Source organism: Numida meleagris, chromosome 3, assembly GCF_002078875.1.
Source record: "Numida meleagris isolate 19003 breed g44 Domestic line chromosome 3, NumMel1.0, whole genome shotgun sequence".
Lineage (NCBI taxonomy): Eukaryota > Metazoa > Chordata > Aves > Galliformes > Numididae > Numida > Numida meleagris.
The window spans coordinates 44,001,542-44,073,630 of record NC_034411.1 but is presented as its reverse complement, the minus strand read 5'-3'; the positions used below and the strand labels follow the sequence as shown (position 1 = coordinate 44,073,630).

General features: G+C 39.3%; 1 long non-coding RNA gene across 1 annotated transcript; it reads left to right on the top strand.

The window, feature by feature from the left end:
* On the top strand, positions 35,232–44,356 carry LOC110396676. Its single transcript, XR_002437164.1, has 3 exons — positions 35,232–35,318; positions 36,744–36,866; positions 42,504–44,356. It is a non-coding gene; the product is annotated as an uncharacterized LOC110396676 (long non-coding RNA).

The window sequence follows — 72,089 nt, the reverse complement described above, 5'->3', positions numbered from 1 at the left end:
TAGATGGGTTTTTGAACTGGAGGATGATAGGAATAAGCTATGAAAACACCACAGACTGTCTTTTTGGCATTTTACTTTTTCCTCTGGTCTTTGTTATATCATCATAATCTAGATAAGAAGCAGCAGCACACAGTATGAGTAGCATTTTGATGTCATGCAGACTGCTGAAGAAGTGGAAGATACAGCCTAGTTCAAGTGTCAGACATGCAGCAGCAAGATTAATTTACAGCAAAGTCAGAAATTTGAGTAGGTTTGAATTACGCTCCTCCATAGTACAAAAAAAAAAAAAAAAGATTGCACTATGAAAATTGATATGACATAGTGCAGAGGTGAAAGAAGAAATTGGTTTCTTTTTACTTTAAGGATAGCATCAGAGTCTAATATTAAGCCAAGACAGTACGATACCTAACACTCACATTAGAAGAAAAAGATATTCGTCTTCCCCAACTCAGGCCAAATTCTCCTTTTCTTTAATTGCTCTGGGGAAATACAGATTTACACCTGAGCCGGTAAATGCAGGATGAACTCCTGTTCAGCATGCAAGAAGACAAGCGACACAGCCCACTCTGCAAAGCAGAAGAAAAAATTGCAAAGTAATTTTCACTAGCAAAACACATTTTCCCCTCCAGTATGAAGCAATGGGGGAGCAGCAATCAAAATTGATTGTTCCAGTTAGAAGTCTGCATCACTAAGTTACCAAAAAGTAGCGTGATGAGCTCAGCTTTTCTGACACCGCGTTGTGGTATATATAGACAGGAGCCTGTTAAGATTAAAGAGTTCTTTGGCACATCATACATTTTCTTGATTCACTGTGCATCATTAAGCTTTCTCTTTTTATGATGCTTTGTTTATTTCATGGACAAGTCATTAAATTCAAATTACATCTTGAAGGAAATTTACTTCTTTTGGGTCCTATAGTGGAAAGCTCTCATTATCGGTATTTGTATTTCTAATGCAGATGAATGGGTCAGATCTTAATAGCGGGTCAGACAGGTGAGATGTTTGTGGAAATATCAATAACAGTATGGTTTTTTTTTTTGCTCTAGCTGCTCAGCTTCTATCTTTTCTTCTCATAATCTCCAAATATTTATATGGATATGTAAATCAGGGTGATAAAAATGATAGAAAACCTTTTTTTTTTTTCCCTCCAGCTCCTGAGCTATAATTTTAATGTTTTATTGCTGATTATGGTGACATTAAATAGTCAGTAAAACAAGTATATCTGCATCTCACAGTGTGTAAACAGCATTTTGGATGGCTGTCTAAGATATTTAAAATTTTTCAGTTGTATGATATTTAAAATTGTATCCTTCCTTAGAAATCCCTTTCCTTCTTTGGCTGCTCAGTGGTCATGAATTTTATGAGTAAAAGGCTAGAGCTGTGTAATCAAATTCATTATACAGAAGTAGAAAGGTTTTATTTGCATTAATTTGGAAAGAAATTGTGTCACAAAGTCTCTCCTTTCATTGAAAGATAATAATTTTGTAATATTTAATAAAGTGCAAAGGTAAGTGCTCAGCTGAAGGTCTTGTGAAATTCTAAAAAGTCATCCAAATATTATCACAGTTTCTTCAATCAGTTTCTGACTTGTGCCCCATGGGAAACTTCCTTTTTCCCCTTTTGTTTTTAGATCAAGTTAAGATTTGCCTTGTGCAAATAGCACAGCAAATATGTTTCTAAAAAATGAAAGCAGGTCTTTGTAGCTTAATTATGACAATAGAATTTCTAGCTGGAGCTCATTCTAACTTCTACTGGGTTTTAAGAAACCTTTGACAAAAATGGCTTCTGATTTTCTGATTCTCGGATCAGAAATGGCTTCTGATTTTCCAAATTTCTGATTTCTGATTCTTCGTCTTTGTATATTAATTATGACAGTAGAATTTCTAGCTGGAGCTCATTCTAACTTTTACCAGGTTTTAAGAAACCTTTGACAAAAATGGCTTCTGATTTTCTGATTCTCGGGTAGTCTATGTTACTTTTCAAAATGTTTGTATTTGTCAGCTCTACTGTTGCAGGGTGCGTTACCATCTACTACTTACAGATGCCTTTATGCAAGGTGCTGAGTTTCTTGAATAAGGACAGAAAGAGTCAACCATTTTGGAAGACATGCATAGCACCTTGCAGGATCATGTTGAGGAAATGGTTTTATTTCTGCTCACGTACAAACCATTGATGTAGAGTGATCTTTGTGATAATGCTAGGATTTCTATTTAACTTGCCAATCATTTTTATTTATCATAATGTTCTGCTGTTTGCTGAAAGCCCAGTAAGATTCTACATTACAAAGATAAGTATTTCTTTACCATTATCTTGTACTATGATACATACCCAGGATGACAACTCATCTTTGGGTAGCCAGGCCCTCTGTAGGAGACCGAGAGTTGTATGTACTTCTCATGTAAAGATGTTCTGGAGATCACAGGAGTCATTTGGGAAGAAAATGCAAACAGCATTTGCTACCTCAACGGGTAGATTCCTGTTATCTATTATGGAAACAAATGAGAAACTCTCAGCTCAGAAATTTGATAAACACAGTTCTCAGCATGGTCACTGTTTTCTATTCTGGTAAAGAAAACTGTGCATATGTTCTCCTAACCATCTTAAAACCATCTTGAAACAATGCCCATGTTGTAGTTGCAAGTACCAATTTCCCCCTTGCCCACAGAATAGCGTCTCTCCTTGAAATCAGACTGGTGTGTTGCAAGTGGCATACTAGCAGCAGGAGCACAATTACTTCCCTTGGTTTAGTCACTGTTAAAAAGAGGTTTCTCCATGAAATTTCAATAATTCCCTTCACGTTACCTGTATGCAAGATGCATTTTAACCTGGGAGTTGATAGTAAGCTTGTCTTTCACAACACAGAAGATCAAGAGCACAAAGTCTGTGGAGCATGTCTCATCTCCACTGAATGTAGGCCACGATGACACTGTAGAAAGAGCATCTTAAACCTCTGCAGTTAGACAGTTTCTCATTTCATGATGTTCCTAGACCCCACACACATGTATTATGACATCTTTAGTCTATTAATTTAGAGCTTCAGCAATGACTTTCCTTGTAACATCCTCATCTGCTCCAGAGATAGAGTCTTCCACATCTACTTACAGAGTAGGATGCTCCTTTGATGCACGTTGAGATAACTGCACCTACTCTGATGTAGTTGAAAGGAGACTGATGGTGAAAGCTCCATCAGAATTTGATTTTTTAGAAACCATTCTTCTGACAGCTTTGTATGTCTGAAGTCTTGTCAGTGTGGCCAATAAAGAAGGAGTCTCATTTTGTTGGGTGTGTACTTGGTTGGCTGCTTCCTCCTATCTGCAGAAGAATGGACTTGAATGTGGCTTTAAGCCACAGTAAGTATGCTTTAGCTTGTAACAAATAAGCTATCTCATCAGAGTTTCTGCTTCCATTTATCTTCCCAAATCAGGGAGGCAAAGTAATAAACAGCCTTCAAATCTGTGTATGTTCTGTTTGACACTGAGAGTAAGAGCTCTGGACACTTCTCAGCAGTGTATAAGAATGACATTTCTCTTTTGGGGGAAGACAGCATATTATATATTATATAATATTATATATAATATGTTATATATGTTATATATTATATTTATATATAATATATTTATATATAATTTTAATATAATATAATTATATTATATTATATATTATAATTATATATTATATAATTATATATGTTATATATTATATTATATTATATATTATAATTATTATATTATATATTATAATTATATATAATTATATATATGTTATACATAATATAATATATATTATATTATATATATATAACATATATAAAATTATATATATAATATAATATATATTATATTATATATAATTATATATAAAATTATATTTATAATTATATATAAAATAATATATATATAATATATTAAAATATATAAAATAATATATATAATTATATATAAATAATATATATAATATATATAATATATTAATTTATAATAAATTATAATAATAATATAATACTATTATATAATATTATATATATAATATAATATAATGTAATGTAATATAATATAATGTAATGTAATATAATGTAATGTAATGTAATATAATATAATATATATAACATATATTATATATTATAAGTTAATATAATGGTTTTCCTTGGGACTCAGAAAGGTTTTTCACTGTTAATCACATGTAGTAGACTGGAAATCTTCATCTAAAAACTGGGAAGAAGTTTGCATTGCACCATTATTCTCCATTGAGTCTTCAATCTAAATGTCTGTCTGTATTTCTCAGCCATTTGGTACAGCATCCTATAGAGAATATGCATAGTACAATGCTTCCCTGAATGTTGCTAATCAAGCTATATTCAGTATCAACAATAATACAGGAATTTCTTCAGTTAAAAAAAAAAGACAAAACAGGCCACAAAGAGATGCATGTTATGGTAGCTGCATAAATGCTGCCAGGCCTCAGAATTGTCTCAATTTTAGTACCTATGGAGATTTTCCCTAAATAAAATCTGCATTTAAGGACACTTTGAAAACTTTGTGAAAATGATTGTTTGACATCTGATTGTCTTTAAAATTATAGTCCTTGACAGCTACTGCTCTGAAGATGAAAAATGTTCTCCAGGGAAGAAGTGTGGCCTCCATATTCTTCAGAGATATGACTGTAACTTTCAATGTTTGTCCAGTTCCTTGAGAGTCCTGGCAGCTCCTCAGAGAGAACTCTTTATCAAGGTAAGAATGTGCTCTGGTACTCTTGGGAAGAGGCCCTGGCCTTTACTGTCTGGATTGTTTTAAAATTATGGTGTTCCAGACGAGGAACAGTTGAAGTACAGGCTAAACAATAAACTTTAGTATAGTACATTTGGCTTTGCGGTAACAAGATCCAATCCTCTCTAGTCTGTTGGTATCTATACAGTGCAAATAACCTCCAAGTGTTTGGAAGCCTGCTTAGTAAATATGTTGCAGTCAAGACTGAAGATTAGTTTTTAAGCCATGAAGGTTTTTGTTGTTGTTGTTGTTGTATTTATTTTAATAATATTGCAGCTGTTTCCTTATTCCATACAGATTTTCATTTTATCATTGCCACCACAAAGCCCACACCACAGTGATGACTGGATGCTAGTTCAGTATTAATGTGTCACTACCAGGTGGACTGCTTTTCTGGTTGCATCTCATTCTCATCATGACTGGTCAAGGGCTGGTAGGAAGAGTGATTTCTTCTAATGCAGACAGACAGGGAATTGGTTTAATGTTGTCCTCTCCGATAATTTAGCCCATCTCTTCAACAATGACTGCATTTTATTTCTTTTCTTTCTCTGTTTCTTCTCCACCACTAGAAGATCTGATTCCCCTTTTAGTGTATCAGTCACGTTCCATTAGTTGCCACAAGCTGCCACTGTCACAGATCTGGGATATCACACCAGACAGCCAGCCATCCTGCTCCTCCAAGGTTCACTGGGCTTCTCCTTTGTTTCACAAATCCTAGTTTTTTTTTTCTTTCATAGGGCCAGCTTCTAAGTGTGTACATTTTAGTAAAGTCACGAGATCTCACAGGCTGAAAAAATCTCTGAAAAACCTTAATGGCTTGTTTTTGCTCTTTGATTTTCCAGGAGTGTTTAATTTCATTTTCCAGCACCCAGAATGCATATCTTATTTTACTACTAACTGTTAGTCAAAAATGAGCTTTGTTTAATTCATCGGGCTTTTTGCAAAATGCTATATTTATACTAGACTGTTTTATGATATTTATACTATGGCATAAATATTTTTGCAAGTATACTATAAAACAGATTGCATCTCCCCCTCACTGTGACTTCAGAGACTTTTTTTGTATTTTTTTTCTGAATGTAGTGGTGTCTTCCTATTGTTTTGAGGCCACTGGCTCCAGGCGTACAGTTATTCATAGTCATAGACTTGCAAATACAGTCATATATAAGCAATCATACAGACAGCTTTCAAAGAATGTAATCCGTATTTGGGAGCATGGATTAAAGGGCCTTGCATGGAGATTCAAAAACTAAACAAAGCATAAGAAATAGTTAATAAAAATGAACGTGGATAGAAATCCTTCAGGAACTAGTGAGATTTCTGAAAAATATTCCTTATCCAAGTCAGAATTAAAATGTTTACTATTTTGAATGCCTTTCCTTCAAAAAAATAATATTGACATAAATACCTTGAGTTTGAAACTGTAATTTTCGGTTTAGAGTTGCTGAAAACATTTTTCAAAGAAGATCAACTCTCCCAGAAGTAATTCTGAACTGAAGAACACAGTGCTTTCTTTAATAAAGTTGAGAGCTGGCACTGGGGACTTGGTGCTAGAAGCTAGTTTAGGTTTCTAGGTTAAGAGTTAGTATTTTCATCCCGTAACCCAGGCTGTAACAGATTTAAGAGAGAAACATCATTCCAGAGCAGACACCTCAGAGCGTGGAAAGGAAGTCAAAGAGCACCAGGAACTTTCAGGCTAAATGGTGTCTGATGGCCTCAAAGTGCTTACGGGCTAAAAAAGGCCCAGAATCCCATGAGATTATATGTTATATTATATACTATATAATGTTGTATTATATAAGATTATAAGCCGCAGAGACTTTAGGGACTGCTGTCCACAGTAGGTAGGAGTTAAGCAGACTGGAGCCTATCTCCTCTCAACATTCATTCGGCCATTTCATTCATAAATAACTGGCCTGTGCATGAAAAACTACTGAGGTGTCCAGATGAGAGTTTTATTCGGAAGGGTCAGTCTGAAGGGAGATGAATAAAGCGTAATAGCAGCAATGTTTTAGGGCCAATCTTACACCCCAGTCTTCTACAGAGTTAGCGTTTAATTTATTACCTTCCTTTATGCGATAGTACAGAGGGTAAATGAAATGCATTAACAAAATATGCAGATTGTAATGAATTGGGAAGCACCAGAGAGGAGAGAAAAATACTACAAAATGGCCTAGAGATTAGAAACATGACCAAGAGAAAAAATGAGATTCATTAAGGAAAATGTAAGGTTGTAGGTCTGCACAAAATTAACAAATGCACAGAAACCATAAAGCAGAGAGACAGCTGAAAGCTTTTCATTGGCCTTTATTATTTCTGATGTAGATTTTCAAGGATTCTTTTATTTTTTCCTGCAAGTTCTTATCAATCAAGGACAGCACCTCTGGACCCAGATGTCCTGGCTTAGTAATTAACAGACTTTACTGTTGCTAGAATAAGCACGTGTTCCAGGAAAAATTTCCCAGGCAAAATCTATTTAAAGGGATGTGCTACCTATACAAGATTGGCACATTTGATAGATATTGTTAGTATGTCATTCTGTACATTTTTTTCAGAAGTTTAAAGTGTATAAATGATTGTTAGGCATCAGAAAAGTATCCTCCATTAAGGCAACGAGATGTTAAAGTTTTTTTCAGTGTTATATCCAAAGACCATGAAAGTCAATAGGTATCTCTCTTAAGAGACATTTGGATCTGGCTTTTCAGGCTTATTTTTTTCCCTGCCTGCTTGGCTGGGAATTCAACAGAATTGTGTGTAATTTGCAGAGGGAAGGCTATCCTTGCAGCTAGAAATTTTTTCTGTTAAAAAGATGGAGCTGAGAAGAGGAGGAGGAGTTGATTTAGAGAAGAAAACAAACTCTGCTCTTTTTGTGGAGTTTTCAGCAGTGCAGTCTGTGTTTTCTCTGTGGTAGAGTGCCAAATGCACGGTCTGTTACACATAGCAGGACATGGCCCTCTGTTCTCCTTTCCCAGATTCAGTTACTTTTTTACTGTCTTGGAAGATGTTGTTGTAGATGAAAAGCAAACTCCAGATCATTCCTTTAGTATAAAAGGCAAGTGTGTGAGCAACCTGAGAGGGCTAAATTCAGAGATACTAGTGGAAGGTCTTGATTGCATGTGAAGAATGATCAACCTGAGGTGCTCCAGTGCTAATTGCTCTGATAGTGTGCAAGACTTAACTTGAAATTTCTCTGTAATGGTATTTTGTTCCATCAACTGAAATAAAGGTATCATGAACTCTCCTATCTGCCTGTGGTATATTTTGTGATGACTGTGCAGCACTGGTATGTATTCCCAGAATGTGAGAAGTGTAATAATTAATAGGCCTGATTCCACACTACTGAAGCTCCTAGGAGGCTTTCCATCAGTTTTAATGAGAGCTGAAATGTGCCTTAACTGAGCTATACCAGGAAGGAGAGGCTTTCTAAATTACATATTTCTTAAGCTCTGCAAAAGGTTCTTTGAGGGTCATTCTCTTTTCTGGGTGGAATGCACATTTCCAGCCACAAACAAAAGTACTGCTCATCCCACCTGACAAAGCACGTTGGCAAGATAAGGAGACAATAAAATAAATTCCAGCCTCTCCAGCTCTCAGGCTATTTGTTCTGCAAAAGCCAGAAAAAAAAAGGCCAAAGGCTTAATAACTTAAAACTTCTGCAGTCCCAAAGGCCTCAAAGGAGAATAAATGCCAAACTCAGGGATGCCTACTCCATCACTAGTTCCCTGCTTTTATAGCAAAAAGATCAGTTAATCATAACCAGCGGCATGTGATCCCTCAGGCTGTTGAAACCAGGGATAAAAGCAACAGCAGAGTCCACAGCAGGTTATCAGGCAGAATTATGGCAGCCATATCTCCAGGCAATTGAGGTGCAAATAGCAATGGGAAAGTCTAACAGAAAAGAGAAGAACTGTCTCTCCTCCTCATGCATGGGCTAAAATGGCTTCCTTGAACAATGTCCAGGAGGAGATGCCCAGACTCTCAACACACACATAACTTCTCCACCTGCCTCACCAACAGCAGTCATATTCCCTCTGTGAGTGGCAGAGAGAGAAGCTCTGGCAGGACACCTCCCTGCCTCTGCTAAGCACACCAAGGTTGTCTTAGTCTCTTCCAGGCTCATTTGCAAATTCCAGGCTCCCCTGCAAGCCTCAAGTGTGTCTAGACATTGGCTAATTCCTTCCCTTGTGCCAGCTAGTGACATCAGCATACTATCTCTGCAAATCTCTGCATGAGCCAGAACTCTCAGAACACATATTATATGCCTTTCCCATGCTACTTTGCTGGAAGCACTGCAGAAGAGAAGAACGCTGCCAACAGCTACTTGCTAGGGTCTCTCTAGAATATGAAAGTGACAGCTGCAGAGAGGGACTTTGGGCATTGTTGGTGGTTTCTCCAAATAAGTCATCAAACTTCATCATAATTACTGTCTGATGCTGATGGATATCAAGGTACCACTGTGGATTCTGTCTCTTTGTAACAATTAGGAGTTAATCCAGCTGTTGCACATGTATGTGCATCTCTGTATTAATTTAACATCAATGCCTAAAATCTATTTGACCATGTTCAAGTAAATGTGAGGATTCAAGAGACTGCTACTTGCCATAACAATAATTCCAACGATCTCCTGCCACCTGGCTGATTATTTACCAGAATACAAGACTGTCAGCACCAAAGCATCCGTCTGCTGACCACTGGCTTCCTAAATGCTGTTCTAAATTCAACAGCATTATGACATTTTCAGTCTCTATTATGTATAAGAGAAACAAGAGAGCTTGTCAGAATAAAGTCATTTATTGCATACTAAGAAATACTTCTAATTGTTGCATGGGACTTAAATACTTAGAATATCTTGAGATCAATAGATTGATCTTACTGAGTCATCTGTCTCCCACCTATTCAAATGCTCATGCTTAGCATTGCTATTATCTCAGCACCCTTCAATTGGCTGGTTTGAGTAACAGAACACCAAAATGATGGCTAAATAAGGCTGTGCTGGCCCTGTCTGCTGTGGGTAAGCCCAGGGAGAATACTGCACAGGGGGAGGAGTATTTTGGGATGATGCCACCAACTTTTATGAGAACAGAGCACATCTCTGCTCTGTCACTGAGCTGATAAAAATTAACTTATTTTCCAGCAGATAATGTTCAAGTGCTACTTGCAGTACTTGAATGTTACAGAAGAAAACAGAACTTGTCACTGTCTGCTCAGCTCATTGATCTGTCTAGTAGGCTGATACCCTGACTGCAGAAGTTGCCAATATTCAAATCTTCACAAGATGAAAGATCCCCATATTGCACCTCACCAGTTGTTCATCAGTGCATAAGAGGAGAAAATTACCTACAGTGATCAATTCATGCCTTGGGGTGTGAGATTTAATTGCCGTTAACACTTTCTTGAATTTGAAAAAGTAATGCTTGTAAAAATGATCTCTGTTGTACTCCATGCTGATGGGCAGTGGATGCTAGATACAGGAATAACCATTCAAGTACCAGTGTACCAGTCTCTGAGACAAGCGTAATTAGGTTATAAATATATAACATTTCAATCAAATAAATAATAGCTGACTTTTACATCCATATAATAATAAAACCAGATATTTTATCATCCTTGGCAGTGTTATACCAATAAAAAGCCACCTATACAGATGATTGAGCACTGCTGTTTAGAGTTTTAGCAATTTTTCCCCCTTCTTTCTTCCTTGCAAGTTCTCAACCCCGATTATATGAGGCATCCAAAGTAATATATTTCAACAAACAACATTAGGCAGATGTATCATCCACTGTGGGATTTGAACGCATCCTCACTGGAGAGAATGTTGCAATTTAATAGATGAAGATGTCAAACCACGTTATAGGAGCCTTTGTGACTGCATATTTATCACAGTGTCATAGGGGTCCCTGGCAAACGGAAAGATTTCACTGTTTATTCACAGTGAAGACACTTAATTAATGACTAGGCCTAATCAGGCTGTTTTATTATTTACAGGGATTCCAACATGGCTTAGCTCAACTGATATACAAACAAACCATCCTCAGCCTGCTCTAATTAATAATTCTGAACCAGACTCACAGAGTGGCACTGTCAAGTAGCTCTTTGGTGATTTACAACACCTCCTCCGCTACATTTACATTGCTTGCATGCAAATGAGCTGCCACCTCTGCAAATCCTTCATTTTAAAATACAATGTGCCATCTTGTTGACTACAGGAATGCCCTTATCTTTGCACATGACTTAATGGAGACAAATATCTGACTTGAGCAGGTTCATGGGAACTTTCATGGACACACACCTACAGAAGATGTCATTTCAGAAATGCTTAGGAAGTGGAAAATAAAAATCCTCTATTACCTCTGGCACGGTTGCTACAGATAAATTCTTTCACAAAGTTGTCAGGCTCAGTGTCTACAAAAAGGGATGGACTGCCCATTGTCTTGTACTTGCTAAATTCATTTCTGTTGCTGCTACAGAGGTGAAAGGCAATGGAAATGTGACAGAGTGGATGGAGGGTTGTTATGAAATCAGTTTACTCCAACTTCATACGTAGGCACAGAATGATCTCAGTGAATGATTTGAAGCCATTCTGGTCTGTGTATTAGAAGAAGCAGGCTTCCTTCTATGGGAGGGTAGGAAAAAAATCACCATAAAAATACAAATGAGAATTAATTTGTTTACAAGCAATTGAAGAATGTTTCATATTTTCAGGTTTCATGTTCATAATGGGGAAACGGGGGAAAAGAGAAGGTGAGTGACTCAGTTGGGAAGATGCTGCTAGCTGGGGATGGCACCAGTGGATTTACATCAGTAGATCTCATTCTCTCTGAAGAGACTTCTGAATACAGAAGGAAAACATTATTAGCAGAGCAAAATAAAACAGATTAAATTAGCTTGTGAGTGTAAGTCCAGCTTGTGACTGCTTCCAATTCCATTGTAAGCCATGCTTGAGAAAAACTGTAAAGCAGCTCATGAGCAAGATCTCTCTCAAACCAATTAGCCTTAGTGCCAAGCCAGTACTACTTCTATGTCTGTCTATAGGAGCACCAATCATGTTAGCTCACCCTAGGGAACATACATCTCTCTGGAGGTGGACCAAAAATATATAGGCATACAGACAAGGTTTGCTAAGTACTTTCAGGCAAATCTGGCTTTAGCATAAGCTCAGAGAGGTTAAAATACTGGCACAAAAAATACTGTCTATTACACAGCACACAGCTTTCTGGTCCTGGGGGGGCAGGAAGCTCTGCAGCTCACAAAGGGCGAGTGTTTCTCCAGGCTGGGTGTTGCACCAAGCACTCCATCCTTCACAAAGGTGGTACTGAAGGGAAGTAATTATTAAAGGCTTGCTGTCAAATTTAACTGAAGCACTCTATGCTGGTTCCACCAAGGTGTTTCCTATTCAGAAATCTCATTAATGAGATGGATAATGGAATGGATTGAATTTATTAAACATGGAGATGATACCAACCTGGGAGCGGCTGCAACACATTGGAGTACAGGATGAACACTTAAGATTATCATGACAAATTGGAAAAATGGTCTTGGGAAGGAAAAAAACCAATTAATTTAGTAAAAGTAAGTGTGGAGTGCTGCATTTACAGCTGTACAGAAATAAAGATCCACACAAACAGAAGATAGGAAATTAATTTCTCAGCAGTCATTCTGCAGAAAGAGATCTGGGCCTCATATAAGACTACCAACTGAATGTGAGACAACTGTGAAGAAAAAAAAAGCATTTTACGGGAAAGTATAAACACAAGTACAGCAAGTAAGATAGGTGATGTAGTTCTGTCGATTTAGTCTGTTCTGTTGAGCCTTTAGCTTAGGTAATTTTTTCCATGTTCAGCACCATACTTTAATGGGTGGAAGTCCAAATAGGCACTAAACAGATTAGTGATCTGGAAATGAAGGCTTTTGATGGAAGACTAGGAAAAAAAATAGGCTTACATTTCTGAAAAGGCTTGACGAGACAGATCGTGGTCATCTCCAGACTAAGTCTACTGAAAAGAAAAGAGGTGATTGTTTCTATGTTCACTGGCAGTAAAACGGGAAGCAATGAGTAAGTGAAGAACATTTTAGTCCAGATATCAAAAAAACCTTTTGACTTGGAAAGACAGTTCACCGTAGGAGACTAGGGAAAAAAAAAAGTAAGAATGCACAGGGACATAGTATCTGCTAGAAATGATTTAGGCCTACTTAACCCTGTAGTGGGTCTAGGAAATGAAATAGGAGACACCATAACAGCACTTGCTTTCTTGCATCTAGTACAGGTTATGATGGACAGTGGATTACACAAAAGTTATCAGAGAGCTGTTGCTGAACATCATGTGATTCCTTTGAGGTGAGGAGTCAGAAAGACTTTCCCTTCACAGGCAAAGCTGAGTGCAGCCAGCACATGTGATAGTCACCGTGGGCCCTCTAAACACTTCTCTTTCTTCAAGCACATTTTGAGATGAGAAAATGTCCCAAGATCACAAAATGCATTTGAGGTGTAAAAAACCTGTGCCTTAGATGACACATCTTTTCTAATTAAAAAAAAATAAAATCTCCAAAAAATCTTTTTCGATGTTTGATCAAATAGAGAATATGTGCATTGTTTTTTGCTTACAATCTCGACCACTTCTTTTTTGTGATAAGATATAAGCTACAGCATTAATGTAGATTGGTTTCCTAAAGCACTCTGACAACTGTGTCTTGTATAATCCGTCAATAATACTAGATGCAAGGAAAACAAGGGACTAGATTAGGTGGATACTCATCAACAGAACAACCAGATTTATAGCCATAGGTAGCAGCAGAGGTATCAAAGGGAGTGATAAACTGTTACAGGTCTGGGAACTAGGGACAAAAAATAAACCAAATGAACAGGAAGAGGGTTTTTGAGAGGTGTCTATGAAGAAATGATGGACTGGGTGGCCCAAGAAATACAGAGAAAGGAGTCAAGTATGTGAGCTGCCCTTGAGGCTAAGCAAGAAGTGATCCAGCAAGCTCAGCAAAAACAAGCAGTCAGATTTGGATGGAAATACTTGGTTAGGCTTTGTTTTGACATTCTAGCCCCAAATATTGAAGATTCCAGACCTTGTATCCAGAAGATAAAGCTTTGTTTCGGAAGGACTGTCATGTGTCACTAAAAACTTCTTTTGTTTGTTTTCTTACTGGCACAGTAAGTATGAGATTCCAGGACATCTGGTAGAAATATCCCACAAGAGCTGAGGAATGACTGAAAAATACTTGTAAGTTACAGATACTGAAGTCAATCTCTCTCTATATATGTAAATTAAAAGTCTTCAATGACATGAAAGAAAGGAGTAAAGAAAAAAAAAAAGGAGCAAACTATACATACAGCTACTTTTATTCAGTGGCCCACAAAAACATCTCTTAGAATATGCAATAAACCTTGGGGTACCTGGGATTTGAAATAGCTTTTTCCGTGACAGTCAACTTATGGACAGAGTTTCCTTACTTTTAAAAAGGAAACATGGCATAGCTGGATAAAGCAGACAGGCAAATGGACATTTTATCAAAATATTATGCACTCAAGCTAGATAAAAATTATTAATTTGTACCTGGGCTATTAAGAACTGTCAAGCCTCAAGTCAGGTTGGCAATTCTCAAGTTTGTGAATTCAATTTGTAGTCTGCAGCATTAAATTAAAAAGTCTCCTTTGTGTCAGTCTTCACTAATGTTTGTAGATGCAACAGGGATGTCTGACATCCATGAACCTGGTTCTTGGTTACTGCTCTGTTTGGTGTGCAATAAAGCTGAAAAAAAAGCAGAAGAAATACGAAGAAGCCTCTTCTGGTTGTCATTTTTGATATTTGGGGACCATGCAGAGGTCTGTCTAAGCCCTTGTGACTCTTAAAGTAGAGCAGGTTAAAGCCTGCATGGTCCTATGCACTGCTCTGTTCCCATCCACAGAAAAGATGCAAGAGACTGACATCAACATTTCTCTGCCATATCTCTTATGACCAGGATAGTGGAATAATAGAGCCAAAATTTTCCTAAAGGTAAATAGCCAAATCCAGTGATCAGAGACAGTTTCATATACATTAGATAAGAAGGAATAGAAAGAGGGAAAGAAGTAGCCTTTCTTCTGTGTGCTTTTTTCATAGATCCTCCTGCAAACTGGCAATTTGCCTTCAGTAAAGATTTAGGTAATCATTGGGTTCATTAATTCCTCTTGTTTGGCTGGCAACAATAGCTATACTGAGTAGGAGGAGGGATGCAGTATCATCAGCCTAACATTTGTAAGATGTAGAATTATGTTGTAAAATTTTTAGAGTCTTTGCTGGGCAAAGACTAACAAAATTTACATGTTTAATTATATATATTATACATACATAAAGCTTTGGTTTCTGTATACAGAAGGAGACAAGGAAGGTGATAACGAATACTTACCTACACTGTGCAATAAGTGGCATGGCAGTTCTATTTGGTGTTAGATTTTGTTGGGACTTTGGGAACATTCAATACTTCATGGAAAGGAAAAATTCTTTGTTATGTGTAAGAATTACTCCTATCTTGGGAATAAGGGGTCTAAACCCACTAGTACTTTATAATATTCTCCAAATTTTTTTTTTTTAACTTTTCTGTCCTAAAAGTGCCATGCAGTGGCAATATAACAAATTGTTAACTGTTACTTATTAATCATTGTAAGAAGTTTCCATAGAGATTTTTTTTAATAATGCTAAAACGCATTAGAGTTGTCTTGCTTTTATCCATGCTGTCGATGGAAAAAGTAGCAAGACTTTTCAATATAATGGTCAATATTTAAAAAAAAAATTGTGCAACAGTTAAAGATTTGTAACTCGTTAGTATTATCTAAATAATGAACACCCTGCATTGTTCTTATTTTATAATCTTCAGTTAAAATTTCATTGAGTTATGTGCGCAAGCATGCATGTACATTCATGGAAGCACATCTGCTTCAGAAATTTTCTGCTGAGATTTCCACCAGCTAAAAAGCATTTGATCTGCCACTGACTCATGTTAAAGAGTTACATACTCATAGATGCCAAGATGACTGCCTTGGAGACTACTCTATTATCTAAGGTACAGCAAAGGCAGTATAGAAAAATAGACCCACAGAGAGGCTACTGTGAAGGAGTGCTACTGCATCAGATAGGGCAGCTTGATTTTTATGACTTTTTTGATCCATAGTGTCTTAGCTGTTTTCACCCAGACAGTGACATCAGACACATGTTGCTATCCACTGCACCCTCAAATTTTCTCCATAAATATAGTACAAACATTGCCAGAAAACACAGAAGTGTTTTATGTGGAATTCAGCATTCAAAGGAGAATGCAAAGGACCTCAAGTTGCCACAACCATTATTTGGCAGTTCGGAGGGATGGGGAGAACAGAAGTCCTTGGGTGCAGAGCATGCTGGTGGTACCATGAGATCAGTTATGGTTGTGCCATTGCAGCTGGAAGCTGCAGACCCTCAGCTGCAGTACAGTCACCTACACCTTCTGGTAGTCCCAGGGCAATTAATCTGCTTGGGTTCTGGAGTGAAAAGCGTACTTCTCCAATTGATAACTTGCAGAGTGTTAGATGATAACACTACATCAGCAACACACTGATTTAGAACTTAATGTATAACTTTACCCTTGTGCATGGGAACTGTTGAGTCTCAGTCTGAACCACTGATTGAGCACCTGGAGGAAAGACCCAGTCAGCCCTGGGAGCACAGGTGAAGGCAATTCTCCTGTGTGACCAGAAGGGGTGGAGCCTGGGTGGAGCTTAGGCCGCATTTAAGGGCTGACTGGCACTGAAGAAGGATCCCTTTCTGGAAATCTTTTTTTCAGTTGAGTTTTTTTTTTTCTGTGAATCTAGAATCTTCTGATACAGGTGAGCAATCTTCTTTCCTTCCTTTGTAGTACCTTTCTATTGTGCTGCTCCTTCTGTCTCTTTTGTAACATCTTTTCCATGGTGTTGATCTTTCCAATTGCTGCACCTTGCAAATCCAGTACTTGACTCCTTATTACCTCTTCAGGGAAACCTTCCATTAATTTATTAGACTTCCATCTGAGGGATGGTGGTAAGACAGCTGATCTTTTCTGGCATAAGGTCATACTTGTGTTTCACCTGATAGCAAGAGCCCTCAGAAGGGGGAGGAAAAAAAAAAATACATTAAGAGGTAGGTTCCCTGCTTTGGCATAGGGAACTGGTGCAACTCCACTTCTTTCACTAAAGCTCTTCTGATTTGAACCAAATCTTACAAAATTTCCTATATGTATATCCAGTTTCTAGTCCTCACACAGTTCTATGCAACAATGTCCTCCTACAAAATTTTAATACATATGTACACCATCATGCTTTTCTACTGAACTATATATATGATATACAGGTGTATAAATGTATGTGTATAATAAATAAAGGACCATAGCCATTAAAATGTATTATCCAGTTATGGTTTAAGTTAACTTCAATTATTTCCAGACAGAAATCATATTTATTATCTGGCTAGTTAAAATATGTAATGTAGTTTCCCAAAGAAATGTGAGCGCAAATCTACAGGAAATTCTGAATTAAGGCTTTCTCTCAGCCTTTAAAAATCAGATCCTCTTTTATATAAAAAATTGAATATTAGTATGAAAGAAAAATTACATATTACACAACTGAGACTGTATCAATTCCAAATTCTAATTTTCTGTGCAATGCATGCTTATAGTTACATGATTATACTTCATCATTCCTTAAGGAATGCAGTCTTAACAACTGTATTTTTATAGTCTTCCAAATCTGTGTATGTGAAAATACTAAAAATAATTACCCAAAGAAATGACTGTATCCAAGTAATCCTACGATGGATAATAAAGTGCAAAGTGGCTGGTGAAATCACAGACTAATTTCAGAATTCCTTTCATAATGATTGAAAAACACAATGATATTTTACATCTGTTCTCTGAAATGTAACAAAAACTTTATTTTAGACAAGATGGATGACATCTTGAAAATCATTCTTCATTTATCCATGATGAACACTCTTCCCCTGAGATTTGGGAAGAATATGACTGTGAATTTAAAAGGGAACCAAACCATTGCAAAAATCTGCATCTTTGCAAAGCCCATCTCAGAATCATATTCTCTGCATTTCTTACTCTTGTAAACTAGGAAGCAATTAGAAGCCAGCATAGAGCAAAACAGAAAAATAAGAAACTACTTTCAAACTTTTGTTTTTCAACTCATATGAGCAAGTCTGTTTTGCTCATACTGAATTGGAATGTCACTAGCGACTGGTAGGAAATACAAAAAAAATTGTTTTAATTCAGTGTATGAAACTGATTTCAGTCACATGTTTTTCCCATGTAGGCTCAAATTATGACTGTTTCAGAAACTAAGCTTTAGAGAATGTTGAAACATTTGGATGTGTGTATTGTCTACTGACAAAGTAGAAAAGTAGCCCATTTTAATGATTTTTCCTAAAGACTGGAAATTGAAAGTAATATTTTAAAGAAAGGGTTCATTTAGATTAGATTAAAAAGAACATGGAGTGGAGTTAACGCATAGTTGTACAAAAACCCAGGCTTAACCAGGCTCCTTACGGCTCATTTCCTCAATAGCAAGGATAAGTGTATTATCCCACAGTAACTCATTATGTTTTCTACCTCCCTCTGTTTTTCTGCATCATAAGAGTCATTACTTACATTCTGCGATGCTGTTAGAAATGAAATACATTGGAGGGATGGGGGGAGGAGACTGCTAATTGCCCAGCTGATATTCTAGCTATCCTGTGAGGACAGTAACTGGCTAGAAAGGAGCCAGTCACAGAAAAATAGAAACTGTGGTGTTTTGTAGGTCTCATCTGTGAGGAGAACCCATCAGAAGATAGGGAGAGAAAGCCTCCTCCCTTGGACAAGTGCCTTTTAGAAGTTGTCCAAGGCTGTGAGAGACCCTTGGTCTTCCCTCCTAAACATTCCGCTAATGTGTATTGACTGTGCTTGCAGCACTCTGAAGCTGTTGCTTCAGACTTAAACTATGAGCCCCAGGGCAAAGCAAAATGTTTCACTGATTGGCCTTGTTTATTGTGGAGCCTTTTTCTTTACTTTGGTTGTCAGAAAGGCAACATATCACATGATCTTGAGTCCTGAAGCTGGAAAAGCCATTTTTGAGTTGACAAAACACCTAAATAGGAAGCTGTATGTGCACAGTACAGTTTATGATTTTAAAAGAGTTTTCTCTGAATAGCCAAGAGAGAGATGTGATTTTGCTCCTCCTTTAATAAAGACAAGAGAATAGGGTGCAAGGTCACTTTTTCTTTAGCAAGGGGAAAAAAAACATAGAAAATGTGTGAATATGTGAAAAATCACACAGCAGATCATGACCTTGCAATTGTGCAGGCTCCCAGACCAAGTAAGGTTCAATATAGGCTTTAACAAGATGAGTTCCCTGGAGAATGAAACAGAAATAATAGGCCAGGCCATCTATATATCTAGTTTTGGACATAACAAGAACATCAGCAAATTCTTCTCCCATGGATCTCATGGGAGTGCTTTGAGTTTAATGTTATACCTCTTGGGACGTATCTTTAGAAAATGACAGTTATGTCTCTTTGTCCAATGGATAAAATAGGTAGACGCTATAGGGAGTATTTGGCTGTCCATATTTTTGATGTTGGCATTTTGGACACTTCCTGCAGCATGCAGAGTGCACTGAAGTGCACAGTCCTCTGAAGCATCATTCCATTGGAAAAAAAAACAAAAAACAAAAAAAACTGGATCAACAGCAAGCCTTACAGCATAAGGAAGAAGTGTATCAGGGACAAGACCTTGGGATCAGCTTGATAGAGACTCTAGCTGAAAAAGAACTGTCTTTGCTACCAGAACCCATGGTTGGTCATTCCTAAATCTGTCAGGCTATTATATAAAGTGTACTCCTTTGTTCTCAGCATAAGTTCTTTTATCAAAACATCAACATTTCAAATAGGCAAAGTAAAATGGATGCCTTGAGTTGCTTTTGTTAATGACAAAAATCCATTCCAATGGATACTGCGTGTATGGGATTTCACTGACCAGTATCCAGCCTTCAAAGTGGCTGCCACAGCTGTTTTGCCTCAGGAATATGGATGGGAAAAGCACTCCTCCCCAAAGAACATCCAGAAAGTAGTCATGTTCATGAGGAAGCCATATGTTTGCATTAATAAGAAAGCTCAGAAGAGTGACTGAGGCTCTTCAGTACTACTTGTGGGAGATAACATTTCAGAATAATTACAGTCAAAATCACAAGGATCACTCACATGAAGACACAGCCTTAAGAATAGTGTGAAAGTATTTTAGCTTCTGATTTTTTTTCCCCCACTTTCTGTACTGCATGGAGCTAGGTAAATGTGTATGAATGTAAACGTATTAAAGAAAATGCAAGTTCTACTAGAGACATGGAAATGAGCGAAGTATGTAAGGGAGCCTGTGTGCAGATTAATCATATAGGGCAGCCAAGAACTGAGTAGCAAAAGACTTAGGTTTGGAAGGAGAGAGGAGAAGACCGGTTACTGCACTTTCACAGAGAAAGAGGTAGGGGAAACCAAACTTGTGTCCAAGACTGAAGACTGACAGATCCTGGGGGCTTGTGGGAAGAAGAGAATCAGGAAATGTATAGCCTAGAGAGGACTAAAGACTGCATGTGACAATGACATCTGTGGAAGATAGCTGTGATACCTAAAAGAAGCCTTGAAAAGATAAGAACTAAGCTGAGGTGCTGTAGTGATTTTTGGGTGAGATTCAACATCTACACTAGCATCAAAACAACACAATTAAATCTGAGGGTGATGGAGTTAATAAGCTGATAAAAGTGGAGGAAGAAAATACCATGAAAAGAAATATCTGCTCATAGTGAGCACACTACCTTCATTAAGACTATGAAGGTCAGCCATTATTTATTTAAGCATATACTTTGCTAAAGGATAAATCCAAACAAGACAAGGACTTTGTGTTATCAGTTCTGATACGTTAACTGAAATACTTTGTTTTGCTTCTTGTTGCAGTCTGAATGATATGACAGAGAGCTGTATGCTTGTGCCAGGGTGTTTGATGGGCTACTGAAATAGCTCAGCATTATAAGACAGCAGCATCCCAGCCTTCTTAAATCTTTTCCCCTCTTTCGGAACTTTCTTTTACATCTGTCTGAATCTGTTCTTGCTCAAGGTATTCACACAGAAAAGCAAGTTTTGCCAAGGTTATTTCTTTACATCTAATAAATTCTACGGCCTCTAAGTGTCCTGGTACTTAGGTGAGTTTTCTTCTTCTTTAAAAGGGAAGAAGCATTCCAAGAGCAAAATATTTCCTCTTTGTTTTTTTAGAGTATTAACTTTCTTTTCCAGTGTAAGTCTTAAAGCTAGCAGCTCCCTCCCACATAATGCTCAGCACTCTCAGAACTGTTGAAGCCAGTGAATCTTAGAGAAGTCAGACACACGGGTGCCAAACACAGCAGCAGGTGTGGGAATTTCTCACTGAAATGAATTTTATTTGGAAAGCACTCATTCACAGGGAATATGTACATAAGTACTGGAAAGCCAGCTTTGTCTGTCTCAGAGTCATTATTGTATTGCCATAGTTTACGTCTTTGGGAAAGACTTTGTTCTCATGTGTTATCTTGCCCAGTGCAGCTGCAGCCCAGCTGATTGTATGATTAACTAAATCAAAGTATGGTAGCTCTCCAGTTTTGATATTTGTGGTTGGCAAAAAAAAGTCTTCATCCAGATCACAGTCCTAATTAATGGACATTGAAACTTAATACTACTTTGGATTCTCAGCAAAGGTTGTTACAATTTTCTTAAATCTTCATGTATAGTCAACATCATATACACTGGAATCCACAGTCCCTGTAATACTGAAATTTTCTATGCTTTCTTAAGGGAGTTCTGGAAAACACTCCCTCTTTTTCCCCACATCCACATTTGCAGTCTTGCAAGGTGAGACTCTACCAGTCACATCAGCTGCTGTTGTAAGTGTAGTGGTATTCACTTCTAATGAAGCTACCTGGACTTCTGCAAAATGTTTGACGCAGTCCCAAATGACATCCTGGCTGCCAAATTGGAGAAAAATGGATTTGATGGATGGACCACTGGCTGGATGGTCACATTCAGAGTTGCAGTCAACAACTCCATGCCCAAATGGAAGCTGGTGATGAGTGGCATTCCTCACGGATTGGTGCTGGGACTGGTTTTATGTAACATCTTTGTAGGCGACATGAACAGTGGGATGGAGTGCACTCTCAGCAAGCTTGCAGATGACACCAAGCTGAGTAGTGGTCTTGGCATGCTAGAGGGAAGGGATGCTATCCAGAGTGACCTGGACAGGCTTGAGAAGTGGGCCCCTGCCAATTTCATGAAGTTCAACGAGGCCAAGTGCAAGGTCCTGCACCTGGATTGGGGCAATCCCAAGCACAGATACAGGTTGGACAGAGAATGACTTGAGAGGATTTGGGAGTGTCAGTTGATGAAAGATTCAACATGAGCTGATAATGTGTGCTTGCAGCCCAGAAGGCCAACTGTATCCTGGGTTGCATCAAGAGAAGCGTGACCAGCAGGGTGAGGGAGGTGATTCTGCCCCTCTACTCGGCTCTCATGAGACCTCACCTGGAGTACTATGTCCAGTTCTGGGGCCCCCAACACAAGAAAGACATGGAGCTGTTGGAGCAGGTCCAGAGGAGGGCCACAAAAATTATCAGAGGGCTGGAGCTCCTCCCATATGAGGATAGGTTGAGAGAGCTGAGGCTCTTCAGCCTGGGGAAGAGAAGGCTCTGGGGAGACCTCATAGTGGCCTTCCAGTACCTGAAGGGGGCCTACAGGAAGGCTGAGGAGGGACTTTTTATAAGGGCAGGTAGTGACAGGATGAGGGGAGTGACTTTAAACTGGAAGAGGGTAGATTTATACGAGATATTAGGAAGAAATTCTTCACTGTGAGGATGGTGAGATACTGGAACAGGTTGCCCAGAGAGGCTGTGGATGCCCCCTCCCTGAAGGCGTTCAAGGCCAGGCTGCATGGGGCTGTGAGCAACCTGGTCTACAGGGAGGTGTCCCTGCCTATAGTGGGGGGTTGGAACTAGATCATCTTAAAGGGCCCTTCCAACCCAACCCATTCTGTGATTCTATTCTGATTGTACTGGGGAGCTGATTTCCAAGTACCTTTAGGTGCTTGTGTTTGTCTACTGAAAAGTATGACTTGTGACAAAGAATAAAGTAATAGTTCAAAGCTATCAGCTAGTAGACTGTCCTTAACTTGGAGCTTGCTGTTTGGAACTGATGGACCCTCAAATCACTCATCAGTACCCAAAATACTGTACTTTGCTGATGGAAATCCAAGATAGGAAAAGGAAGGAGAGGAGAGAAGGCATAGACATAAAGGTGTGTTGTTGTGAGGAAGACCTAAGGCATGTAAGCATCTGGAGTGATGTCCTGCTTCAAATTAAATCTAAAAGCTAACTTTTGTTTTCAGCGTGAAATGGCTTCCATCCCTGCCTATATATAGTCCATCTCAATTGTCACATGTTTTCAACCTAGTCCTACAGATTGTAGTCAAATCATTGGTAAAAATAGGAAGGAATATGAGGAATAAATATATGACAGAAAACAATAATAAAATTGCAGATTTAATATTACAATTTAGTTAGACAATCAGATTAATATTTCTACCATGTTCTTTCTATAAAAACAAACACACATCTCTGGTTAATACTGATCAAAAGAACATATTCTGCAACAAATACCAGTGTGTGGACTGAAATCAACGGATAAGATTATGAGAGGATTGTGATTCTGAAAATCCTGTGCATAACAGGGAGATTGTTCCCTCAGCACTGAACATTGCCAGCTGGAGTATGAGAAGATTTAGAGAAAAATTTAGAACTTGCATAATACATACAAAAGCAAAGTTTTCCAGAAAGCAGTGATAATTTCTGGTGATCAGAACTAGTTTTGGGTCTTAACCCCATACAGTTCAGTACATTTTTGAAAGAGATTGTTGACCATGAACCCTAAGACATTTCCTGTTACATTTTCATTGAAACCTACCCAAAGCTACAGAATGTGAGCAGCCACCCAGATCTAATGCAGTGGATTGGAGAACAGGGCTGAAGAAACTTGGGAAGCAAAGAAGGACCCTACTTTTAAGGAAGCTCCTTTGTTTTAAGTATAGTATTAGGGCCCTCTGTTTTCTGTTCCTGCTAATAAGTTAAAATAACAGCAGAGGAGGATGTGGACAGATGAGTTGGTCCCTTCACAGACAACTGTGATTTTTCCCAAAAGATCTTATCCAGCAGCTAAATTCAGATAGTTTAGTATCCACAGAGGTCAACAAATTATGGGTCTGGCTGGGGAAGGCAATAAGCATCCATATGCTAAGAGAAGAACAGTCTCAATGATTATTTGTCTGCACTTGTTAAGAAGGAGCGGGGAGGACCCTAACTGGAGACTGCTTCTCTGTTTTGTCTTGTTCCTCTCCTTCTCTTTGTTCTTTCCCAAATAATATGCTATTTCTATAAGCCTGTTTGATTCACTGCTTGTGAATATGGGATACATTGTTCATTAATTCTTCTGTTCAGCCTCATTTGGTTTCTCCCTGTTTTTGGAAGGTGTCTCAAGTTGATGTTAAAAAAACATCTAGATGCAGAACCTGGTCTTATCAGTCAGGGTTTGGCAGAAGGGTTACTCAGAGAAGTGATATATATTAAATAAAGTTGTCTTGAATGTTCCAGTCAGCTCTACTAAAATTTCTATTAGAAATCCATTGAATAACTCTAATTCTAAAGAATCTGTTACAAATACTATCCTAATATACAGAAAGCATTTACCTACTGTAATGCAGTCACTTCTGGGGTGCAGTGGGAGAGCTGTAATCATTTAAAACTACAGGAGGTGGTAATATATCAGCAGTACACAGCTGATTCCTCTCATTTTCTACACAATACCATGCCAAAATTTCTGCTGCTAAGCAAATAATATCAGACAACATTGTATGGCATCTCCTTCACGTGGGTGGCAACAAGTAGCATAGCATAAAGGTTATGATAAATATTATGAATCTATTTGAAAAAGAATTCTCTTGCATTTGTGTTCTGAAGCATATCAAATGAATGTGACTATTAATATTTTTTTCAGATACCTTTCCAGCATCTCACAAAAGAACCAAGAAATTAATTTTTCTCATTTTGTAGCATTTGTCATACTTTGAATTTTGCAGGCATTTTAGTAGAAATATCCCTAATAAATAGTAAATAGTGACAAGTCAGACTGAAGACTTTGTGGAAGCAGAGGTTCCATTTACAGGCCTATGAAATCCAGTGTTGGTTTCACATAGGTTTTCTGGAGTGTTACTACTGGGCTTAGTTCGCAGGGGGTTGCATCTTCATCCATTGGCTTGCGTAAAAATCCATTAAAATATAAATCTAAATCCATAAAAATACATTTTAGTAACCTGCTGTCATTAATACATACCACTCAAATGCCCTGTTCTACATTTTACTTACAAGGACCTCTTTGGTTTTATTCTAGAGGCCTTTTAATGCCCTAACCTCAGCTTGTCCCAGTTAAGATTTTCCCACGAATGACTGTTGACCCTGCCCTCACATCGCACCGGGAAGTGGGAAGTGCTGCTCAGCCTTACCCCCAGAGCTGCACTATTTATTTCCCCCTTCTCTGTAGGAAAAGAAGAAATAGATCCTGCTGCAGGACTACCCAAGTTATCACTCCTTAAAAACTCCTGAAGTGGAGATATTATTTTGTTGTTTCTCTGGTTCTCCATTATCATAGAGCCAGGCAAAAGGAACAGTGAATCCCCACTTTTCTGCTGAAAATCGAAAACTGGAAGAGCCCTAAACACTAGCATTTAATTTTATGTTAAAGCAAATGGGCAGTTAGTACCGAGATCATGACACTATCTTCTATATACTTGGTAAATGAATGCCAGGCTGGGAAAGAAAAATGGTATTGTCATGGAATTGGTTTGGAACATCTTTCTTGATTAAGCTATTCCACATTTAGGTAAAGTAGCCACTTGCCCTCTAAAAGCAATGTGCTCTCATTTAATACGTTTATCTGCAATATAGAAGTTCAGTGTGTTTGCGAAAGAACCAAGAAAAGAAGCCATGAAAGCAGCATCAGCTCTGATCTGAATGGCTGCTTTAGTCTCCCTTAGAAGCAAGGATGTTCCTTATCCAGGAGAAGAAAGAAATCTTTTCAGAGAACAAGACTTTGTGCCAAGTTCTCCACCAGGCATCACAGGCTGTTATGAACCATCTGGAGAGGACAGGTAGCATCAATAACTTGGCAGGCAGTGGGGGCTGATGAGGCAGAGCACCTCTCCACAGCTCTGGGCGCTGACAGCCATGGTGTGATGCCAGACAAGCATAACATGTGCAAGAGGTTGTCACCTCAGAGGATGCAGCATCCTCTTCTCCCTCACTCCTCTGTTCCCTTTTACCAGCTGCTTCTAACCGCTCTGACAGTCCCTGCTTAACACCCTATCCTAGTAAAGTCCCATTCTGCAGGCAAGAGAGGAAAGCCTGAACTTCCAGGTAAACCACAGACAGTCGTTCCTACCTCTCCGTTACCACTCTGATGTAGATGTCAGTAGACAGACTCAGTGCCACCCAGTTCAGATTTCAGCATGATCATCAGTGGAGTTGAAATATGCTTTGTCATTTGTTATTTGATCGTTTACTTCTGTATGGAAATAGTTTATATAGTACATGAACCAGGTAACAATTACATAAACTCTGTTATTTTACCAGATTGATATTCAGAGCAAACTGTGTGACAAATGTTGTCTTTCTGCACTTAGGAGAGTCACAAAGCACTACGTAACCAAGAAGTTACTCACAATGGTACTTTGGGCTGGTAGGCTGGAGAAGCTGGAACAACACAAAAACTCACTAATTTATAACTCTTGTAAGATGTGTATTTCTAAAGGACTTCTTACTCCATATTTAAGGGACCAGAAAATGTCACCCAAGGCAATGTCATGCTACCATGGTCAGTATGTTTCTGAGTTTGTTACATCACAGAGTGAAAGATCTTAACTTATGTTAATTTGGAAGAAGAAAAAAGGAAACTGTCATACTTCGCCTTTCTCAGCTTGTCTGTTCAAGGAGTCAAAAGCATCCAGCACACAATCAATTCTTAGTGAATACTGAAAGAATGGCTCCAGAACTGTGCTCATTTGTGTTGCCACATCTGAATCTCCACTCATTTACCAAGTGCGAAATATTTTTAACATGTAAAGGAGCAAATAAGACATTCTTCCAAATACATGTCCAGAAAAGGGGGAAAAAAAGCAAAACAACCAAACAAAAACACAACATATGGAAATATTAGTAATACTGTTTAATGCACTTCCGTGAGGAGTTTAGATATGATAGCACTCAATATGCCACAACTACTTGAATAAATTGTACCTTGAGGATTAAATCTGAGACAATGCGAAGGAATTTTTTGGAAACAGTCTGAACACGTGTTGGTTTTTCTTTGGTTAGCACACATTGAATTAAAACTTGCGGAAACCAGCTGGTAAGTACTCTCTTTCTGTTATAGATGAAGCCTCCAGTCCTGTTTCTTTCCAGCCCATAAAAACAATCTGAAAGGTTTTCTTTCCTGTCTTCATTTTATCCAAGATCTATGAAGGGTATTGAGTTCTATCACTGTTTTTACTGAAGGACTGGTGCAATGTAAAAACCACTTCAATTGCAGGCATTGGCATATCTTGTCTTTATTCAACCCTTAGTAACACAGTGTGACCTCTGCTGCAAGTCTCCCAAAGACAAGGGTGTATTACCAAGGATGTTCTAAATCATGCTCTGAAACTGATGGTAAAAAAAAAAAAAAGACTAGATCCATATTTCTTCACTGTTTTATGTTAACCACCTTGTTGCATATGACAGTAGGTTGACAGAAGTAAACTCCCAGTTGCACATACAGCTTCCTATGAGCAGAGAAACATGGAGTTTTGGCAAAAACTCAGCCTGGCGTCTCAGAGTAAGAATGGTGCAAGGCTCCTGGTGACCTCCATAGGAGTGACTCATCCTGGCTGTTTCTTTCCCTGAAGTAGCTGGGATCCAAGAACCAGGATTGTTCACACAACCCTCCAAGCTTTCGGTGCCTGTGACCATTTAGCTCATACTGAAGATACACTAGGCATGCATGTTGACTCTTGTTCTAAAACAAGGATTAACAGGAGCACAAGATAAACAGATACCATCCATCCACCTAGGGCACATTGTTCCCCCATCTCTGAAAAAATTTATATGATACCTGACTGGCAAGCAAAACAGCACCTATCTTTGAGAAGATTATCAAGAAACAACAAAAGGAGTTTAAATTTCCAAACTTTGCATAATAAAATTTTTATAGGCTTTTGGGGGAAAGGGTGACATTGCAGTTCCAGAAACATGGGGAGTGGCATATTGCCTGAAATAACTGTAAGAGGCAGCAGAACAAGAGTGAACTTTCAGCACCCAAGATTTATGTGTCAAAAATGCCTCAGCCGTTGTACATGTTTTATGAGAGTTAAAATAGAAAGTACAGTCCCTACGTCTCAGGTGGTGAATGAGCTATTCTTCTATAAGATTTAGCTCTTTGCAGGCTTTCCTGAAATTCCTTAAATCCCTGAAATTATGAGTGATTGTTCCTGAAGGATGTGAAGTCTATACCTGGACTTCAGACTGAGTTCATGTCATTGGCTATAATTGCAGTGGAATTTTTAGTGGCAGAGAGATCATAGGAAGCCATGGTGAAAAAGAAAAGAAAGAGGCAGTTGCATTTTGAAGCATAGTTGTTTAATAAACATCCTTAGCAATAAATAACCCTGGGAACCTCTTCAGCTATACTGTGCCAGTGTGGGTAAACCTGCATTTGCACATGGAGGATTGCCAGCATGGATGTTTGACTCACCAAATATTCATTATAAACTCTGTGATCTGCTGACAGTGCCAAGCCGAGAGGCAGAATTCAGGTTTTCTCCTGCTGAGAACGACTGTGCTCTGCAGGCAGTACCTGACTATTTGGGAAGGAAACTATGCAGCCGAGGAAGGTTGTCAGTGTTGACCAAAATAGGAATTCTTTACTTTTTTGAACTGCTAGTGTGCTTCCTTAGAAGGAGGTTTTTCAGTGGTTCTTGAAGATTTTTGAATTTTCATGTTTACAGTGGCTATCTCATTCTGTGATTCTATGATCTGCTTGCTGCTCATCTTTTGCAGCCAAATTCTTAAACACCCCTTATGCAATGCCTGTCACGAGCATGGTGCTCTGGCTACAAGCAGACAGCTTGACCATGCAGAGATTCATTTTTAGAGCAGGACTCCAGAAGCTGTTCTTTCAGGTGCGTGTGTGGTGTCAACCAGACAATATGCAGGCAAAAAACGAGAGAGCTCAATTAACTGTCTCCAGAGAGCCTAATGGACTCCACTGCACCTATCTGTGGCATGCTTCCCTACAGTTAAAGAAGAAATCTTTTCCACAGTTTTTTTTAAGTTTTCTGTAGAATTTTAGATCTGCAGATCATTATTTCCGATTGGATTTTAAGTTCTAAACAATGTTTGTTTTAGCTCTATTAAGATCTTTAGGACTTTTCCTTGGGACTTATTCCTGGAAAATGTGGAGGTCTGTTAACTAAAGGCATGGAGAATCATAGTTAAAAAATTATTGTGTTGCTGTTTCACCTGAGGGGCAGAGGTGGAGGGGGCAGAGGTTCACATAGCCTGTGACTTTCACAATTGTGGGTGACCCTTGCTCTAATTCATCCTAACCCTTGATGTTAGGATGAAATGTGGAGTATATTTCAAGAAGGATGGAAAGGCAGTTAATAAACAGCTTTTCTTTGTCCTTAATGTGGTACATAAAAAGAAAACAAGTTCAGACATCATCTTCTGGGTTCCCAGATGGAAGAGAAAAAACATTGCTACTTGATCTCCCTGATTCCCTGGGAACCCAAAGTCTTGTTTGGGTCAGTTCTGCAGCAAATGATGCTGCCCAGTAAGTGAATGCTCTTTTATTTCCTGATCTGCACATCAGGTTTCTTCATCGATGCTGTTTCAGACAGTAACAATTTTTAAACTGGCTTTAAAATGTGCTGTCATGCCTTCTTGTTTCTAGGAGCTGATCAGCAAAGGAAATACCTCAATTTGTCATCCATTCACTTCTGTATGCAGAGACAAACACGTGTGTGGTTTGAGGCCTTACCTGACTGCAACTCTAGGTGTGGAAAAAATGGAAGCTTTTCTTATATATAGAAGTATATGTTATCATTAGATTTAAGGGCCTATTAGCTTCCCTTAATATGCAAAGAGCAAACACCACCACTATCATTATGAATCACTATTCCTGATGAGTCTAATACTTTTTAGTGCCATTACAGCAGATGCTCACATATCTATCCTCTGTGGCCAAATCAATCTTCCCAGACACCTCATAAATATTCCAGTAAGAATACTGGATATTATAACAGCATCCCCTGGCCTTGACAGGAGAAGATAGAGCTGTTCCTTTGGGTCAGCTTTCCGGAATGCTTACCAGCAAAGCCTATGGGGACACCAGGTATAGATCCCTTGCTGAACTCTACTGTTACATGGGCAAATGTTCAGTGGCAGCCTATTTCCCTGTTGATAGCCTTCAGTTTAGTATTCTTCTCTTTGTAGCTATGTTACTTCTTTCAGCTTCATCCATCTTCAATAGTGTGAGCTCTGCTGTGGTCAATTATGAGCTTGTGGGGCTTGCATGGCCATTCCTATTTTCCAGTCTCTTCTATGGTCTTGTTCTATGCATACCACATCATGGAAAACTAGAAAAAAATTATTTCCAATAAACTTATGGGTTCCTGGCTTTAGTTCCTACCCTCCCTGTAATTATGCTGAATGCCTATTTGATCTCTTTTTTTTTTCTTTCTGGACTTGTATTTCCTTTTGTTTTACAGAGCTACAAGAGACAAGAAGACTTACAGGAGCTAAGAATTGAGACTTTTCTAGAAATTGGCCTAGGAAAGGTAGATGAAAGGAGGGCAGCCCCAGAACATTGTCAGGCTTTGTTGGTGAGGTTGGCAAAGGGTGGAGTAGGAAAAACCATAAAGTCATTTGCCTGGGGCTGGGCAGCAGCCCTGTTTGTGAGTCAAGCACTGCTCTTAAATCACAGTCTGCTCCTTCCTGTGAGTAGACAGAACTCTCTCTCAAATGCTTAAGGATAAAATAGATGGATGAAATGTTGCCTTTCAGATCAACTTTTGCTTTGTGTCTTCCATGTTCTTGTGTTTTTAAGTGTTTTTTCTTTTTCTTTTTTTCCAAAGGTGCTTGAAGCTTTATTTTGGGTGGTTTTTTTTGGCAGTTTGAATACAACTGAAATCTAGATAAATAAATATAATGAGATTCTGAAGCAGTTGAGTTATTCTTAGGATTTGCTCACGTTTACCTATAATTCAGTTTATAGAACATGTGTAAGGATTAACGCATATAAGGATTAACAGCCCAGAAGAAGTGTATATGTTGTGAGAGCACAGTATGCTTTAGGTCCCACAGCTGCTGCTAGGAGATTTCATCCCTTGATATCTCTTTCTCTGTGTTTTCCTTCAGTAGAAAGAGGGTCTTTGCTGGTGCTAGTACTTTCAGAAAGTAATCTTATCCAGTGTTCTCTTACAGCACGATAATACTGCACACATACAAGGTCATGACACTATATGCAGCAAAAAGCATTTGCTTCTTCTCTTTATCTAACTTTAATAATAAGAAACATAATTGGAAAAGCAGAGCATGAATCCAGAGCAGATCAGTTACTGCCCCATTTCACTCAGCATGTACCAGAACCTATACAATTGAAAAGTCCATCCAGTTTAAGATGCGGTGCAGCTGAATGAATGCACCACACACCCCACTCAGTGGATCTAACAAGGGCCACTGTTCCCAGTAACCTCAGTGAAATCCCCCTCTGTCACAGCCTTTGAATTTCTACTGCCCAATGACATTGCATTTAAGCAGAGAGTTTATTCACTGGAGTTCAAGTAATGATGAACCAACATTGAGTGCTATCAGGACAATGGTAATATTTTCATTTTGTTAAGCCAGGGTACACATCATTCACTGTACAGCTTTCTTGATTGTGTCACACCATAGTGACATGGTAGCCTGGCTGCAGAGAGGAGAAAATCCAATATGTTTCCATTTGCATGTGTCATACTGCAGTATACATTTCACTTCATCCCTGTCTTACTGCTAAGTAAAAAGCCTGACAAATTTTCCAGGGCCGGATGTCTTCTTTGGAACACAAATCCCTTCTTGTTCCTGTGTTTTCAAGTGTTTCTCTAGGATTGGATGGGCAATGTTGTAAGGAATGGTGGGACACTAAAACTCTAGTCAGGCAGGTTGCACTGCAAACAAGAGAGAGAATAAGACTCACCTTCAGGTGAAACTACGTCTGAATATCACACTTTCCATTCTTACACCAGACTTTTGAAATAGCATAATTATAACACTGTCATAATACCTTTTGTAAACATACCTAGTTAAAACCAGCCTTCATTAGAATTTCTTTCTGCCAATTACAAATGTTGTGGTTTGAAGGTAAGGAGTTTCCAATGGTTTTCTATCTGTTACTGCTTTAGACATCTGAAATAATTTTTTTATCCTGACAGTATGTAATCTTTATTGTTGCAATGCAATGCAATTTAGGAATACCTTTATTTTCCCAGTGACCTGAGAAAAAATTCACAGCTTCCAATTTGAATGTGTAGACTTTTTATGAGTTATGAAGAGACTATAATCCAAAAACTAGATCAAGAAAAGGCAGCATACCTAGTGGGGGGAAGAACTTCTAACAGGTGGCAGGAAAAAGAGCAGTGAGGAAGAGCAAGTAATAGTTTTGCCTTTCTCTTTGTGAGAAAGCTGTAGCCACCATCATATCCTTTCATTTTTTCTTGTTTTAGCTGTCCTGTTTCACTAGAAATAACAACGTTCTCTGAGCCAGGGAACAACTGTTTGCCATACCTTTTCTGCAGGTATGGCCTAACTTCAAAATTTTGCACTTGTGAATGCTGTGTAACCTCAGTGAGCGTTTATTAGAGCATAGAGCATAGGTATGCACCCAAACCACTATGTTACGTGGGCCTGAAGAATTTTACTCAGGAAGGAATAAGAGTCTACCACTCAGCAAGTTCCTGCAAGGTGTCACCTGTTAGCTGAGGCACAGATGGAAGCCTGTATCTTTTCAGAGGAGGGAATGAAGCCAGTATCTCTTATAAACTGGAGGAATACATTAACCACAGGGCATACATACCCAGCCTATATTTTCACTATCTCTCTGACAGAATGGCATGATTTATTGGTTTCTGAAAGAGAGGGTTTAGTCCAGTGTTCCTGGAGAAGGCTCACAGCAGTAGTCTTATAGCCCCTCTGCCAGGAGCTCTGCAAGGCTTTTTCCTGACTTGGGCTGTGCACACAAGAGTAATGGAGGCAGATTCTTGCCTGCCTGTAAGTATGTATGTGCAACTTCACGAAGTGTCAAAATTAAGGCTAACAAGCTCATAACTGCATATCTAGGGCTAGAGCAACTTTGTTGTAAAGATGGGAGAAACCTCCCATGGCGCCTCTAGTCAGCTTAGCAGACGTTTTAAGGATTTCACATTCAGACTGAACCATGCACAGTTATGTTAGCATGTTAGGCTTCTAAGTCTTACCCAAGTATCTTTATGAATGTAGAACAGGTGCTTTCTGTGATCCGCAACACAGAGCTAACTCCTCTCCAGAGGACCAATCTATGGTAGTGGTGAGGGTCAATAAACATGACTGAAATGTTTCAGGTGGCGTTACCAAGCAAAGGATAAAGCCACTTGAACTAAAGCCATTTGTCAGGACATCTGTTTCAAGAAAGCCAGCTGCCAATCATAAATAAGATGGAATTACAAATCAATGTATTTCTATTAATTTCTCAAGCAGGAGAGCTGAATTAAGACTTCTGGAAAGTAGTCTGTGGAAACTTTCCAGTTGCCATCAGTGTTATAAAATGGTGTACTCCAAGTTACAAAGCATAATTCAAACAAGTAAATACGGTCTCGTTTTACCTTATCTTTCTGAAGAAGCCCAAACCAAGCAAATGTATTTCACTAGACATGTAGCTAATTTCCTTGTATGTATGCAAGTAGCACCCCTCTCTCATTACCGAGGAAACCTTCTGACATCCTAAATCTTAGAGGCTAATTACTGCTGTCTACAAAAGCAGCTGACCATCTCTTCTTCAGTGAGTTTATGATGTATTTTCTTAGCAAGACATTAATATCATACTCAATTAAACAGTTTAAAATTTGCCAACAGTTTCCATAGGAAATCTACAGCAATGCTGTTAATAGATGTTTGTATTCACAGACAAACAGAAGAGATGGCATACACTATTCAGTATTTCTCATTAAAAGTCATCCTTATTTCTTTCTCCTTTTCCTAGCCTTCATTAAAATCTGCAATTCATAAAAAGGTGCAAAAAGTCTGAAAATAGCGTAAACCAACAACATGCTACTCACAAATTTCAAAACACTCTTGCCACTCAAAACCTCTTTAAATGGGGGCTATTCTAAGTCTTTAGTTTCTCAGTCTGTTGCTGATCTTAGTCCTACGTCTCTGTAATTATTTTTTTCTGAGCAGTGCTCCCACCCTGCAAATTAGAGTGTCTAGACCCTAGACAGGTGTAACACCAAATCTTGCAGGGCAAGATTCCTATTTCTGTGCAAAAGCACAGCTGTGTGTACTCCTCAGCAAATTACTGAGGTCAGTGGAATAAACTTCAGGTCCCCAGGGGCTTCCTGGGATCAGAGTAAGGCCCATGGCCTGCAAAGGAACTTTTCCATTCCAGCATACTGATGAGAAAAATAAGTTATATATTTATCAAATGTCCTCTCTAAATAGAGAATTTAATAAAAAACCAACAGTAACCATGTACTTATATTTTTAAATGGAGAGCCTGTGTGTAGTTTCATTTTTTTTTCATACAGTTACTCATAGCAAAATAACTTCTCCTAATAATGCTTACAACAGAACAGAGAAAGGCAAGCAGGAGGCTGTAAGTAATGGATGTCTAGGAAAGCTGTCTTAAAAACAAGTACACCTGTGAGGAACAATTGGCAGACTGTTGGGACTTTTATGGATAATTACATTGCACAGGCTTTCATAATGTCAGATGTAATATAATAAATAGGCTGCTCACTTTGGTGTTCCCTATAGTCAGCTAGAGCTATCTGGAAGACAACTCCTCATTTTTCTGGTTTGTGTGAAAATTATGTCTTTTTTTTTCAGAAGCTCTTTACTTAGCAGAACACCACACAGCCCAGCAGTTGCTCGTCACAGCTGTAATTAGATTATATCAAACCAGGAGTGTTGAATCACTTGTGCCTGCATTGCCTCATTCAGCTGTAACTCCTGAGCTCCTCCAAAGCCCTGAGCGTTCCACAGTGATGCCTACAGAGGAACGTGGTGGCAGTGGGAGGCAAGTGAGGATGAGTCATACCCTGGGAGGTGTTAAAACACACTGGTCAGCTCCTCTGTTTTCCAGGCTGCCCTCTCTAGTTGGAGGGGCTCTGCAGGTCGCAGGGAGCAATCAGCATCTGGTAAGACTGCACAGCTTATCTGTTATATGGAACCAGTTCAGTTCTGTTGGGATGTTGTTTTTTTGTTTGTTTAAGCAGTGCAAGGTATACCAATAACGAAGGTCCACGAGGAAATGCATGTGGAACTTTTTTGGCTTTGATCCTGCTCTGAGTACAGATATCTCATGAGCTCTTTCTGGAGATCATCAAGGGAAAAGAAGCCACAGTTTTTGAGCTTCCCTGAGCTAGGAAGTTTGTTGAAGAGGCAGATTGCAGGTCTGTGCTTCTTATTTTATGTTCTCCTGCATGCTCTAGGGATGGATATCAACAGTATAAGGGTGTTGCTTGTCAGTCTTGCACCCCACAGGGCTCTCCTCATCTGGAGGCTAAAGCGAAGCTCCTGGAGGGCTGCCTCTCCTTGCGCAGAATAAGGCATCCAGCTTCAGCTGGTGGTCTCTGGGGCACACAGTGTGTACCAATTCTGGAATTACTGGCCAGATGTGCACAAAAAATGAGAATTTTGGAGCAGAGGCTGGGGCAGATTTCCTCTATGTCTCCCTGCTTGCACAAGACAGCACTGGCAAAGTGACAAACTGCAGCTGTACCATCTTTTTCTCCCAGCTTCTCCACCACAGTCAAAATGATCACACCATGAGATGTAGGATCAGCTCTTTCCTGTCAAGCATCCATATCTTTTTAAAACGATTGTGCTATATTTGACGTATTAGAAATAACCTGGAAACTTGGAGTTTCTGTGTACTCCAAGTATGGAGTACTTACTGCTTTTACGGCTGTAGCTTGTAGCAAGTGTATTTTCTGGGCAGTGTGATGGAGAGAGTTCTGGGGAGGTTTTATTGGTTGTTTTTTCCCCTCGTAACTAAGCCTACAAGCCAAACCCCAGTGAATGGGGTAGATCTGCAAAAGGATAAAGCTCCCAGATTGCCAAGTATTTACTAGGATCTGAATCTTGCTGTAGGCATTTCTGTAGTCATCTTAGGAAGCAAGCAAAATAAATGCAGCCACCTTTCAGAGTCTGCTTTAGCAGCCAGTCTTTTTATGTTGTAATGACATGTGCATTTAATAAAGATATAGAGTGTTCTGAGGAAAGTAAATCTACACCCTTATCTTGGAGACATTCAGAATGAAGATTTCATTTAATTGTGGCTTACTGCTGAGCACAATTTACCAAAATGGCAGTAAACTGCTATTGAACTGTAACATCTAAAGATGTCTAAGTGCTTGGATAATTTGTGTTTTTTTTTTTTTCTTTTGGAAGATAGTAATAAACAGCTAAAAATAGGTAGGAAAGGTAACAGTGAGGCCTTGAAAGCAAAACAAGAAGCAGGCATGTATTCAGGGGCTCTATACAAGCATCAGCCCCCTAAGTGGTGTACCTTCACCACCCACCCTATTATTGTTTATTCCTTATGACTTTTGTGTTCACAGAGTCACAGTTACACAATGACCATTACAAATAAATAAGGTGATGCTCCTATAACCTACAGTGACACAATGCAGCACTACTGTTCCTTTTGCAAACCTGGAAGCTCTTCAAGGAATTTCCCATAGGTAAGGTACAGGCTTAGATTTCCTTAATTGGGGTTCACAGACTAACATCTTAAAAGTAGGACTTGACGCATCCTCCTCTTTGATCCTCCCCACCCTGCTCTACAGCCATAGGTAGAAAAATACTGCTGTAGTTGCTCTAGATCTATGTTCACAGCTGGATACTTTTAGTATTTCTTAGTACAATTAATGTTCCTTAGAGCAGTTCTTGGGTTCTGTATCCTATATTAGAGGCTCCAGAAGCTCACTTTGATCCTTGCCAATTAGTGGAGTGCCCCTGGGGAATAAGACTAAAGCCATTAATTTGCCTGAGATGAGGCCCCACAGTGTGGTTGTGCTAACTGGGTCATATGGGACCAACAGAATCATATTTTGCTTACTAAATGTCCCCAGTGGAGCATTCGGTTTAGCATGATTCAGAAAAGATTTAAGCTGATTGTGGTCCTGTTACTTGTATTAAGTATGAAAAGTAGATGAAACCCTCCACATTTAGGCCTATCAGAGTGGGTGTCACTTTGCAGGGCAAGGACAAGGACACATGGCATTCAAATGACAGAAAATCATCATCTTCCTGAGTGGAAAAAAAGTAGTAAAAGTGGGAGAAGATTCAAATAAACAACCAGGAGGGGAGTTAAGCAACAGCGTAGCAGTGGAAAGACTAGAAGAAACCAAAAGGAAGATGATGGATTCTGGATTCCTTATGGAAACAGAATTCTGGGTTTCATCCATGTGGGGGGAGATTTAACAACAAGGAGCTCAACAGACTCTGGGAGATCTTATCGCTATGAGGCCTCCGGAGTCTGGAGACAGGGCTAAAGTGTAAACAGAATACTCCTTTAGTATGCACAGCTAATGTGGTCACATCTGGGACAGTTAAGGAACCCTTTGTTTGTTATTTATGTTGTTGTGAAGAACTTAAGGACAATTAACCGTGAGTGGATTTACTGTTTACGAGTGAAGGATATATAAGATGTATGTAAAACATAATAAGAGACTTGCTATTCTGATGCCACACTGACTGAGAGAATTCTCTAACGGGATAAGCGCCGACACATCCAGACTCTTTATAACACTCTTGCTGTTCTGTTGTTGTTTGTCACAGAATCACAGAATTGTAGGGGCTGGAAGGGACCTCTGGAGATCATTGAGTCCGACCCCCCTGCAAAGCAGGCTCCCTAGACCAGGTTGCACGGGTAGGCATCCAGGCAGGTCTTGAACATCTCCAGAGAAGGAGAATCCACAACCTCCCTGGGCAGTCTGTTTCAGTGCTCTGTCACCCTCACTGTGAAGAAGTTCTTATGCACGTTTTTGTGGAATTTCCTGTGCTTCAGTTTGTGGCCATTGTCTTGATAGTTTTTGTTTGTTTCAGTGTATGTGTATTGCTATACCAATCCTTCCAACAAAGCAGAAAGCAGTGCTATCTCTGGAAACCTCTCGCTCCTTGAGTAGTGGTATGCAGCTGCCTTTAGGGCACAAGGACACTCAGATACCCAAGACATCCCTGGTCTGCAAGGCATCCCACTTTACTACATAATCTGAATATCATGATGTAGGGTATGATTTTTGCCTGTGCTGAGCAAGGAAAGTGCTAGTCATAACTGAAGCAGATTTTGTTAGGCCAAGTGATAGCTTCCTTCTCCTTGTAGTGGACAAATGAAGGATTCCCAGCAGACACCATTGCCCAAGGATGAAGCATTGGGAGCAGACATGCGATAGGCTGCAGTGCACAGCATCAATGCTGAGCTACTTGCTTAAGGTGACCAAGTAAATTAGCATCTGGGTAACATTTATCAAGGGTATTATGTTGAAGCCCAATCCCAGGACTGTGGATATTTCCTTATTACTAGAAAGTGTAATCTACCCCTAGGAGATAACAAAGTTCCTAGCTATTATTAATTTCAGATACATGCATTGTGAATATAGCACACTGGAAGTTATCTCATATTCATGTGCATTACATTGACTACGAAATACAAATTCTGTCTCTGAGATAACAAATATATATGTAAAATATACTAGTGTAGGGAGGGCTATTATAATATGAAATTTAGTTTAATCACAAAAGTTGAATGTTGTATGAACTTTCCAGGTAGTGAAATGGTGATTCTGGTGGGAAATGAACAAAAAACATAGCTGAGTTTTACTGTATTTAGGTGCTTGATGACTTCAGCTGTGTACACAGGCAGGTGAATAGTATGCTGCAGAAAAGAACTTGCTTTGTCATGAGAATCCCTCTTTTAACTCTCATCCAAAGACAGGTCTGCCTACCTTCCTCTGTATTTGCCAGTGGGTTCAAGGAAACACAACTGCAGCTTTCTTCTTCTTTCCTGTAGAAGCTCATTTTATGTTTGTTTCTCCACACATATTGAGTTGTTCATCTCTGCCACTTTTGTTAGTGAGGAGTGAATAAATGAAGTCAAATGAGCTGAATGAGTTGTCTGAAGAATGGTGTGAAATTTACTTGAAAGATTATTCAACAGTTGTTTGAGACAACAAAGAAAACTGAGAAAACTCAGTTGCATATTTATGGAGATTGTGACAGCAGCTTTCAGGTCTGTCCATGGCTCCTCTCCTATTCTGCAAATGTGCATGTGGGTAAGCTTGTGATTTTTTTTTTTTTTTTTTTTTTTTTTTTTTTTTTTTTTTTAGTGTGTATAGAAGGCAATGTAACAAGTTATTTTTACTGGAATGAATACAGACAACATACTTCTGAGAGATCTGTGCAGGTTTTTTTTTGTTTTTTTTTTTTTTTTTTTTTTTTTTTGCCAGGCAGCTATGCAGCCATCCGTTATGCTGGGGCTGTGCTGGCCCCAAGAAGACTGCTTCAGAACACAGGGGACAGATTTACAAATCCATTTTCGTAGTTTAATGTGCTTCTTTCTAAAATGAGTTTTTCTCTTAATTTACCCCCAGGGCTGGGACTTCAGATCTCACACCCGCTGCCACATTATAAAGTAAAATAATGCCCAGCCAAACTGCTGGTGCAATGAAAAGAAGTTATTCTACTCTGTTTCTTTGTTTATAACTTACTACATTTCTAGCGGAGATGAAAGTCGTTGGGCTTGCATCCTTGGAGAATAAAATCCTTCACAGGTTTGTGTCTGTTCAGAGCCAGATTTCACACTGCATTCACCAATGAGCTACATTTCTGACCAGAAGGGACTACCCCACAGGTGCCAGAGTAATCCCATCATCTGCCACTTACTCAGTCCTTAGCTGCCTGCAAACTCCCAGTGTTGTTAATTAATGCCATTTCTGGTTGTACTTTTCATAATGCAGACAGCAGCTCCCTGGGACTTCACTGAACCCATCAAGCATTTTACACAGATCCCAAACAACCATCATACAGTGACAGTGCTCAATCACTGCTGAGCTTGACAAGATCTGAGACAACAGCCTTGAGAGGAAGGGTTCATTATAGATTTGCAGCCTTGGTGAAACAGAGAAGAAAAACACTAGCAGTAGAGGAAAGCTTCTTTTAGCTAATAATGAAGGGCAGCATTGGCTATGCACTGTGAAAAGTGTCTGAAACCATCGATTCCATTTCAGAATACATGTTTAGTTAAACATAATTGCTCCCCTTTCTTACTTGATGTTTGCAAATGCCCGATGTTCTGAGACTGGCTTTGTATTGAAAGATACAGATATTTGAATTTTCATACCAGCTAACTGGAAGAGAATAAGGGCTGAAATCTTGGCCTATTGAGGTCAGTGGAGTTTTGCTGCTGACATTCGGTTGAGTCATTTTTTTCCCTCTGGGCACATTATATATTCAGCATGATGCATTAATCCCCCGATTTACATTTTTTTTTTTTTTAGTTGTCTGTGATTCAGAAAATATACTTATCACTCCGTGCCTTTAACCAAAAGCAAATAGTTTATGAACAACAGAAGCATATTCTTCCAAGATTTACAAAAAGAACAAAATAGCAAAACCAACATTTATCCATGAGTAATTTTGACCGGAAAAAAACATGATATGGAAAAAACAGAAAAACAAAACTCCTCATTTAGGGGATATACTAGAAAATTCCCCACTTTTCTTTAAATGTTAAAACAAAGCTTACTTTAACAGCAATAATATTTGCTGTTATTTATACATTACTTCTGAAAAAACTGACTTTCTACAGCAGATGTACATAAAAGATACATTAAGAAGTTCTAGTTCTGTATGGTTTTTTTTTCCTTGAGTCACCAATCATCTTCCAAACTTTGTTGATGTTATTAATAGTGGAGAAAACATGGTTTATGAATCCTACATCCTTCTGATTAGAGAATGTGGTGTTTTTTCCCAAAACACAGTGTAGTGTATGGCTTTTTCTTCCAATTTCAAGTTCTACAAAGATGCCACTTACTTTGAAGAGCCCTCTGATCCTTCCTACTCTCACTCTTCTGGCTCTCTTAATGCTTTGACTGCAGGGGGTAAGAGTTTTCTTCTATAACCCATTAAAATTATGTCCAATTAGAAGCCTTAAAAAGAAATCTGTCTGTTATCATTGCCTTTGAATATTAGTATATTTCTTCTTATGACTGATGTGTTGATTCTATAGCCCACTAGTTGAAGATCTTATTATGCACGTTTATCTTAAAAATTCTGTCGCTCTCCCATATTCCCCTGCATTTCCTGGAATCTGGAATAAGCACAGGTGTTAAAGTTCTGGGCAAAGATCAGTGATATCACGAGAATTATGTACATTATATACATGTATACTCAGGCACATATTGTCAAAAGAATGGTATCTTATTCTAGAGGTTTTGTCAAGGAAGAACGCACAGGGTGGTGGGGAAAGATGGCAGAGCCAACAGTGCCTAGGAAGGTCTGGAAGTGAAAAGCATGTGAAAATTACATTTTTTCTATTTTACTTTTTTTTTTTCTCTGCACTGTCTTAAACATTAAATTCCTTCCTTGAGGTGATTAGCATGAAGTCTTCAGTAAGTATTTTCACCAGCAGTAACACTTGTGGTCAAGAACTCAACCTCAAGATAAGTTTCCATACAGTAGTGAGTCATGCTTATCAGCTGAGTTCCAGTAGCATTGACCTCCATGCTCGCTGCCTGTGAGAAAAGTGCAATGTGTGCAATGCAAAAGAGGTTAGAGGTTTGTTGTCATTTCTATATGTTGTCGCTGGCTATCCTCTCACCTCATTGTTACCAAGCGTCTAGATATTTCTGCTCTTAGGGCAGCATGGCTTGTGTGAGCACTCCTTACCCATTCAACTGCAAAGTCAACCACTTTGTCTTAAACTGTCGGTGACCGCACCAACCGAAGGAAAACTGCTCATATGAGATATTCTTCTCACTTTGTTGTGGAATAGACAAAGTAAGCTTGAGTCATAATGTATCCTATCTTCAAGTGATTTTTGACTATTTATATGTCCACTACCAGAGCCTGTAAGTTATGACTGTACATTAATTTAGTTGAATCATTGCAAAACACTACATAAGACATTTATTACTTTTAGATTAACCAAAGAAAGATGAAATTATCTAAACTGAGGATGACTGCAATATCTCACACTCTAATTTAACTAGAAAATATTTTAAGATTTTTCAGTTTTGTACTCCATGGGAAGTGAGTTGTGAAAAAGAAATAAGGGAATTAACAGAGAATTTCCTTGCTCTGCTGTTCTGTCTTTGAAGGTACATCTCCATTGCAGAATGCAGTATGAAATTGGGTTAACAGAAGTGGTTCTTGGATACCAGAACTGTGGCAGCTAATAAAATGAAATTTTGCCATTTTATTGCTGGAAGCAGTGAAGACATCTTAAAACAGCACAGCTGGACGTAAAATCAGCACTTCTCCATCCTCTGAGGGAAAGGCATTGCACCATTACCTTTAAATTTCTAAGGAGGAACAAATAGGCAGAGTAGAATGGGCTATTTCACATGTGATTGTGGTATGTATAAAGTCAACCCATTTTCCAGTGTACAGATTGTTTTTGGCACCTCAGAACGCTGCTATCATTATGAAGATTTTCAGTTTGGTTGGGCTTTCGCAGTTCAATTGGCAAAAACTTCTTTGGTCCACAACAAAATTTGTATTACTTACACGTTTTCATAGTTTATGTAGATTTGCCTTTTTGAGTCATCTTCAGATCATCACCAAGTGAAAGAATTTTAAAGAGAATGTTACTAAATCATATTTACTTAGTCAGTTTAATTTTATTAGAACTCATTTCAAAAAATCTGCTTTTATTGCAGATATACAGGTATCAAACGCCAATCTTGAGGCATCTATATCTGTTGGTCTTAAGAAATCCTTTGATATCAGTAGAAATCAAGAGTACTACAGAGGACCACCTTCTGAAATCACAGGCATGGATGCCTATTGATTTTGACACTTACTGATAAGCACTGATATCTTTCAAATTGATTAGTTTCTTGATTAGTGTTGATATTGGTAGACATTGAGATTTATTGATAATGTGAATTTTTGATATGGAAAGGTAGCAATACTTAACCAATCTGGAACCTATTGTTCGGCACTGACATTGATGAATGTTGATGGGCATAGATACTTTTTGATTTCAATAGAGGACTATACCTGTAGGTTTCAGGGTAGTGAGACCCGTTGATATCAACTGACATTTATCAATTTAAACACCTTTCTAAAGCTTTCAATATAATTACCTAGTGATAGGTGTAGATGCCTTTTGATCTCAATAGGCATCTACATCCAGCAGTCTCAATATTTTTTTTATATCTGTAGATATCAGAGCTTATTATTAGTGAGACCTCTTGATACCAGTAAGCATCACAAACTATCAGTCTGGACACTTATTGACAGACACTGGTACTTACAGGTGTCAACTAATGTTGGTAGGCCTGGGTAACTGTATCTCAATTTTTACACCTACCTATAAATGTATGTATGTATCCATAGGTTATTACTACATTAATACCTATCAGTAAATGTTGATACCTTCTGATTTGAATATATATTTATATCCTTTGGTCTTAAGAAATATTTTTGTATGGCTAAAAATCAAGATATAGATAGGAAGATCTTTCAACATTGATAGACATCAGTGGTTATCAATTGCTGACTTCAGGTTAGTTAAAGAGAATTTTAGTGATCACTTTATAGTTTTCTAAGTGATAAAAGTAATACTATATGCTTCCCAGCTCAATATGGCTGCATATCATTATTTCCCCCAAATTCAGGACTTAACAATAAATTCTATGAAATAATGAAAGTTATTCTTAGAATAGCTTCTGTACACATGATTTTCCTGATAAGTATCAGTATAACTGTAAAAGATTAAACTATATAACATGTAAAAGTAATTGTAACGTAATTAACCACCGAATAATCCATTTCTTCTCTTCTGTAATACATGCATATAGGTAGACAGAACAATTAACAAGTTATAAAACAGTTCACATTGATTTGTACAGCTCTTGTTCAAAAAAAGTGCAAAATCCCAGATGGGCCAAAAATTAAATTTGCACTATGGCAAAAACATGAATTAACTTTGTTCCATTTTTTTTTAACCTGCTTTTTTTCAAAAGCCTGTAAATTAACTGCTATTTACAGTTCTAATACAGAGCAAAGCATTTGTTATCCACTTTGCTGTGCTACTCAGCTCTGCTATAGAAAATGTTAGTGCACTTTCACTAAAAAGCACTGAAGTATTAAAAAAACAGAAACAATTAGCTTTGATCTAAAATCCAGCACTTATATGTACAAGAAATATAACTTCAAACTTACTGATGCATTTTCTGTTCCTTTTATTTCTATTGAAATAAAAATAAAATCTCTTCATAGTAAACACTCATTAGTTTTCTTTCAACTGTGGTTTTTTTTTTTTCAGAAGTACCTTCATTTCTTGCTATTTTTGTCATGTTTGTTAAGTTTTGGATTTTCTGGGCTCTACTGACAGTGTTTCAGGGAAATAGTACTGAGATACAGTACTGTCTGTGTATCACTGCCTTAAACTCTCTAGTCATTTTGCAGGCAGTGATATTTTTCCTTCATATGTCATTACAACTTGTTATTGTGATGCTGAAAAAATAAATAAAACAGTCTCCAGTGCCTCTATATGTGAAAAGGTGATAGGATTAGGCTGAATCTTGAAAAGATGGGAGTACCTATAACTGGCAGTGCTTTTCAGGGACTCGGCTCCTTCAGGGACTAGTTGAAATGTAAGTTAATTATTCATTTAAACAATTGATTTAGTTTCAATTAGGCACTAACTTTTGGAGGCCTTTTTTTTTTTTCCTTGAGTTCAATTTTTTGTGGGCTGCAAAACCAAATGTGATTGAAGAGAGAGGGCCTAAATAATCACTTACTCTCAGAGCATTAAATCTTGAACTGAGTTTGTACTCAGATTTTCTTCACAATTTCCTTTTATTCCGTTCTGTATATACCTTTAATTAAATTGGTGCTTGCTAGAGCTGCTCAGCTTGAAGGTTTTGACCCCTAATAAGTTACAGAAAATGTAGCTTCCGCCTTATTGTCTCCTCTGTGAGCCTCAGTGCTGACTTGGAGAGATCGCATGTGGCGACCTCAGTTTATGGACTGTAAAGGAATGCTTAGCTCCTGGGTCTTGGCTGCAGTGGCTCATCAGTAGCTCACAAGCAAGCAGCAGTGATGGGTATAGCAGAGGCACTGTATCCTCACAGAGGTTTCCTGTACACTTCCATGAATGAAGCCAGTCCTCCAATGTCAGCCTTTGGGCACCATGAACTCAGCAATTCAAATCAGAACAGTCTATGGTTGCCCATCATCATCACAAACCCAGTTCGTCAGGAATCCTGTTGTGATCACGTTTGCATCATGGTACTGTGGAAGGAATGTGCATGCTGGCAGCTAACCGTGTTCCCGAGAACTTGTTCTCTGTGTTTACAAGGTCATGAAGCTTGCTTTCTGCAAGCTGAGCCAACAGTTCTATCTTCATGCTTAAATCAAGCCTGTTTGTTGTTGTATTTTTTTTCCCACTCCAACATGCCCATTAGGAGTTGTACATCATCCTTCTTCACACTTATACATCACTTTGAATCCTAAGTGGCTTGCTTCTCCTAGGATGTTACCTACTCCTCTGAGCCATCCCATATTACTCATGTTGTCACTTGCTAATTTTGATCTACTGTATCTAAATACTCCAGAAGCACAGCTAGTCAAGTAGGATGCATATTCTTTATTTTATTTGGCCTGCTGAAACATTAGCTATTATTTCTTACTGGGTACATTCCACACCAAAACATAAATCGTAAATAATAAACTGAGTATGGTATCTGAATGCCCTCTGCATTTTTTTTTCACCGTGTCAAGACTGCCTCCCCACTTTTTTACTTTATATCCACTGTATAAGACCAAAATAGAATGTAGCAATATCTGTGAATGCCTTTTCGTTAGTGCAAATGATGGTGACTGAAGATACACCTGATACACTGGGCATAAAAGGGCTGATACATTCCGTCTTGCTCATCTTTGCAGTGTGAGTCTCGCATATACTTAATAAAGAGCATATTATCAGAAGCCTATCTCTAGCTGGCAGAAAAATGAGCAGCTATAGTGAGGTCAGCATCAGAAAGCCAAGTGCAAGACCCTTCATTCAGACAGATGCAGGCACCATTTAGTCCAGGCTTGTTTTCCTTCACTGATCCTACAGCTGTATCTGATTGAATACGTGGCAAGCCTAACACTGCACATGGAGATAGACTTCCTAATCAGGTAAGTTGTTATGGTCTTTAATAGCCACAGTATTCACTTATGACTTAAACAGTGGGATTTCATCCCCAGTCTCCAAGCTCGATGGTGATGCTTAGCCCTTGGAGGCAGGTTCACATCAAACCTAGCTCCTCCCTTCTGGACTGCCACAGTTTACAACCAACCTGTTTTCCGTAGCATATGAGGATGTGGTAAGTGTGAGCTCAGTAGGACACGGCCCTTGAGGAGCATTTCCTTGATTACATCCTATAGGCTGTCCCAGCAAAGAAGTCAGTAAGCAGTGATTCCCTTTCTCTGAGTGTATTTGCAGAAGAGTCAATATATACCTACTCCTCCAGGTCTAATACTGAAGAAACCATATGTCCATGGATGCACAACCTTTGCCTGTTGCTCCAATGAGATACTCACAGAAGTCTTAACGTGTCAGAGATTACTGTGAATTATGGTTACTTAACAGGTGCACTAAACATGCAGCTACAGTCCTCAGTTGATTGTGGGAACTTCGGATGAGTGTGAGGTGTTAGCTGCTGTACAAGCACCTCAGGAAATAAAGTCCATACAAAAAGTATCTCATTCACTGATGTCAAGTCATGTTATGTGTGCAACTGAAAGCTACAGCAAGTAGTTTCCAGCTTTTAGTACTGGAAAATTTTTATTGCTAGTTAAATAAAAGCAAACTGAAGTTTAATCTAAACAAAACCTATAATTTTGTAGGAACCCAGTGGCTGCATTTTTTCACACAGTTGTAGGAAAGGAATGAAATCTCTGGACAGCACTTATTATCCGTTCTTTTAGGCATTTGTTCCATATTCTGATAAAGATCAGCCTTGGGCTTTCTGGTTATTGATCTCAGCCAAAAGGCAGATCTCTCAGCTCCAGCAAGTGTTTCTGCTAATATATTTTCCTTCCAACATTAATACTCTTTCTAATTTCATCCTCAAGAAGCAGCAATAAATTGCAGTCTGTGGCTTTAGCTTGTAAAAGCAGAGTGGACTGTATGAATATGTGTTGGATAGCTTGTCACAGCCTGCTGCAAAATCCAATTAATTCTCTAAGGTTATTATTCCTTCCTGCACTACAACTATTTTAATTGGGGGGGGCAAAAGGTTGGTTATCCACCCCAGTTTTAAAAAGAAAGCATTAAATCTAGATTAATTAGCTTATATCCTCTCAAAATTGACTATATTATCTGCTAAAATGCATAAGGGAGTTTGAGCTTGTTATCTAAACTTATAGGCAGAAAATGATCAGTATTCTTCCATATATCAATGAGGTAATGCTTGAAAACTACCTTTAAATACAACTGTGCATCTTAAGTGCCCTGACTGGGCAGCTGGCTTTCTCACTGGGAAAGCATGTTATGTAATTGTGTTTTTGTGTGGGCTACTTCCTCACAAGCAGGGAGCCCTACCCAAATGAATTGCACCGAAATGAACACAGCACAGCTCTAATTGTTGGCCCAAACTTCCCCCACAGCCCTGCAAAGAGAAAAGGATCTGTATCCTGCAGTGATGGATAATGCTTTGCACCTGGTGTGGGATGGAGCTGTTGCTGCCTGGAGACCAGAATAGTAAGTTAAGGTGCTGCTGTTGGTCTTCTCCTGGAGCCATATAAGTATTTGGCTCTTTCTGTGGGATCCTCTCTAGCTACACTGGGTTTGACTCCATCTAAACTCTCAGGCAAATAGAGAGCAAATGAAGATATGATAGAAGCAGAAGCAGCATTGGACCCACTGCTCAGGGAGTCTGATACAAAAAAAGGCAAGCTCTTTTTCTGTTTTTAACATCCAATTTTCTGAATTAGTTTTTAAATATCTCAAGGAATGCGTAGCACTTCCTACAGACCAATTTAAATAGCAAATCATGCTTTCCCAGCATACAGTGTATTATATATACACTACTATTATTACATCTCAGTTAATTACTGTGAATTATTTGCTTATTGATGCTCCTTGTAATTTATGGGACAAGGCTCAAGTCTAAACATTTTTTTTTAACTTTTAATGTATTTTATAAAGGAAGGATAAGAAAACTCCATCTGTGTTTCTACATATTTGAATATTATTAGAGCTGAGCTTTTCTTGAGCTGTTGATGTAGAAGGAAAGGATGTTTTATTTCTATCAGCAAGTATGAAGCCTAGCATTAAATATAGTTGCACGACTCTGTGAGTGATAATAGCCCTTTGTTTCATTACAGAGCTGACATTAGTTTTTCTAGAGGATACCAGCAGAAACATTTCGGAAGCAGTTAGTGTTAAACAAATGGTATGCCTCTTGGGTGACATTAGCTAATCAGATAGAAATGAGGGCCTGAAAAATAGGATAAAAACAACTTAATTTGTAAACTGAATATAACTCAAATGGCTTTTGCTTGCCCTTTATATTCTGGAGGAGTTTGCTTGGAAACAAGCTAGCTAGATGAAGAAGGAATACAATGACATTTGTCTACATCTGTTCATATTCACCTCAGTCTTTATGTACCGTCTTTAATTTTCATTATGCAGTTCAAGTTCACAGCCTTGAATCAGTTGAAAGACTGAAGCTGGCTTCTGTGTATGAGCTACCAAGTTAGTGCAGGGCCATGCAGGCAGCCTTGAAGTAGCCCACCAGGGCCAAGACCAGACCAGGCCTGGATGCCTTTTCCTGAGGAAGAGAAGAGGGACAAAGACTCAAGAAAGAGTCTAGGAAAGATGCAGCTGCCTCAGTTGCTGCCACCTTGGAGCTGGGCACATAAAATAATGCAGTCTGGTAAGGTGAATCTGCTAAGGGTCACAGTGCAGCAGCCATAGCCTAGTCCAGCCTCTTCCTCAGCAAGAGCCTGGCTTTGAGCAGCTCTGGCACAGGCTGTACTCGTAGAGACAAAATTTGTTGGTAGAGCCAATATCCCAGCAGTCTATCACAAGCAACTGCCTACTCTGCCCATGGCTCAAGCCAGTCCACTCTGCAGCTTATTCAGATTACATTCTTATCCATCCAGATGCTGTTTCTTCCTGACCACGCGCCTCTTCATAGCTCACAGAAGCACTCCTCCCAGTGCAAATTTTTGACTGGTTTCAGTGTGTACAGCCTTAAAGATTTAAAAAAATCCAATACTGAATAATGTTTTCTCTTTTTTTTTTTTTGTTTCTTAACAGAAGCACAACTATAAACATATTTTTATAAGGAGTAGCACTTTTTAAAAACTGAAGTAACTAGAGGGAATGCTTAGCCCAGCACAGTTCAAAGGGTTACTAAAGCTTTTCTATAACCTGTAATTGAGTATCATATTTTCCACAAACTCATTATACTGTATCTGTGAAAAATGGTTTTGCAGCAGATAACACGAGACCCCTTCATGCTGGGTCCATGCATAATACAGTGACCCCAGTCACAGCAGAAGGTGCTGCAACAAACTGAATTTGTTGCTGACAATCTGTGGCAAACTGAGTTCAAATTCATTGTGCAATGCAAAGAATTGATAGAAGGTGATCACTGGAGAGATGTGCCCTAAACTGGGCTTACATATTTCACATTTTAGAAGGTGGGGTTTTTTTTATTATTTTTTTCTCATAAGTTTTTACAATTCTAAAGAGGAAAAAAAAAAAAAAAAAAAAAAGAGTTTGATCTACGGAGTGCTGCCAAATTGCCCAGGAGGCTGTTGGTGACGGAATAATGTCTCCAGCCCAAATTCTTCATCTCTTAGACCCAAAGATTAATGAGTAAAAGAAAAGAGAGAGTAATCTCTCTCTACTCTTAAAGTAAAAGAAGAGAGAGAGGAGAGAGAACGGCTGGCAAAAATAAAGAAAATGGGAGTATGTACCAGTGCTTAACATCATGGGTTCTCATTTCTGCACCTGTCCTGAACAATTTCCAGCTGTGATGTGCCAGCCCAGGAGCAAGGACAGGAATGATGAAGGAGGAGTCACTATTCCCAGCTAGGTAGATGAGTCACTTGGAAACTCTTTTTGCACACTCTCTGCATGGCCCCAATTACACTTTATTCCTTTTCTCTACACTGGCACAGTTTCAGGAGAAGTGGCACCTAGATTCAGAGCACTTCACAGTCTTATGCCTAGAGCACTCGCCACAGAAAAAAATTAATTCCTTCAAGCACAGAAAGACATTGAACATGGGTACTCTTCAAATGCTGGAATCAGGGACTCTGTAGATAGGGGCATGGAAAGTAGATCTTCCTCCTTGAAGGAGGATTTAGTAGATATAATTTTGTGTCCAATCCAGATCTGCCTGCATGTCCTCATAACATGTTCACGAGCACATCGGGAAGTGCCTGGGATACGTACAAGTAGTGGATGAAAAACTAACTGAGGAAAAAGATTTAGATATAAATATCCTGCTCTTCTATTCTTTGGTAAACATCTCTCTCTCTCTATATAACGTGTGTGTGTGTGTGTGTGTGTGTATCAAAGAGAGAGTGGTGGCTGAGCTGCATCTTTGGTTTGTCCCAGTACATCTATGTTCACATTAGAGAGCTTTGTTTATCCAAAGGAAAGACAGAGGTTCCTTACTCATGCATTCTGATTGTCCTTTGGCAAATACGCATAGGACCTTGGCACCTGCATTAGATGACTGTATTTCAAAAGTGTATCTCTACTGTGAGAGAGCTGGGGAATGTGGAGACAACGCAGTAAAGGAACAGATCTACTCGGTTTGGCTTGAGAGCTTGTTAAAGATCTGCGTGAGAGTATTTATCCTAGATTTTAATCAGTGGCATGAGACATTCCTCTTTGTAAGCCACCTCATGCTCTCCACTTTGGACCTGCTGGCAGGTAATATGAGATAGGGACAGAGCCCCCCTGGTTTCTTTATGTCACCCAAAGCTGTAGAAGCACCATTGCCAGACTTGAGTCTTAAATGTCTCTTGCCTCTAGCAAGGGTGTCAGCTCACACTCCCAAATCACAGGCATGTTCCTCCAATGATGTGAACTAATGAAGTTTTAAATAAAAATCTGGTCTCCCTTTGTGAAAGCTAGAGAGCAGCGAGACATGGATTTCTAGAACTGGAAGTTCTGATTTAGATATCTAAATTTGAATGTCCGTGACTCAGTCCTTTACAGGAACCATTCCTAAGTAATTTAATTTAATTTTAATAAGATTTTAACATCCTAAGACAATGAATATGAAAGATTTAACCAAGATGACTTAGATGACATTATTCTGAGAATAAAATTCAGCTTAATTGTGATTTGTGGATTTAAACAAAAAGACCTTTAAATCCTAGATAATCTGATATAAAATTGTATTGCCATTCCCAAGCACTGCAAAATGTCGAGGTAAGCTGCAAACATCCCTGAAAAAAATAAAAAAAGGAATAAGAAAGAACAGCCACAAAAACCCCCAGCAAAACCCAGCAACTAAATACCCCAAAAACACAAAGGCAAACTATGTGATTTCTATCTTAGAAATAAAGGTGTGAATATAAGATGAAAGAATTCCTGGCCTGGGTAGGCCACAAAAAACATAAGAATAGAGCAAGGAGGGTGAAAGTTGTTATGAAGAGGGAAATTCTTCCCAGAAGCAGCTATGATCAGTGTGAGCCCTGGAGACTTTTTCTTTGCTTTCTTTTTCCCTGAATGTATCAAACTGCTCATCTATACAGAAAGATAACTTTTGTCACCTCAATAAACCCTGGGCTATATTACTGGAAGCACACAGTGCTTTATATGCATACAAGTCCAGTTATGCTTGTTACTAAGTCACTGGCAGAGTATTTAAACATGACAGCACAGCCTCAGCTCTTAGGCTACCTTTGTATTGGTTGGAAAATAAGAATAAGGAAGCAGTTTAACTCAGTTAAAGAGATGAGGAAGATGAAGACTGTGCCAGCACTGCAAACTGCCATAGCCCTGACTGCAGGGGAGAGGATGGCCTGATTTCTGCCTGGAGAATGGGTGCTGTCTCTTCTAAGCTTGCTGCTGTGGCAAGTCCAGCAATTACTGTCAGCAAGGTTGGCAAGCAGACACAAGGTGATAACAGCTTTCAGTTGCCACTGACCTGCCTCTGTCCTGGCAAGTGAAAGAGTTTTGCACAGTTACTAATGTCCATAGCTAACTTGTACTTAGCATATTTCAAGCTATGGAACAGTAGAGGACGAAAGACAATCAAAGGCAAACAGATATTGCAGGTCTGATAAAGAAAGAGGCAGAGCAATGGAAAATTGGGTTGGAAAGCAAATGATACAGAGATACACATCTAGAAAGGAGTAGTTTCAGATTTCTGTCCATCACTGGTTATCAGCTGCACACCCATCCTGTATGGATTTAATACTGAAAGATACTGTGCAGTGCCTAGTTCTCAAATATATAGGATTTTGTTCTACAGCTTACTCATTAATCTGCAAAGCAAAAGGCACTTTTTGTTGGCAATTACTACTGTGGTGAGTCATTCCTCTATTGGTAGTTTGCTCCTTCCTTCTCTCCCATAAATGCTTCTAAGTATAGCTGCTACAGAAATATCTTTCAACTGGGGAAATAGACCAAAATAGCAAATTCTGTCCCTAAAAGTTAGGGTCCCCGAGTTAGTGATTAGCAGACTGTTAGACTAAGAAAGAATACAAGCCTGAAAGTGCCTAACAAATGTGTTTTTATCAGTTTATTTTTTTTTTATGGTTTACACTTGAAATGTACAACAAAATTTCAATACATTCATGTATTGAGAAGGTGGTTTGCTGGCTTCTTTAAGGTCTTTCTACAAGTTGCTAAGGTTGTATGTTAACACCATTTATTTATAAGCAAATTACCATTCTGTCACAAGAAAGAAAATTTAGAGTGAAATTATTTTTCCTGAGCCTGCTAATGTTTCTTTTGAAAAGCAGTACATGTGGCAGAAAGAGAGGCAGAAACTATGCCTGTGACAATAACAAGGACGTGTTTCTTCTGTGGTTCTGAAATTTGCAGTCAGCTTTGGTGCTGTAATAAGTCACTTCAAAAAATGACACTGAGGAAGTGATGGACAAATTTGCCGAAAGATCTAAACATATAAACCCAGTGCAATGATATTATAATTGTATCAATGACTGTATGACACAAAGCATGCTCTAATGCAACACAGGGTAGCACCCAATTGACTAAGCTTGTGGATTCAAGCCCATCTGGAATGATGTGGTTTTGCATGGTCGTGTGCTCAGAGGGACTGCTGGTCTCTTTAGTTGCTGTGCTTTAAATAACAGAGATGACTGGCCTCAGTGATGTCTGGCAATGGGTTAAAATATTCAGAAACATTGACTTGTTAGGTGACTCTTCTATTGGCTTGCTTACACTCTCAAGCAGATTGTTGCCAATAGGCCTGGTTCATTTATTTAGCTAAGAACTTAAGATTTCTCTACTGTTCTTCTGGATTTTCACAATTAAAAAAGCCTAGCTGATGCTCTCACATTCACTGGGATCTCAGTTCTGCTGTGCGTGAGTTCAACTGTACCTTCTTTTGCAAGAATGTCCTCAAAAGCTAGCCACAGTGAAGTAATGGACCTGTCCTCTCCTTAAAACAATAAAGTTATGTAGGTTATAAAAAAGCAAATATTTGAGCCAAAGGAGTTGAAGAAGAGCCTTTTAGATCACAAGAGGTAGAGAGGAGGCAAATGAAGAAACATAGATAAACATATTGAAGAATATGGACTGGCCTATGCCATTTCCCTGCCACATACACTCCATGAGATGTGTGTCACATTCACAAGAACCTGAGTTCAGGAGTTTGTGGGAAGGTCTGAGCCTTCTATTGCAGAGTGGGTTTGACTAGATGATCTTTAAAGGCCCCTTCCATCTCAAACCATCTATGATACTATGATTAAAAGGAAAAAAAAAAATCACACCTAAGAAACTTTCAATTCTGAGCCACAGCTAAGAAACACGTACTTCTGGGATATTTTGCTAGTTTGGTCTCTTCCCTGTGAACATATGCTGTACTGTTGGACTTGCTTAGGGTGGCTGAGCATGGAAGCTGTGCTGGTTGCTGCTGATTGCTCAGTGCACCATCTTGTGGCTTGCTGTACCCTCAGGCATGCTTCAGGCACATATTGGCACTGTCTTGAGCAAACTTAAAGCCGAGCTTAATTTCTAACATTGTAATTTATTCACTGTAGTACTGCACACTGGTGCAGACTGAAAAGCCTGATGTTTGCATCTTGTAGTGCTTTTTTTTTTTTTTAAGGCAGGTTATAGGCTTCTATATGCTTCCTCAGCTCAGTTGCCCCATTCACTGGGTTAAACACTCAGCTAGGATAACTGATGTGAATCGTCAGCCAGTTTGGTGCTTTTTTTCTTGCTTCCTAAGTCACAGTGCTTGCTGCTATAACCCATTCTGACTGTGTGTTCTCATTCATGATGCTGTACTGACAGCTTCCTTGATGCATTTCCTGATGCTGCAATGTATGCAGCTTTGGTAAGGACTAGCAGTATTGTAGGCAGTAGTAGGTCAGTCTCTTCACAAAATGGAAAGAATGGTTATGGCAAGGGAAGACAAGGGCAGAAGATACTGAACAAAACTATGGCAGGATAAATAGCATTTTTTCGAGGTGCCAGTACCCCAGCAGGGGTATATTGGGTTATAGCTAGGGGAGGAAGGGAAGCATATTCAACATCATTTGTGCTGTGAGTCACAGCAGCTACCTTCTAGGAGTGGTGGGGGAAAAAATTTGTATATATACTGTATAAAGTAGGGCTTATTGGACCTTTAAGAACGATAGCACAACCACCATTTCATAACAGCACCACATACAAAAAGCAGAAATTAAGGCCTATCTCTGTATTATTTCTAGGGCCAATGTTGACACATTTATTCTCTGTTAATTAGTCATAGCCAGCTCCAAGCTGGCTTGGAGGAGGCTGGAAGTAGGAATCTAAGTGAGCATTTAAATTCTGTTTTACTGCACAGGGATAAACGGAAGGCTGTCTCTGACTTCCTGAACTCAGCTACTGCAAAGAGGCTCTCCTAAGCATTAATTCCCATTACAACCTTTGCTACAGATGAATATGCGTGCCACCAACTCTCAAAGGCAGAAGGGCAGGCAGGACGGGACAAGAGAATATGCGTGTACATTTATTTTTAGTTACAGAAAACAGGGGCCAAGCAGGGCACAGATGTGTTTCCCCTTCCCATTTCTGACTCTGCTCTATCTCCAGTTGTCAGAGGTTTGCACTGGTACTGGGTACTCTGTCCCTCCTCAGTCAATGGTGTCATATGGGGGTATTCACCCTCCTCTGGTGGAGCAAGAAAGGATAGGGGAGCACATAGGCTTGCATACTGAAATCTTCAGTTAATCTCTGGTGGGTGTGGAAGAGAAGGGACTAACTGGAAATGGCCCTCAATGCCCTTCTATGCACAGAGATAAATTTCGAAAAGAAAAATAAAGCAAGCAATTTACAATGATAATTAGACTATGGCTGTGATTAATATCCTCAAAAAAAAAAAACAAAAACCCACAACAACTCAACAACTAGAATAATGTTACTGCTCCAATTAGCCAAAGAGGATCAGAAACTATTGCAGTTCTCTGGAAAGAACTAGTAAAGATTTCTTTAGGTTTTTAAGTAAATATGCTTTGTGTCCATTTCACATTTGCTTCCTATGAATATTCTGATAGAAGGATTTCATAGCAAGAAAAGGCTTCAAAACAGCCAATTTTATAAGCATTTACTGATAGCAAACTTGGAATCCCTGAAATTTACGCCAAACACCTTATTCTCAGAGATAAAATTATCCAGTTGAGGCAAGAAATACCATGTGACTAACAAATCAAAACACTTTGATTTTTATATTTGTTGTTGTAAACCTGCAATAAGCTGCTCACAAAGAACCTGCGGTAGCAAAATTGGTTTTGGAAATTATTCTCAGAGTAAGCTAAAAAGAAGAATTAGGTAAGTAACTTCATAGACTGTTCAAGGAAATTTGTAGACAGGAAATAATGGACTGGATTTCTTTCTGGAAACTTATTCAAGTCTACTTGCAATGACACATCTGTGTAATACTCACATTCCCATACTTCACCTGCTTCAAAATTATTTTTCCTAGTGTTTACTAGAAAGTTTTTACTTAAAAAAAAAAAGTAAATAGAAAAGTGATGGTACAAATGAAAGCAGCTAGTACTGGAAAAAAAGGTCTCCCTACAACCATTTTAGCGAAGATTCTTTTTCATCTTTTTCAACAGTGACTGGTAAGATAAACTTGTTCTGAATTCATGTTATCATTAAACTGCCATATCATTATTGTATCACAATGTCCTTACATTTACTCATAGCTTCTCTGAACAGTGCACACTTTCTGTTACGCGTGCCCCAATCCCACCAGCTGTCCCACTGTGTTATTTGATTATTCCTCTAATATTTGGACTCACAGCCAGTTTTCTGTTTCCCTTGCCATGTCCTTGCCCCCTTCCATAATGTATAAGCATTTTAAGTGTTTTTCTCTGACCTTATTCAGCTTATGCGTAGTTATGTTATTATCTCTGTCTTATTAATTACTACTGATACAATTTGGGAATGGATAGCACAAATGTGGTAGTATGGCTTTCCTTGATATCATGAGTTTGATGTTGCATCTTACTTATATTCTGAACATTACTGTGACAATTGAAAGTATTTGTTCTTTCCTGCATGTGGGGGAAAAAAAAAGGACAAAAACATAAACAGCATGTCTTATTCCAATTCCCAACTGTGTGACTTCAGGTCACACAATTTCAGTAAGCCAGCCAGCTTACCACGCTGCCTCACTGAATTCAACTCTGTGTCCTTTCTGCACAGGAAGAAGCCTCGAGGGGTAGAAAAGGAGAAATTCTTTGTGCTTTTATCTTCCTCTCTGAAGTGTGTTCTTGCCTTACCTGGTTTTGGCCTCAAAATTAATTTGTTCAGAGCCTGGCCTTTTGCTGTATTGCAGGTAGGAAGAAGAGCTCAAGCACTTCCTTTAATTGTCCCTGATTTAGCTCTAGCTGTCTTGTTGGAAGGTTTTTATTTCCATAGCTAATGTTACAATTGGCTCTTTTCTCCTGTGCATACTTGTCCAAGGTTTCCGCAGTCCACTGGGCACATCAAGCTTGATACTGTGCCACTGAAGTCAAAAGGAGTTTTGCCATCAAATGAGCTAGAAGCAGGAGGCAATCCATAATTAGTCAACTCTGATTGCTGGATGCAACTTGCTCTGTAACAGCCTCTGCCTTATTATTCTCTGCTAATCTGTATTTGACTAAACACTCTTGGCCACTGTGTTCCTGTGCAGTCCCCCCTTCCTAGAGAGGTTAATGAAATGACAATTGCTCCTCTTTTACATCAGAAAGAGGGAATGGAATGGCATAAAAACATAAAATATAAGCTAAACAAAAGGCCAAAAGAACAAAAAACGCTGATAACTAATGCTAGGTGTCTACCTTGCTACCATAGTGTCAGCAGAACCAGCGCTATCCACAGTCTATCTCATGGTAAATGAGCAGTGGTGGCAATGGCTCCTCCTCCAGCACCATCATCTCCTGCCCACATTGCATCTACTGCCTCAGCAATGTGTTCGAGAAAGGGTGCCAAAAATCCCTTTACTCCAAATGGACGCTCATTACTCTCAGGGTCCTCTCTAGATGTAGACACCAGGTCTACATATTACTGAGTTTCAGTCAACAACACCGATATTTGAGAGTGGAGGAAAGAGCAAGGTTTCGATACAGCTGCAGCAAGATACCATTATCTATTGGGCCACACCTCACCATAGGGACCTGCCTGACAGGCTTTGTCATCATCGGCCTCTGAGATTATCATTCACGCTGCAGGAAAGGCAACTTATTGGACTAAGTATTGGCATGTGTCTGTGTGGCCCACACAGGTAATGGCTCTGCTGAGCCTTGCTGGTGTGTCTGAGTCACTCTGTGTGGGTGTAACGCTGCTCTGGTTATTAATCTCTCTGAAGCCTCTTTGCAGTGATTAAGGGAGCACTGTATGAAAGCAGTCTGCTGTGTGGGCTCTCACCAAGGAAGACCCACTAAGTGGATTTTGCCGGATCCTTTAGCCAAACTGCTCTTTTCTTGGCAACTGCAGTGTGCATCAACATAAATGTAAAGTCAATTTCCAGTGTATTTTTAATGTCCTTTATTCATGTTTTTTGGACACTGCACAAACCACTAAAACGAAACCACAGTACTTAATGTAGCCAGTCACTTTTCTGATGTGCCAGCGTGTATAAATAAGCCTGAGCAGGAGACGAGCTCACATTTAAAAGACAGAAAGAGAAAGCATGCATGTTCTTACTAGCGATCGCGTTTGAGTGAAGAGGAGACTTCAGCAGTCCTCTTGAGAGAGATGAGCAAGGAGCAGAGCTGGACCCCCAGCTGACAGCCGTAATAGTCCAAGAAGTGGCCAGGGATCTGGGCTGCAAGGGCAGCTTTTTCTCCAAGTTGACTGCTAAGGACTGGGTTTTTGGGGAGCAGAAGAACTGAGCTCTCACCAAGTTTGCTGTGGAGATGAGATCATATGGAAGTGGCCTGCAGAAACACAGAAGGTGAGGTAACCCTGGTTGTGGGTGAACATAATGATCACAGGAAAGGTTTTAGCCTCTGTGTGTCACTAAACAGGGCTGGTAGCTAGTTTCCATGGCTGAGTCAGGGGGAGGGTGACTTCTGTTCTCTAGAGGAGGCTCTAGGAGGTTTCAACTGACCCCAGTTATTAAATTTTCTATGAGAAGTAGTATCTTTCACTTCTGCTTACCCTGGTATATATCTATATTTTTAACCCCCCTCCTCCTCTTTCCCGTCATTTCCTCTTTTCCCATTTCTGGAAAATAATCAGAGCTTGGGTTTACTCTTCTACTGTGTGCCTCATGTCATCTTGTCCTCATATGCCAGAAAGTGACTGTCTCTGAAGCAACTTTATGAGGCTAAGTAAAGCAGAATAAAATAGCAGCAAACTGAAGTTTTTCCAGCTTAGTCTGTCCCGGGAGGGCTAGACTGGGGAAAAGCAGGGCACAATGAAGGAAGCAAAACATAAGAATAAAAAAGAAAGCAGACAGTCTCAGGAAGGGAGAAAAAAGGAGAATTTAACTGGAGGCAGAATGTCAAATAGATATTTGGAGTTCAGAGTGCTAGGCCATCCTGACTATACTCAACTTTGACCACCAATAGAAATTTTTATATCACCAGCTTTGTGTCATTAAGTAACTAATGTTGAGGTGATGTGCCATTTTCTCTTGTATCACTGCACTCAACGTATGGTCATCATTTCAGCTTCTGTTGCATTAAAGGACATAACAGGAGATACCTCCTTTCTGACTTGATCTATTCAGTGTACATGGGTTGTGTCTTATTTTTTTTTTACCTTTCCAGAGAGCATGAGATCCACTATGCCCAGAAGGCCTCTGAAACCCATTTCTTCCATCTATAAGGCCAGTAAGCTCATCCTTAAGCAGGCAGAGAAGTATGCCCAAATGGGAGATATACTCAGGCTCTTTGATATCTTTGTTTTGTGCCTCATGCAAAACATATCATATCTGTCTACGTTCCTACTTGTAGCCATAAAATGACACTGAAAAAATGAGCTTATTTACACACACCGGGATATTTAGCTTTATCAATCTGTGCAGCCTTGAGTGACTTTCCAAGAGAGCTATTTAGTGAGAGTATTACTCTGCCTCTACCACAGGCAGAGTAAACATCTTTGCCTTACCATGTTTGAGATGTTTCATCTGTTCTGTAGATCTACATCAAGAGCTTTCCTAATCATTACCTTGCCCCTCTCTAGTTCTCACAGAGTGATGTGCAATAATTGCCACATCAGGGTGAAATTGCTTCTCCATTGTGGCTTTGGTCCCTGCAGTAGCATGTAAGACGATGGCAGGAAAGTGTCCTTTCTTTCTTTCCCCTAGCACCTTCACACAGGCTGGAAACAGTGAGATCTCTTACTGGGGTTTTGAACTGACTGTATTTAGATGAGGGGTAATTTGTAATCTTCAAATATTGTTAGAAATAGGATAATGAAAACTTGTTTGAAAGGGAAAAATATATATATGCAAGTGTGTGCATGAAAGAAATCACAGCAACCAGAACACCAGTCCATGTGGTGGGCTGGCCAGTGTTAATGGCAATGGAGGAGGGGAAGTGTTAATGCTCCTTTGACCTCCTGAGTAAATCCGTACATGAAAGGGAGGGGATTAAAATGTCTCAAAAAACGTGCTGGAAGCTGAGAGAGCTTAACTTTTTCTGTATGTTAGTGTCAGGTGACTTTCTCAACCCCTACAGCAATTACACATACTCCAGCAGGTCAAAACAGAAGCACAGGAGTAGTGCTATACTCAGGTAGAACTGCTTGTAAGAAATGTTAGGTGTCTTGACTTGGAACAGCTTTGCCTTGCTGTCTTTGTCCAGAGGCTGCAATGAAACATGTCTGAACTGTGTCCAAAGGTTATCATCACCCTAATCTCCATTTTGAACAGTTCTCCATTTTGTGAGTTGAGTTTGGCGGTGCGTGAACCTGTGGAGGAGGTCCCTTTCAGCCTCACATAGCAGTTGTGCTGGGTCCTCATTCAGCTCTTCTTCATGCAAATGAAGTAAGAGAATTTGGATGAATTTGAACAAATCCAAATTCCTGTCTTTGCTTATCAGTATGGAAAAAAAAACAAAAACAGCATAGATGTTATCCACCTGGTAGAAAAGGATAATATTAAACTCTACCAAGAAGTACAAAAATATTGAAAAGTTCAGTGTGGTAAAAGAAGAAAAGATAATAATTAATATGTTAGAGCGAGATGTGTTACTATTACAGGGAAATATTTAATAAGATCCAATGCGAAGGAAAATGAAAAGAGAAATCCAAGTTGATCTAAACCTAGAATCTCCCAGAAGGAAAATCCTTTTGCATCTTATTAGCAAATGTCTATGTGACACCGATAAAACCTGATCTGATATTAGCAATAAATGTGAAGAGGAGATAACATTACCCAAAACATCAGTAATCTGCCTCTGCTCAGTCTTCCAGTAATGCAGTATAATTTCTGTGACTAACATGAACGAAGGACCATTTTTACAGTCGCCCTGTCTGCACAAGACACAGCCACAATGAAATTGCCTTCTTACTCCAGAGGGACACAAAATTTAACTTGTAGCCATCAAAAAGCTGCCTGCTGGGAGGCCAGAAACAGGGAGCCACATTCGTACTGGGGGAAAAAAAAAGGCAAGACAAAACAGACAAAAAACACAAGCAAAAAACAATAGGCTCGTATTTTTTGTTCACGTTGTTTAAATTCTTTTGGAATTATATCCACAGGAGCTGGGAAGCAACATCTGTAACTTTTTGTTCTCTAATACATGTAGATTTATATATGCCAAATTGGATACAGATTAAAATCCCACTTGCCCTAAGCAGGTAGAATCCAATGTAGTATCAGCTATTTCAAAGCCACATGAGGAATTTATAAAGCCTGTTGGTCCCTCCTGGTCTATACTATGTGTACATCAATTTGTAGCTCACTGGCTGGTACTTACAGACAGTTCTGCCATCCACAGTTACCTCAAATGGTACATCTGTGAATAACCACCTGTATGCTCTGGAGCACTATTTGCAGAAATCCAGCATTATTGCATCCTGGTATGGGCTTGGGACCTAGCCACCAAGCCACATGAGCACCAGCCCATGCAGAGGATGTACTTTTTGCTCAAAATCTGATTGCAGTGTCTGAATCAGGGAAGCCTGTGGGCTGTGGCCACATGAGGCTGCACTGTAAAAACGGACAGTGCAGTGTGCCAACAGCTTTAGGAGGCAGAACGAAAATAGGTTACGTTTTATGCTGCTAGCTTTTGAATGTGGGTTAAAAGCTGTTTTGTTCAATTAGCCTCAGTTTCTATATCTAGTGGGGGGCTCAAAATATTTTCAATATAAGAGTAATCTTCTGAACAGAAAGGTTATTTTTTCCCTCTGATACTCTCTATCTATAAGGTGCTTGTAATTCTGAACAATGCACTGTACTATAGAACATGCCAGAAACAGTACACATATCTCAGTAAAGCTGCAGACCTCTGGATTTTTCAAAATAACCTAGAGTTCATTTTTAGAATACTCAATATTTCTCCTGCATGGAAACTCAGTATATTTTACTTTATGTGCAAGCGAGATCAGGAACTGGAAATAGCTTCCGTTGGCACATTTGCAACAAATAACTTTTATACACTGGGGGGGGGAGGCCCAACGGATTACCACCCTAAAATGGCACTATTGTCAATTGTATATTTGGAAAAAATGAAAAAGTAAATGTCTCTCTCTCTTTGACAACCATCCATCTTCAATATTAGTCATCCTCAAAAAGTCACACAACAGTGGTTTATTTGAAAAATTCTTTGAACAGTTTCTGTACTGTCTTCCCACATGAAGATTTGGCCCACCCGGCCTTCAAGTGTATTGTAGAAATCGGTGAATATTACCTTCATTTCTTTGTGTACTAACACCATTGTGTAGAGATAATCTTCATTTTACCTAAAGACACATGCATCTAACCTCTACAAGAAATCAGATTACAGCAGAACCTTACATATATTTTAAATGAAACGAGAAACCTCCTTTAGCTGAGCAAGATGGAGACACCATTTGGATGGAGCCCGAGTGCCCAGAGGTTTGATAAATGGACTCCGCAGACTTCAGGGAAGTAGAATGAGATTTAAGATCAGCTGCAGCCATCTCTGAAAGAAGGATGGGGCTGCCCTACAGCACTGGTCTGTGTGTAGCCCAAAGGGCTTCTGCTCTGTTGCCTTTCCTGCCACCTTGTTGAGCTGTGGGTGAGAGCATCCTCTGTGTACAGGGAAACACGATGGAGCTGATATTTTGACTGCTTGAAGGACATACAACTTGTGCAGATCCTCTCTGTGCCCTGTTCCCTGCTCTATGCCCAGCTTCTACATCCATCCACCTTGAAGTTCCCTGATTAATGGAAGCTATGAAAAAATGTGGAGGAGCCTGAAGAAGGTAATAATTTCATGCTGCTGCTCAACTGGGTTGGGAAATCAGGTCTTTGTATTCAACCTGAGGCAGAATTAGAGTTGCAGCTCTGCCATGGGAAAGAATCATAGAAAGATTCTTCCTGCTGCAAAAATTTTAAAACTCCATGCAACTCCCAAATGTTCATCTTTTTTTGTTTTGTATTTTTTGAGGTCTGAATTTCCAATTTTGTTCTCAGACATCACTGTAATCCCATATTAATCTGTTGACATCTCTTGCTGTGTTTCATTTGCAGCTGTATGACATACATGGTAATTATCTACTCATACTTTTATTTGGTTCCTAGTCTTAAGCATAATTTATTTTACTTTGCATTCTCCCTCTGTTCTAGAAAGGCTGTCAAAGTCCTAGTCTCCTTACACAACTTTGAGCTATGAAGGTTTACACTAATATTGAAATGTTTGATGGAATTTCTGCAGTCTTGCACTGATGCACGTGCACGTGCACATGTGTGTGTATGTGGCTGTTGATGAATGTGCATATGTGTTTGTGCTTTTGGGTGCATGCCTATGGGAGGAGGAGAGAGGAAAAACATTCTCTCACATCTGCCTGGGTAATTCAGGGGAGCAGATTTGTTGTGCATTTGGCAAATATACTAAAATGGATTGAAGAAATAAATTTGGGGTTATACCTGCAAGTTTCAAACAGTTATCTTTTTCTGAAGGTGAGTTTTCATAAGATGCATGCATATTCTTCCAGAGCAATGTAAGTCAACATCAGCACAGCCCCAGACTTGCATTAATTTTTATGATACATTTTGTGCCTTGTAAACAACAATTTAGCATCATGTTTATACTGAGAATGTGAGAATAGGGAACTGTGACTGATTAAAAATTGCAAAAATTAGAAACAATAATGCTAGAATTTTAAAACTATAGAATATTTTCAATTGAATATTGTTTCATATTGAACAGTGATTCATGAGCAAGATTTTAATATAATAATCGAAGAGACACAATCATGTCTCCTGATCCCACCAAAGCAAACAGCAAAATTCATTCCTCAATGCACCACATTATAGCAAAGATTTCACCACAGTTTCCATGTATCAGGACAAGAAACATTAAAAAAATTGCTTTTCAGTAATTGCATTCCTTTTTGGCAAAATTAAAACCTCCCACTTAAAACACTAACTGAAAATATGCATAATATTGCCTAGCACTTCTTGTGTGTGATAGAGGTAAATCAAAAGTGACATAATTTCAATTAAAAAAAAAACATTTTAAATCAAATTCACTTTCCATTGATAATGACTTCCCAGTATTATTCCCAGTACTACTTGGCTAAACATAGCTATCTATACCATAGATGCCCACTACAAATGTAGCCACGCTGGGGCTCTCTTTTCAGTCAACAGAAAGAAGCAGTTCCCTCTGGGGGGTTACTTATCTCATCCTAAGATAGAATAAAGTAGGTCTAGTGCTCTGCTCTCTTGAAATGTCCATTTCTCTTCATTTTTGTCTTCTAGTAGTGAGCAGCTTGGATGTAAAGTGTAATCATTTATGGTGAGAGGACATGATTTCCACCTTGCATGCCAATCTCTTAAAGAAGGTTTGTATCCCAAGTGAGACTTACGTCTTTGTCTCCTACTCCTGTCTGTGAGTCACAGACACAAGCTGCAACCAAAATCAGTCGTCAGGCACGAACAGGACTCTGTGGGTCTGCTAGAAAACTCCTGGCTGCTATTGCAGCAACTGTAGTTATTTCAAAAACAGAGAGGCAAAGGAAACCAGGGAGCTGATATTTAAAGGCCTTTGGGCCTTGACTGCCCCTGCAGCCCTGTTAAGAAAATGGTGGGGAGAATTTGCAGCAGTAAGCTTGCACTGAGCGCAGCCCTACTGCCCCTAGCACCATGGCCAGGCAAGTGGAGTGTGCCAGGGTCAGTCTACCTATGTGTAAAACCATACATAAAGCTGACTGTTGTCAGCATGATCCACATACCTGAAGTCTTTTCTCACCTCTAACTCAGTCTCCCCAACCTCAGCTGAAGCAGTAAGTAGGAGATCGCAGTGCTGCTCCCTCTGCCAACAGTGTCCAATGCCAGTGGTCCCCAGGTGCCCTCAGGAGTCTGAGCATTACTGTAAGCACTGAGAAGAGATGCTGAGTTTTAGGAGCTGGATATTTTATTATTTTGTGTCTGTAAGAAGGGCTGTTTGTCATACTCAAGCAAAGCTGCCACAAGAGGCTGCTTAGTTATATGTCAGGATCACAAGCTACAGGCACAAAAATGCAAACCCCAGCTCTGCTTTTGTCACTAGCGTCTGTCTTGCTTTCTTCCTCTGATATTTTTTATTTAGATCATCATTAATTTTGTCTTTTTAGACACATTACCTTGTCTTTCACTTTTTTTTCTTCCTATCTACTCTTCCCCATTGCTGGAATGACTTACAATATTGCAGATGAAAAAAACCACACAAATTTTCAATTGCAGAGAGCAGCAGGAAAATCCTGTGTGGGCTCATCTTTCCCCTTCTCAACGAAGCAGAGCTGACAGGAAGCATGAATCATCCTGCACCTCTTCACAGTTGTGTCAAATCTACCTGCATTTGAGACACGGTGCAGAGTTTGTGTCTTGCTCTCCTTTTCCCCCAGCGAGTCAGTGGGCAAAGACGCTGAAGGCTGTTACATCAACTTGATGCTCACCTCACAGCTGGAGTGAAGGGCCATCCCTAGCAGGAGAGGCCAGCCTCACCCGCTCTGGGATCCCTGTAATGTTTATTCCTCTCTTCTAGGAGCGAGAGGATGGTTGAGGTGCTATGGGCCACCTCTGAACTTCAGGACATTTCACACACTCTAATGACTTCTCTTTCTGAAGAATTTTCCTGGCAGTGTGTCTGTTCATGCTGGTTATGCTTCCCTACCACTTTTCTTTCTGTCCTCACACACCCTCCTCCTATCCCCTTTTCAGTAAAATGCTGCACAGGGATGCAGAGCAGCTTGATGCTGGCCTCTCAATATATTTAAACACAAGCAATTCACTGAGCTGGAAAATTGTAAATCTGCAATTTTATTTAAAAAAGTGGCCGCCCTGTTCTTTGAAGCCATGTTCAGAGACAGCAGGATAATTAATGGACCTTTTTGTGATACAGAGGCAAAGAATGACAAATTTTAATAAAACTGGTAAGATTAGTTTTTTAAATTTTAAGAAGCAGATTTACGTGTCTAGTTTTACTTACTGTTACAAGAAGAGAAAGGCTGTTAAAACCATCCTGTGCAGGTTAAAGCACTGTCACACAACACTTTTCCTTCTGAACTAACACTGAGGGGGCAACAGCAGGCACTGAGGCATTAGTAATGTCTGTTCAGTGTGCATGCAGTGCCTACCCTGTGCCATGTCTAGACACCTTCCTAGCATTTAATGTAACAGCATTTCAAACCAAACCAGAGAGAGACCAGAGCTGTCATCACAGCTCATTCTAGTTATGAAGTACACCCTCACTTGATGTGTTGCCAGGAAAGTGAAGCAAGACACATAACAAAAGTAAAAAAAAGTTTAAAGTGGCCAACATAAAAGGTGAGGCAAGAGGCAACCAAAGTGAAAAATAAAGGTGAAAGGTTTCAAAGGTAGGAAAAGAGGCTCTAATACAGTGGGAGAGTATAACTGAAATGAAACAGAACTTGTCATCATCCTTTTTAAGAAATGTAGCTGGACTGACGTAGCTGTGCTGAATTATGGATGATGATGTGAATTATGTGTGGAAAGAACCACTACACAGATGAGATAACACCAGTCTGGAGGAGAAACAGACCATAGAGCTGTATAGCCTGGCCACAAAAATACAGAAGAGGTGATGAGAGAAGCAAGAGCTTCTTGAGAGAAATCCATCTGAATTAAGGACAGGGTATGAATTTACAGCTGAGTACAAGGAAAACTCTTTGTGAATTAGCAAAGGCACTTTAGGAAGAATATGTCTTCCAGAATAAGTCTTTAAGCCAGGTTAGCCCTGTGAGAAACAAAGGACCCTGCAGAGAAGATGGGCAGTAAGACAGCTGTAGAGTAGTCTCTTGGTTGCTGACAGCTGCATTTTTTAGATTATTCCAATTTCATAATATCTAAATTAAGTGGTTGGCTGGGACCTGCACCTCCAACACTCCTGGAAGGAGCTCTGCTGAGTAAAGAGAAATGAAATACCAGATGAAAACCAGAATTATTCCACTCCTGTTTTCTGCCAGGTCTGTCATTCAGTCTCTTTAATGTACCCATCATGCAGGAACTGAGTCATGTGCCTAGGTCCCTCATTTACAGAGGATGCCCTGCAAACACTGAACATAGCTGAAAGGGTGTTAGACAGTGTTATCTGTTAAGGGTAACTATTAATTCAACCCCATGATACTTAAAGTAGAAGAGAATATCAATTTGTTTCACCACTTATGTTAAACTGAAACATTTAGGAATATAGTCTGTGCAGTAAAAGAACAGCATCTGCTATGAGCTTGGAAAACAAATTATTATTGCTTGTTAACATCTTTGCATAAATATTTGGGGAATTGGTATTTTAATTTTTTTTTTTTTTTATTTTGCAAAGGATTCTCTCTTCAATTAGTCCCACAGCCTCTTTGGGTTCTTATTCTCTTTGCTCTCAGCAGTTGCGCACAGTTATAGCAAATCAGGCCTCATGAACCAGAGGCACTTGCATGCTTGTTTCCATAGCTGGGTACAGCACTCAGTGAGAGGAGCCACTCAGGCATATGGCCTGTAATAAGCTGAGCTCCAATGAGCTGGAACTTCCTGCTTTAACAGTTATTTGGCCATTTGTTTTCATGCTGCAGCTCTTCGATTATTTCCCTCCCTTTGACAGAATGATGAAAGCAGCCACAGGCTTTATGCGCCACCTCTACCAAATGTTGCCCACATTCCAGTAATCAGGCAGAAAACAAGGGAGATGAACAGGGATAAGGTGCCCACTGAATCTGGAAGTCCTGGAGATTAAAAGGAACGTATTCTGCCAAAAGAAGAACTAATGTATGTGCAATTAAAACTGCCCAAACCAGATAGCTAGAACCTTGAAATTAACACTTTGTCTGAGGTTGTCCATGTACCAAGTGGCTATCTTAGTTTTCTATCTTATATTAAGATTGGTGATTATTATTTTTACAGCATATCTGCTCAGCCTCCTCAGCCTGGAGAAAAAAGGCTCTGAGGTGACCCAGTAGTGGCCTTTCCATATCTAAAGGTGAGCTACAGGAAAGAAGGGGGCAGACTCTTAAGCGGGGTCTGTGGTGATAGAGCAAGGGGAAATGGTTTCATGCTTAAAGAGAGTAGATGTAGGTTATATATAAGGAAAAAGTCTTTTGTGGTGAGAGCAGTGAACACCGGAGCAGGTTGCCCAGAGATGTGGTTGATGCTCCGACCCTGGAGACTTTCAAGGCAAGGCTGGATCAAGCCCTGGACAACCTGATCTAGCTGTGTGTGTCCCTGTTCATTGCAGGAGAGCTGGACTAGATGACCTTTAAAGGTCCCTTCCAGCTTTAAGGATTCTATGATTCTATGCTCATTAATTATTACAGCATTTCATTTAGAGACACATAAAGGTATTTTCATACTTTAATGCATCTCAGTGAAAAATATCACTTTAAACAAACAAGTGACATGTCTAGTGCAATGTCAAAATTGGAAATAAGTCTGAAAACCTTCAAAGTTTTCATCATCATAGGGCTTTGCAAAACATAAACAGCTAAGGAAGAATCAAGCAAGAAGAAAAAACTTCATCCTTGATTTAACAAATAACAACATTTCTGTGGAGAACTCAAGGGAACTTTCAGCAAACTAGGCCTTGTTTTCCCAGTGAAACCTATATCCTGAGCACACAAGCCAATCAGACATTAATTTGTACTGTAGACACAGGAGAACACCTAGGTTGCCTTCTGAGCCCTGGCACAACACAGAGACAGCTCTACATTTTTCCTAATTGGAACCAATGGAGAAGTTTTTTACATCAAACTGTTTTGCAACAGAGCGGAGCTTGCAGTGGCAGTGAATTTTGCATGAAAGAGTTCTGCTTTCCACAGAACATCTCAATTTTTCATTGAAAAACTAAGCTAGCAAACCAAGAAAGTAGATGAAATGCGTCAATTCTGAAGGGCAGTCACAGCACTCCAGAAGTCTCAAGTCCCTCCTGTTCTCACTCTTAAACGGGACTTGGTCCCTCAGCCAAACTACATTTCCCAACAAAGTTCTGGCCAGGCAAGCAGCACTGATATACCTCTTACCTGCATGAGAGGAGAATGTTGTTCTTCACGGAAGATGTGATGAATTCAAGGAGTCAGCACTTCATGTTCATTTGTTGGAACATGCAATCCCTTATCACCCAATTTGCTCGCTGAAGGAACAGGGAGGAAAAAAGAAAAAAGTATGAGTATAGGGCAAACTGAAATAGAAATGGGCATGGATCCTGTCACCCTAGTCAATTGCAGCAGCAATTTTGTGTAGGCAATGAAGCAGTGCTGGAAGGCCCTCCAAAAATGAACAGGAGAGCCACTCAAGTATGAAAAACCAATTGATCAGAAAAAGAGGCCACTCAGTCTTCCTTAGTGACAGCCATAGGATATGTCAGCCAGTTTTCATATACAGATGTCCCTTCCATCCAGTCTGAATCAAAGTGCAAGGGAAGTGAATGCGTTGGGTGAATGAGAATTTGCACACAAACAAAGCAAGAAGGACCACATAAAATATGGAGAAGATGCAGTCTTTTCTATTCTCAAGCTGAAAGGATGAGCTGACAGTAGAAGCAACTTAAAGTCAGTTGATGATTATACTTACTTTCCAGAGAGGATTGCTTTTACTTTCTCCAACTAGAGTCTCAGCTGGTGTAACTTATATAGCTGATTTCTGTAAAATCCATGTCAATTTACCTGTTGAGCTGCTTGCCCTTAGAGAACTGGCATGTTATCTAAGGTGAAAAATACATGCTCAGGCTTTGCTTCAACTTCTGTTCAAGCAGAAAATATTGTGAGCTTGAGGCTTCAAAACTGACAGTGCTTACTCCCAGCTATGCAAAAACAGAGGTAAGAAGCCACTTTCACTTCAAAGATCAAAAATAAATCTGGCATTTATTTTTGAAAAGAAAAGGGAATCTTCTGAAGCAAGGTGAAGAGCAAAGTTGTTAATGTAGAGAAGCTCTTAAAGATATCTGCAAAGAGGAGCAGAAATAAACATGCAAAAGGAGCTTGACACATTTCTTGAAGGGAGAAGTTATGAATGATTGGGTATGTTTGAAACTTGGTGAGATGACTTTCGGTACTAAAAGATCAAGAGACTCTTGATCAAGGGAATCTAGAAGTGGCAGAAAAAGAAGAAGTGAAGAAATATAAGCCCACAGTGAAAAGTTTTTCTTGCTATGTATCAGGCCTGTTTTCTTTCTTGTTAGAGCTGGAGGGGAAGAGGAGAGAAAAGGACAGAGGTAGATGAGCACCTATCTTTTAATGCTGAGTAATATCCATTGAACCTCAGGAAGGTTTGATTTAGGTTCTGTTTCTGGAACAAACTGATCAATTCTCATCTGAGTTATCCTCATTTACCCATTTTCTGTACAAGGGAAAATAATTGGCGAGCTGATCAGATAAGGAAATGCCAAATAAGGAACCAGATTATAGCAGAAAGCCAATCTTTGGGAAGAATTAGCCTCTTGATTTTCTGAGTCACATAGAAAAGAGGAGAAAAAAAAACTATAAGGCACTTGTGAGGAACTTACTGAATTTTTTTGACTGTACCAAGGGTTTTTCAGGACAGTATGCTCAGCAGTGCTTCTAGTGCTGCTCCAGAAAAGCTTGGCATATGGTCCTCATGGTCCCCCTCTAAGAAGTTTAACATCACTGTGCAAACACACATGCACGTAACGTGAGTGGCTCAGTCAATGATAGGGCCTTAGTCACCATAAACAGGGTAGGGCAGTTCGAGATCTGTGGCTACCCTGCCTTTATTGGTTCCTGCTCCCTCAGTACTGGCTACAGAGAAACTAGCAGAGACAGCAGAGAAGTGCCTAGTGTGGCTGGGATTACATACAGCATCCGTGGGCTGTAGAGATCTTTTACAATGTTGAGGCCACAAGTCAGTGCCACCTGCCCAGCTGCCACCTGTTGACTTCATCCCAGCACAAGGGCTCACTAGCTCAGCAGTTGCAGCTGCCTGAAGCCACTGCTATGCTTGTCTTTGATCAGCTAAACTTAAAATACAAGTTGCTATTGAGCCAGGCGGTGACTTTTCTTTCTTGAAGATGCAAATGCTAACAAGTGTTTTAAAATTCCACATTGAGTATTCCTCTGTGCGTGTATGTGTGGGTGTGTGTATGCACCACTATTTGTAATGCCTGCTTAGAAGTATTAAAGCAAAATGCCATTGTCAGCTTTGCTTTGGTTTTTTTTTTTTTTTTTTTTTTTTGTATTTGATAACTACTGAAGTCAGATTACTTTTGTTTGTTAATCTCAGCCTGGTTGCTGCCGAGTCACAGCAGAAGGCAAACGATAATAAATACAGTGCCTTATTTACCCAGAAAGCTGCTGACCACTGGAAAGACAATCAGAAGGGGAGTCTTCCAAAACCAGCTATGACAGTGCCTTAGTTTGGGCTGGGATGGAATTGCTTTCTTTAGAGTGTCTGATATGATGCTATGTT